This window comes from Panicum virgatum, chromosome 9N (genome assembly GCF_016808335.1).
Source record: "Panicum virgatum strain AP13 chromosome 9N, P.virgatum_v5, whole genome shotgun sequence".
Taxonomy (NCBI): Eukaryota; Viridiplantae; Streptophyta; class Magnoliopsida; order Poales; family Poaceae; genus Panicum; species Panicum virgatum.
Window position 1 is genome coordinate 24548214 of NC_053153.1, and position 69419 is coordinate 24617632.

The 69419-nt window shown below is 47.0% G+C and overlaps 5 protein-coding genes, 1 long non-coding RNA gene and 1 other non-coding gene across 9 annotated transcripts; 3 read left to right on the forward strand and 4 right to left on the reverse strand.

The window, feature by feature from the left end:
- Positions 1-6955: 6955 nt before the first annotated feature.
- LOC120687906 (nucleolin 2-like) lies at positions 6956-12214 on the reverse strand. Of its 2 annotated transcripts, XM_039969996.1 has the most exons (17): positions 12058-12213; positions 11546-11644; positions 11280-11434; positions 10571-10672; positions 10267-10500; positions 9751-9852; positions 9551-9631; positions 9363-9464; positions 9227-9286; positions 8969-9046; positions 8789-8893; positions 8616-8707; positions 8409-8526; positions 8161-8249; positions 7968-8058; positions 7792-7883; positions 6956-7625 (listed from the first exon to the last, which is right to left on the reverse strand). In XM_039969996.1, exons 2-17 carry the CDS (start codon positions 11625-11627, stop codon positions 7286-7288), a joined length of 1923 nt encoding a protein of 640 aa, XP_039825930.1. In that variant the 5' UTR covers positions 11628-11644; positions 12058-12213; the 3' UTR covers positions 6956-7285. The 2 variants fall into 2 exon arrangements, with proteins under 2 accessions (XP_039825930.1, XP_039825929.1); XM_039969995.1 differs by having other exon boundaries at positions 8789-9046; positions 12058-12214.
- A 16437-nt stretch (positions 12215-28651) lies between these two features.
- LOC120687352 (cellulose synthase A catalytic subunit 7 [UDP-forming]) lies at positions 28652-32870 on the reverse strand. Its single transcript, XM_039969321.1, has 6 exons — positions 32429-32870; positions 32126-32320; positions 31881-32040; positions 30091-31756; positions 29574-29924; positions 28652-29463 (listed from the first exon to the last, which is right to left on the reverse strand). Exons 1-6 carry the CDS (start codon positions 32703-32705, stop codon positions 28876-28878), a joined length of 3237 nt encoding a protein of 1078 aa, XP_039825255.1. The 5' UTR covers positions 32706-32870; the 3' UTR covers positions 28652-28875.
- TRNAG-GCC lies at positions 29978-30048 on the forward strand. The gene has a single exon. It is a non-coding gene; the product is annotated as a tRNA-Gly (tRNA).
- A 676-nt stretch (positions 32871-33546) lies between the features above and the next one.
- LOC120691623 (eukaryotic translation initiation factor-like) lies at positions 33547-37393 on the reverse strand. The gene is made up of 5 exons (XM_039974767.1): positions 37017-37393; positions 35665-35833; positions 35410-35535; positions 33986-34051; positions 33547-33856 (listed from the first exon to the last, which is right to left on the reverse strand). Exons 1-5 carry the CDS (start codon positions 37232-37234, stop codon positions 33806-33808), a joined length of 630 nt encoding a protein of 209 aa, XP_039830701.1. The 5' UTR covers positions 37235-37393; the 3' UTR covers positions 33547-33805.
- Positions 37394-38158: 765 nt separating this feature from the next.
- LOC120690256 (peroxisome biogenesis protein 12-like) lies at positions 38159-43978 on the reverse strand. Of its 2 annotated transcripts, XM_039972851.1 has the most exons (11): positions 43627-43978; positions 42398-42503; positions 42212-42259; positions 41701-41849; positions 40442-40694; positions 40004-40113; positions 39685-39759; positions 39500-39586; positions 39070-39156; positions 38737-38874; positions 38159-38645 (listed from the first exon to the last, which is right to left on the reverse strand). In XM_039972851.1, the coding sequence occupies exons 1-11, from the start codon at positions 43732-43734 to the stop codon at positions 38574-38576; spliced, it is 1233 nt and encodes a 410-aa protein (XP_039828785.1). In that variant the 5' UTR covers positions 43735-43978; the 3' UTR covers positions 38159-38573. The 2 variants fall into 2 exon arrangements, with proteins under 2 accessions (XP_039828785.1, XP_039828786.1); XM_039972852.1 differs by lacking the exon at positions 42212-42259 and having other exon boundaries at positions 43627-43976.
- A 3059-nt stretch (positions 43979-47037) lies between these two features.
- Positions 47038-47395, forward strand: LOC120693284. The gene is made up of 3 exons (XR_005682954.1): positions 47038-47098; positions 47162-47269; positions 47344-47395. It is a non-coding gene; the product is annotated as an uncharacterized LOC120693284 (long non-coding RNA).
- An 8057-nt stretch (positions 47396-55452) lies between these two features.
- Positions 55453-57240, forward strand: LOC120688881. Its single transcript, XM_039971236.1, has 2 exons — positions 55453-55593; positions 56433-57240. The coding sequence occupies exons 1-2, from the start codon at positions 55453-55455 to the stop codon at positions 57024-57026; spliced, it is 735 nt and encodes a 244-aa protein (XP_039827170.1). The 3' UTR covers positions 57027-57240.
- The last annotated feature ends 12179 nt before the right edge of the window (positions 57241-69419 follow it).

The following is a 69419-nucleotide window of genomic DNA, read 5'->3' on the forward strand; positions in this document are numbered from 1 at the left end:
ATACCGTACATGCATTACTGGTCTAAAATATTTGTTGGGCCAAAATTACTGAGAGACAGCTTTAGGCGATGGATTGCTATTTTGAAGCATAAGTGATGCATAGTCGTTGCGTTGCCCGTTGCCCCTCGGCGTGGGCGATGGATTACTACTTTGGGTCGAATTTTAATCTCAGCCATTAGTATATGCATGCATGCAGGTGAAGACAAATTGATGACTTCACCAACATGCAAAGGGACTTTATACTAAAAAAAATCTATAAATCTTAAACCATGCATCCAATTTAAATTCTGATTGCACCATCATCTTTCTTACTACAAGATCTTCAAACAAGATCATGCTTACCTATATTTTTTGAAATTTTTTAATACTATATAATTACTTTTGGTTACTGAGAACAAATATTTTTACAGCATGAACAAATGATTAATTTTTATGAATAAATTATAATGTAGTATGAACAAAATATTAAACATCGTAAATGTTGATTGTATAGGATAAACAATGAATCAAGGATATAGCCAACAAATGAGTTAGCATCATCGAACAACTTAGTCTACAACGGGAACCAATAATTTGGCATTATGAACAAAGTTACACGCGGATAGATAATTGTATATGAAGAACTACGAGTATATACATGTACCAAATGAGTCAGTATGGAAAACAAATCAGTCAACTCTTTTCGGCACGACTTGCACACGTAGAGCATATGCTTCAGGAGAAAAAGTTTCATGTGATGCATAATTATTCTATAGAGAGATCAAAATGTATTTGCATACAAATAAATCAAATCAAAATAAAATATTTTGAGAAAATATTCCAAATAAGAAAATTTCTAGATGAAATTACTCTATTCATGCAAGGATATGGAGAATTATAAGGGGAAAATGAAAGTTCAAAACTAGAAGGAAAAAATATAATAAATATCTTAAACTATCTACATGGTTTTGAAAAGGACAAAATAAGAATATAAAATAAATATATGCAAGGAAGGAGAAGGAAGTTGTTTAGCGGATAAGAGATATTAACAAAACAGAAAATAGTGAAGTACAAAAGAAAAGAATGAAATGAAAACTATCATATAAGGAATGAGAGGCAAACCGTAAGAAAATATAAGAAAGTAAACATTAAGTATCATTATATCATTCATAAACTTAGTCTCTAGAAAAAAGAAAATATAGAATAATGGATATTGTTAGAAGAAATAAAAAATAAGCAACATAGAAAATGAAATAAAAAAATATCTACCAAACCAATGCAAATAAATACAAACAGTGGATAGTAAGAAAATCTGTACAAAAGGAAAAAATTAAAGAAAAAAAATCAAAGAAGAAGAAACAAACAAAAAGAAAGAAAGGTGTGTCTGTTTGCATGCCTGCTCAATTCTGATTATTGGTAGTGTGCATTTATTAGGCATTGTAATTAATCAGTACAGAGAGCATGAAACATTCCACATTATGACCAAATAGCTCCATATGGCGAAGAGTGCATCAAGGATATATTTGTTGAGATCTAACTGTAGAGATATAAGAAGAATGATAAAATTATGAAAATAGAGTAGAAGCTAGGTTGAAAAAGTTGAAAAAATTGAACAAAGAAATATAAAAGCAAAATAAATACATAAAAATGATGGAAATGATATAAACTAAAGAATAAGAAAAAGGAAAAAACTTGCCGCCATGACCCATACGTGTGTTGCTTGCTGTATGTAGGCACCCACAAGCAACGTGGGGATGGCTGTATGAGCAAATCGTAATCTGCATGTGGAAGCAAAAGAATTGTTGAGTCAAAATATTTTACTGGGCTGAATTAGTCCATCTATCCTATTCAGGCGATGGAATGAACAAATATAGCGCAAGCGATGTATATCTTCTTCGACGAAACACATCCTATTCTTTGATTTGTCGCCTCAAGGACATGCGGTGGGCTGGTGGACTAGATCAGCCCAATAATAGAAACAGCGCATCACCAGTAGCTATGTTCGGAAGTGTATGCTGGACATACATGCATACACAAAAATGATTGTATAACATATGAGATCTGTACATGCACATGGAAAGGTATGTGAGGTACTTTTTCTAGGCATGCATGCAAAATAAGCTACTTAATATGTTTTTTTTCTTTTAACACTATATTCAGATTTTTGGATTGTGGTTCTTTTCCATAGTCCATACTATTTATATTCATTTCTTATATTATAGCTACTACAATTATTTCTTAAGAGAAGGATGGAGAGGAGGGATGAAAACGGGCGGGAAACCCCTCAACCATTTTTGTTTCCGTATTTTATTACGGAAAACGGGCCGGGAAGCGACGAAATAGTTGGAAACGAGAACAAAAACGGGATATACAGGTTACAGAAATAGGCGGGATCCGAAAAATTTACCGGAATACATTATTATTTAATCACCATTATCTTGTAGGAATATAACACTATACACTCTTTTATGAAAATTATTTTTTAAAAAATATAATCAATGTTTCATGTTTCTTATGATTAAACTGTGAAGTACACCGATTGATGTTTGAGGAATGAGAGGGAGGGCATATGGTGTGTGTATTAAATTTTTTTCAGATTTTATAAATACGAGATTATTTCAGCTAAAAATGGGATCCCAAAAAAACAGACGAGATTATTTCCATATTTTTCTGTAAATACGGAAACATACATGATAAATATAGAAATATAGGTGGGACAAGATGGGATTTTTTTGGGTCTGTTTTCATCCTTAGCAGCGGTCTACACTACCATTCACGTGCGCACGGCTATGCATTACCCGTGCTGCAAATCACGTAATTGTTGTCTGAAGAGTTTATTTTCCAAATTAGCCCCTTCAAATAACCTCAAATTTCGGTTCAATCCGATTATTTGCTTGCTACAATGTGTATATTGACCAGTGAGCTCAGGAGGCCGTGGATTATCGTGCTCTTTTTATTTCCTTCTATTTTTTTCTTTTATGTGTCCCTTTCGTTCCGATAGTTTTTTGTTCTCTTGTTTTATTTACCTTTTCCCTTCCATTCGTTATCTATTCTCCTATTGGTGTGAGCTTCTTTCTTCCTTTTTTCCTTTCTTATTTTATTATAATTTTTCTCTAAATTTTTCTTTCTTTCTTCACATGACAAGTTACCTGTATAATATTTTTTTACGATTTCATATTGTTTATATAGATTGCACAAATGGGTCTATCATATTTCTTTTTGCATAGATGTGATTGGAATGAAATAATTATTCGACAATTCTATGCAACTTTAGAAATTGATATGGTTGAGGAAACCTTAGCTTGGATGACTGGAAAAAGGATTTATCATACCACTTTTACTGAGTTTGCTACTGCTAACCTATTGAATTATGATTTTCTTAAAGATGAGCATAGTGTTAATATGGTGATGGAAAATTTACTTGATGAAAATGATTATCCTATTTATTATGAGCCTGCTTGTCTTGGGATCCCTCGGGTCTTTGGTGATTATCCAAATATAACAACAAATAAAGTCATGACTAATATTTTCAAAAAGTTTGTGAGAACACCATCCCAAGCCCATAAGCAACTAAGCATTTCTACCCAACAAATCAAGTCTATGCCATACAAAAATGAAATAAAGTGAATTATCATGCTATTATAGAAACATGGGGGGGAGTCCACTAGTCTTCCAAGTCAAACTATTGAGTCTCTTTCTCAAATTGTTGCTCTTGAGTTCCCTCGAACGGCATGTCGTCTATACAACGATCGCACAAGTAAAACATACAATAAAATAAGAAACAACACAACAAACAGAATAAACAGAGCAAGATAAGGTGATAAAGATGTTGTGTGCGTCGCAAGGATCGTGTGAGCGTGAGAATCGATAAAAATGAAGTTAAAGAAAGGAAGATATAAGTTCTATTCAAAAACCTCGTACAAGAATTTGTATAGAGAAGGATTTCCTGCGACGCAGCAGTTCTTCCATACCAACTTAGCTGCCCGGCGCTACTACTGGCATAACAACCGGTACACCATAGGTTGACCCAACCCAATCCTCTTGTACTAGGGTTGGCTCCTTGCAATTCTCCCTTTAACACCAACGGGGCTAAAACAAGGTTCCAGGGGCTTATATGCAAGTGATTCGAACTTCCAGAGGCTAGATCTAAAGAAACCAAGGGCTAGAACCTAATTAAACCTAAAGCACAAAGTTAGATTTGTAAAAAGATAAGGCTTGGCGGTGGGTTCTATTTTGGAAAAGGTGAGGGGCTAAAACAGAAGAAAAAGAGCTATTTTGTAATTATTTTTGAACTGAGATAGAGTGCGGGTCGATTTTTGAAAACACGAGGGGCCTTTTTGTAAAATAGTTAAAGGTTGACCGTTAGTGATTGGATTGACTCGGGTCTGACCGAAATTGATTAGTTGGGTCTTGATCCAACGACTCGAGTCAATTAGAGTGGCCTGGTTCTGGTGCGGCTTAGCTAGGCAGCTCCAGGAGGGCGGCTGGTGGCTCGAGTAGGTTGCTGCTCGACTGGGCGGCTCAAGGGCGGCATTGGGCACCGGCGGCGAGCAGAGGCGGTGATGCCTCGCCAGACTTGCTCGAAAATGAGCATCCAACCTTGGCTTCTCATGGGGAGAGGCCGAGGAGAGAGAGCGTGAGGAGGAACTCGGTGGTGTGGTCAGAAGGGCGAGGTGGTGCGGCGGACGGGCCGCTCGACGGTGAGGCGCAATCGGGAAACTCCGACGAGCAATTCCAGAGAGAGAGAGAGAGAGAAGTGGGTGGTGGTGAGGGTCCTTACCCTCGTGCGGTGCTCCGGTGGCGTCTTTTTGGCTAAGGGAGGTGATGGAGCGGCAGATCGACAGTGAGCTTGAGAGATCGGCAAGCATGGCGGTGAGGGCGCGAGCAAACGAGGAATGAGTCCGAGGGAGGGGAGGGAACACAGGCATGGTGGCTCGGGCGCCTTTTGTAGGAGGAGAGAGGGAGAGGGAAGGCCAGGAGGGGAGAGGACTTGGCGGTCGACCATGAAGGCAATACTGGTGACATTTAGCTGTGGGAGGGAGGGAAATAGAAGGGAGGAGGCGAGGTGGATCGAGCTAGGGAGAGGATAATGGGGCGGTGAGAGAATGAGCCGAGTGGTGGAAAAATAAAAGGAGAGGGAGGAAGGAAGTTGGGCCGGATGGGGAAAAAAGAAAAGAGAGAGGGAAGTGGGCCGAGCCGAAGAAAAAGAGAGAAACAAAGGAAAGAAATAAAAGATAACCCTTTTTTAACAAGGCAAAAGATTGTTTGAGAAAAAAAATTCAATTTTTTTATTTGGGTGTTATAGTATTCGATACACATCTATTCGGATTCGTAACCGAAGCAATCCGCATTCGTATATATATCCGAGTCTATCCGTATTTGAATCTGAATCTGATAGAAAATGTGAAAACAAATACAATATCAGAGATATCCGTCCGTATCTGATCCATTTACATCTCTACGTGCCACAAACGGGTGCATGAGAGCTACGTGCCACAAACGGGTGCATGAGGGGGTTTCACCTCTAAAGATCATTGCGTGGCAATGTTTCCATAGGTTTCAACAAATGTGGAGGAGTCAAAGTGTTTGGCCGGCTGCGCTGCAGCCTTGCAGGGCGCGGGATGGCCCAGATCGCTGCCACATCATGGCCTTGCGTGTCCACGCCCAAGGCAAGCCTGGCATGGAAGTGAAGTGGCAGCTGAGGAAGAGGTGGTTGCTGTCCTCGTCGCCACGCCTGCAGAGTTCACAGGTGGAGACATCAAGCAGGTTCTGGTATTTCAGGTCGCTCTTGGTGTGTGTGGGTTGCTGGCCACGGTACGCAGGACCTGTCAGCAGACCCAAACAGAGTAAAAATCTATAGGATTTCGAATATCCATTACCATCTCAATCGGTGGAGCCTATTTATTGCGCGCGCTTTGCAGAAGGGAGGCACAGCTCGCTGGCAGGTGTGCCCGTGCGGCACTGTGCTTCTTCTTCCTCCTCTAGACCTCACGATGATGGTGGCGCCGGGTTAGGAAAGGGGATTGGGGGGTGGTTGGTGGGCGGAGCGGCCGCCGGCGTGGAGGAAGGCGGCGACCTTTAGGATTCGGGTTCTCGGGTGGGATGATTCCCTGGCCTCCGGCTACATAAGAGGAGGCTGGGGACGGCGGCGGCTCGGCGGCAGCGACGGTTGGGCCGACGGATGGCGAGGCGGCGCGGAGCGCCAGCCGGGCAGGGCAGAATCTCCGATAGGCGGAGGACGGTGGCAGGGGCAAGGCGTTAGACGGGCTGCGCGAGCAAGGCGGTAGACGGGCGGCATGGCAGCATGCTCAGCAGTGGCGGAAAGCGGAGGTGGCACCACCAAAGCTGGGAGAGGCGAGGGCGCTGGTTTCTAAGGGCCTTGTTTGGTTCCACAAGATTCCTAGCGCGCACGCTTCCCGGAAAAGAATCTTGCATGCATTAAGTACTAAATGAAGTCTATTTGCAAAAGTTTTTTAGGGATGTGTGCAACTTTTCGCGACGAATCTAATGACGGTAATTAATCGATGATTTGCTACATTAATACTACAGTAACCATCCTCTAATTGCGCGGTCAAAGGCCTCGTTAGATTCTTTATGGTCACTAGCGCATGAGTTCTGAAGTTGGTTTTATAAACTGATTTTGTTTGACACCGTAATTAACGGTCAAAATTATTACTATTCCTAGCGCGCTACAATCCTAGCACCAACCAAACAAGTCCAAGATGAGGCTGTCGGTGCTGGACAGTTCGCCTCATTCGGGATCGGCGACCTGATCAGTTTGCAAGAATAACGCGCTACAGTTGTACCCAAAGCATAGGACCTCGGGGCTCGTCATGGCGACACGCCACAACCATACCACTGATCATTGGATCATGTATTCATGTGTCCACGGCGATGGCCCAGGCCCCAGGGGGTGATGTGCAGAGTAAGAGTTGTCGAGGTGCATTGCATAAACTTCAACATTGCAAGATCTCTATGAACAAGGCCAAATAAAAAGAATTTACTATCCTCATCATAAAAATGCATTAAAAATGTCACGTCAATGAGATCCACGAGATACTTCAATAACTACGGTGTGAAAAGAGGTTAAAAAAATGTCAAAATTGCAAAGCAAGCCGAGCAGCATCATATACGAGAGCACATAACAGAAGTTTTAGGGTAAAGATAGTAGGTGCTCGCATTTCACTATAGTCGCTTGCCAATGCTTCACTCGTCATCATCGAATGTCGTCTTCTTTCCTGAAAAAATTGAACCACATGTTACAAATCAAGCGATCCCAACAAACACAGCTTCAACAAGGTTTCTATCATGACAGCAGATAGAAATCTGAGCGGCCTGTACCAGCACCCTGCTTGTATGGTGTGCCCCGGCCGCCACGGCCTCTGTCACCCCTTCCACCCCTTCCTCCAAATACACGTCCCCCCCGTCCTCCGTCACGTCCGCGGTCACCACCTCGGCCCCTGTCACTTCTCCCTCTTCTTCCACCACTGAAACTTCCCCGCCTGCCACCACTGAAGCCACCATCTCTGTTATCAGGCCTAGGCTTCGCCTCATCAACATACAAGCTGTAGCCATCAAGTTCATTTCCGTTCAGCTCATATGCTTTATTCAAGGAATCCGGATCCTTGAAGTCCATGTATGCCATCCTGCAAAACCAAGCAAAGCCTTATTTCAACACCAAGGAGCATTTGGAAATGGTTACTTCTCAAATTGTACAAACAATAGCCTTAAACCAGTTCCTCCCAAATCTTGTGCCCCAAAACAGGGGCTTAACCTAAGCATATAGAATTTATATGTGAAGAGCCAACTGACCCTTTGGGTGCACCAGTTTCATAATCCTTTGGAATTGAAATCCGAACAATCTCTCCACATGAGCCAAAATGTTTTTCAAGAGCGCTTCGGATCTAGCAAAGAAAAAATGTCAGATATAAAGAGACATTGTTCCAGAAAATAGAAACACAGTGATGACAAAACGAACATAAAATTACCTGGTCCTCTCCACTAGATGTGTTAAAGCCTTTAATAAATACAGTGTTGCCTGACCTTGGAGCAGATTTGTTGAAAGAACTGTTGTCCCTCCTGAGTAATACACTAAATTCAGGCCACACTGATAATGATTGGTAATACACTGAATCGGTCATTCCCTATAGGAGAACCACCAAAGATGAGATAGAGAATCACCCGCTGCCAGGAGTGTACGCGCCCCTCTCAACAGCAATGTCGACCCTCAAAGACCGTCCCATCAGGTCATGATCAGCAAATTCAAGTGCCTAAGTTGAGAAAAAGAGAGTTCATTAACAAATTCTTCCATGGATGCATTGAGTGTCAGAACCAGTTGGTGTCAAATAGAACTTGACGGCAGTGAGGTCTTCTGATCTAAAAGTTCACTAAGCTGCATTAAGTACCAAATTAGTAAGCAGATTGTTCACCTTCTGAGCAGCTTCAGCTGTAGCGAATTCAACATGACCATAGCCCTTCATGCTCCCATCCTCGAAAGTAGACAAACGAACATCTACAACCTCACCAGCCTCCTCAAAAAATTGCTTACTACAGGATGTGGAAATAGATCTTAATGGCAACACATTTCAAGAAAAAAAGAAAAGAAATTGACACACTCCACATACTGTCATACTTACACTTGTTCACGATCTACACTATAGGATAAATTCCCCACAAAAATCGTCTTTGATCCAGCAGACTGACTTTGGCTTTTGGCAGGAGTTTTGGCCTGCAATAAATAATACACTTGTAAAAAATCCATCTAATATGAAACAACCAAAATATAGAATAGTTTAGATTGTAGAAATACTTCATTCTGTGCCAATTTTTTGTTGGGAGTTTTAGCCTGTTTGTCACTTTCCTCTTCACTATCTTCATCACTGCTGCTTTCTTTCTTTGAAACCTTAGTGGCAGGCTTTGCAGCACCAGAAGAACAGTAAGCAGGTGAAACAAAATATTCAAAGGCAGAGCGAACATGAAGATAGAGTACCTTTGGCTTCTTTTGAGGAGGCTCCTCATCACTTTCTTCAGAACTCTCATCAGAACTATCATCAGATTCGTCACTGGACTAAAGAGAGAGAAAAACAGTTTGCATTTAACATGTATATCACAGACAAGTGAAACTACTAACTTCATTGGAAGGCATTCTGTGATACGGAAGCCCCCCAAAGCATATTTTTGACATTTAATTTCAGTTATGAAGTGGGCACAAATTACGAGTCAAAGACACAAGCAAGAGAAAGCATACTTGTCTGCTCTTCTTATCTGTTGCTAGATGCCTTTTTGCAGCAACAGTAGGCTTTTCAGGCTGTAAAGAAAATTGAGATGAATTTAAAATTTTGTGCAATAGTAAGTTAAGAGTAGAGAAAAATAGTGGGACCTACTTCATCAGAATCAGAATCTGACTCAGAGTCAGATTCTGAGCTATCACTAGATTCCTCTTTCTTCTTAGGAGCAGCAGCCTTTGCAGGCTTAGCATTGTTATCCTGAAGACAAATAGAAAATACACTCTATTAGAAAGTTCTTTTAAGTATGATGAAGCCTCCAACAACCTATGCAGTAAGGTTAGTACCTCATCCTCGGACTCAGATTCAGAACTCTCACTCGACTCCTCCTTTTTCTTGGCTGCTACCGGAGCTTTAACAGGCAAATCCTGAAGAAATTGTTCATGTCAGGAACACAACTGAAATTATTTTTTAACACAAACATCTACCTATCAAAGGTAATCAAATCAACGGACAAGTACAACATGTGGATCCACAAACATATTACCTCATCTGAATCATCATCCGAATCGCTGTCAGAGCTATCAGACTCTTGGGTCTTCTGTTGCACAAAGGCAACTGAAGGCTTCTTTAGCTGAGCAGCAGGCTTCTGAAAAACAATAAAGTGCAACAAATGTCAGTGAAAAAAAATGCAAAAAGAATTCCCAACAACTGTTCCGGATAGTGGTGTCACACTAGTACAAGGATCTAACATTACATATATGTTCCTTATAATTATTTTATCTTACAAAGACACTCAGGACATTTCATTGAAGTATTAGCTTATCAAGATGTGTATATACAGTTCTAAAACATGGAAGATAACAAATACAATACTTATGCTTTCATACCACTGCTGAGATCAACCTTGAAAACAGTAGTATTTTAATACTTTCGGGAGAACGGTCAAGAAAAGCACATAATTTATACATAAAAAGCTCATGCAGAAAGGTAGGATGGGCAGACAACGGGTTAGAACATTCAAGATTCACATTTGAAGATAAAATAGGTTGCAAATACTTACATCATCCTCATCAGATTCATCGTCCGAGCTACTGTCTGAGCTGCTGCTGTCAGACATAAGATTTTTGGAACCATTACTAACCACTGCAGCAGGCTTCTTTGTAAGGGTAGTGGGTTTCTTTGCAAGTTCGTCATCAGAACTGCTATCACCACCACTATCGCTGGTCTCATCGCTGCTGCTGCTGCCAGCAGCAGCTGGAGGTTTATTTGAAGCAACTGGTTTTTTGGAAGGTTCCTTAATTGAACAAAATGTAAGTACGGATTGGTAAGAAAGAAGTCCCTAAAAGAAAGTGAATAACGCTTACATCATCTAAGGAGCTCTCATCACTGCTATCATCACTGCTCTCCTCTTTAGCAGGTTGCATGCCTTTCTTCGGTTGAGTAACCTTCTTCGGCTGGACCTTAACCTGCAAAGATTTTCGTTTTCTAGTGAGCTGAAAATAGAAATCAAAAGAACACAAAGATCCCATCCATACACAAGACACGCACCAATGCCATAAAAAATAATTTTATCCGTAGTGCATACCAATGAAAAAGCCAAAATGTGCAAAACCATGTTGCGTTTTAAACACGATTGCTATTTAGACCTCAAACTATAATGCAAACATCTAACGAACGAATGAGTGGATGTCAAGGATATTCTAAAAGCCAATGAATTTCAAGTTTAGATATCCTGACAACTGCATACAGATACCAAGTGTTTCTGTGCAATTGTTTATTTGAAAAATACCATGAAGCATTGTCTCACATATTCAACAAGGCAACTGGAACAACATATGGATAAGTACGAGTTACCGCAAAGGCAAGCTTAACTCCCAAAAAGTGTGAAAGCAAATTGTTCAATCAACAGCATGCAGCGAATAACAAAAATACAAAAAATACAGTAAACGTGTCATGCAATCTATTGTGGCATTGTAAAGCAAACTAATCTTCTGAGATGAAGCATTATAACTTTAGATTTTAACAGAAGGGGACAAGTGAGCCGAAAAGGAAAGAACACTAGAACAGTGGTACCTCCTCTTCAGAATCTGAAGATTCTTCCTCAGAGCTACTGCTCTCAACTTTCTTGGGAGGGGGCTGCTTCTTCACTGGCTCAACCTTTACAGGTACAGTCTTTTGCTTCTTCGCACTGACTGCCTTCTCAATCTCACCTTCCGCATTTCTCTTCCCTGTTCATTCGGATCAAAAAATGTTGTCACACCATGGGATAACACATGTAAATACAAAGCCTGTGAGACAAACTTAACAAAGAATTATTCCACTACTTATCAAAACATTACCCTTCTTTGCAGACTTGCCCTCTGGGACCGAGACAGCAGCAGGTGCAACCTCAACACCGGATTTCTTGCTCGACTTGCCCATAATGGCTCAACTAAGCTCTACAGAAAATATGGGCTAAATTAAGAATAATGCATAACAACAGTACAAACAAATGAAAAACTAAAAACTAGCATATTCCTCATGAGCGTCATAACAAAGGAGAAACATGAAAGGTGCCGAGTACACTCGTGGCATCGGTCACGTTAACGAAATAGAAACAAAAAAATCCAATACTCGTGGTAACTAGTCAGTAAACACAGGGTCGAGAACAGTTTTCTAAAAAAATCAACAGGTCATAATGAACTGCTACTCGCAATCCACCACCAAGCAAGCCAGCAAACCCGCTGCCGGCAGCGAATTGGACCGATTGGAGAGAACGGAACAATAGGATTCTAGTGCTCGAGACGACGCCATGATCCCGCAGAATGGAACGAGAAATTCAATCAAGCAATCAGGGGCTAGGGTTCCTTACCGAGCGCAGGAGATACGGACGGCAGCCCGAGAAGAGGTGGAAGGAGAAGCGGCGGGGTGGTCTGGCGGCGGCGCGGGGGCAAGGCTACGGTTCCGGCCGGGTCGCGGACCGGAGGGTTTAGGGTGGGTTTGGGGAGCGGCAGCGGCCCGCAGGTCTTATACCATGTCCACAGAAGCTCTACTTTTGCATTTCGCCCCCCCACTAGGAGTCGATGTTTGTTTGAAGTATGCAATCATCCTCGCCTAGTCGTTTGGTTGCGATATTATGTCAATATAACACTTTTAAGGACTTCAGTATAAAAATACTTTGATGTTTTGGTATGGACCTCGAACGATGGGCCTTTGTGGGCCAGAAATAGCGGTTCGGCTGAACGCAAGGATGACAATGGTTGAAATTTGAAATCTTACCCTACATGCCTCAACTGCTACCCGGCCCATAAAGGAAGGAAAAAGCCTTTGCTTCTGTGCTAGTGTGCTACACGGCTCAGCTATCAGGAAAAAAGAACTGGCATAGGTAAATGCATGAGCAACGTGTACTCGGGATAAAAACAGAAATAATTTTGAAGCAAATAAAATGTTCCTTGCAAAAATTGTTTCAAAAAAATATAAATATTGGGAGCGTCCCCTCATAAGAGAAGACTTAAATGTGATACAAACACCAGTCCCAAGAGGCTGATGCCACATTTATTACATCAGATGGTTCATTACCATACAAACCTCCGAGGAGGACACTCGATACAGATAATAATAATAAGTAACCAAGCTACGACATAACACCAGACCGCAACCCACATGGGGTCTAGCTCGGGCTCAGAGTACTGCGTCAGCGAAATCATCTCGAACAGGGCCGGTCCACAGGCAAGGTTGGGTGTAGAACGATAACCCTACTCGGCGTCGTCTGGCACGAAGTCTGGGTTTTCTTCTGTAAAAAGTAAGAATGGGGTGAGTACAAACGTACTCAGCAAGTCCAACCACACCCACGGAGGGGGTTACATCAGAATAACATGTACAGGTAAAACAAGGATAAGGTTATGGCTTTAATTTGCGGAAAGCTAAATTTTATGCAGGGGTTCGTTTAACCAAAAACATTTCGGAAAATAGTTTTTTTGTAATGAATAACACGGGGTTTGAGTTTTAAACTGCTACCGGACTCCCCGTCCGTCGTAGCACACGGCACAACTGCCGGACACAAATCCAAAACAACTCACGCTAGCCCAACCCAAGGTAAACACTAGTAGTGAGACCACACCGTAACTCACCCAGTACCGTGGGCACGGATTATTCGAATAGATTCTTAACTCTGCAGAGGTGTGCAACTTTACCCACAAGCGGGTACCACAACACGAGCACCGAAGTGTCGGTGTAGATCCTGGCATAGCCATTACCCACCTTAGCTAGACCTGATCTGCCATCACGGGATTCACCAAAGAGTCATCAACCTAACTCTGAGGTACGACCAGGGTATAAGTCACACTGAAAATATCCCTTTTCCTTGGTCACCCGTTGCTCTCAGCCCTCCTGATGGCTATCACATCAACTAGTGGGGTTTATGCTAAGCCGTTGCCCATTCAACGGTCGAGTGGTTTGCACGATAGTGGAGTTAGGTGAGATGTAACACCAACTCGGTCCTTAGGGGTGACAAGGTGGATATCTCCCTTCCTTGCCCTGCCACAACGGCACGAGCAAAAGGCAAATCTGTAGAATTGCCATCCATCCCGTCTAAACCTTCTTTACAAAAACACCACATTTATCCCATCCCACATACGCACACATTTTCTTTTATAAAACAAATAGCATTATGTGCAGAGTCCTAAGCGTTCTAATAGCGATTAACGTCCAAGCAAAATCAGACATTAATCTAGGTGGTCAAGGAATGGTTATAACAAATCAAGGGGTGGCTATCCAACCGTGTTTTCATGCAGGCAAAACATATGCAATTTTATAAAGCAGGACAATAGCTTATGTTTATAAAAACTAGGACTGAAACATGCATCAGAGGGCGGGATTGAACTTGCCGTCTTCAAAGCCTTCTGGGATGTCCTGTCCTTCGGGCTCGGGGTCGCGGAACGGGTCCTCGTTCACCTGCTCACAGTACTGCTCGTTGACGGGCTCTCCTTCGTTCACTACGTGGTCTACAGCGCACACAAACAAGCACACAATCAATATATAGAAAATAAAGATCTATCGTTGAGCTCGAATCGGGAACACATAAGATATGGAGGATGGAGTAATATTTTTGTGTGGTTTCGTAATGACATGGCCGAAACTAGGTCAAGAAAGGCGCGGTAGAGTTTCGGGCCGATCAGAGTTTGTTAGGTGCATGAAATGATAGGTTACATAAAGGGTTAGGGGTTAAATCAGGGTCCAGGGGCCTAATTGTAATTAAATTTAAGAAGGCAGGGGCTTGGTTTGTATTTTAGAAATTATTCGGGTTATTCTAAAAGAGTCAGGGGTTTATTTGTAATTATGTTTATATGGGAGGAGGGTTTATTTCGAAATATATTAAAGAGAAGGGTTTTATTTGCAAACATGTTAAAAGGTGGAAGGTTCCTTTACTAAATATAGAAAAAGGGAGGGGCTTTTGGGCATAATGCCCTGTCCTCTTCCTCCCCCTCGCTGGGAAACAGGGGAGGGGGCGGCGCGTCGCCGGCGGTGCCGATTCCGGCGGTCAGGGCCTCGGGGGCGGCTCCGAGGTGAGGGGAAAGGGAGAGGGGGCCCTGCGGGGTCGATCCTCGGCCGCAGCTCGGGCGGAGGCGGCCCGGGTCGGCCTGGCCACGACGGCGTGCGGCAGCGGGCGGCGGTGGTTTTGGGCCGGTGATTCAGGGGGCGTGGTGGCGGCCATGGAGGTGGGGGAAAGCACCGGGGGACTCCGTGGAGTCGATTACCCCGCTCACCTTGGGTAGGGGTGACGCGCAGAGGCGGGGCGACGGGAGGGGGCGGCGGCGGCCTCTGGAGCTTGGCGTGGCGGCGCTGCAGGGCTAGGAGAGGGGAGCTCGGGGAGGTGGGTGAGGTTGTGGAGCTCGGGGTGCCCTTCGCCCCTCTTTTTATAGGCGGCCAAGGCGGTGGGGATGAGAGTGGGGTGGTGGCCGGCGGGGCAGCTCTGGGGCGGCGTTAATGGTGTGGGGGCGGCGAGGCTCGCCCAGGTGATGCGACGGCACGGGCACTGTGCGGCACTGGCGGGGCGTCAACGGCGAGCGGTGGCGAGGCGAGCGCTGGCGACGCGACGCCTCGGGCAGGCGGCGCAGGCGGCGCTGTGCCAAGGTCGCCGGCGCTGTGCGTGCGCCGAACGACGGCGCGTGCGTCGAGGCGGGACGTGATGCGTCGGGCAGGCGGCGACCCGGTGCAGGCGGTGCTGTGCGGCCGTCAACGGCGGCGGTGTGCGCCTGTGTGCGGGCGGGCCGGTGTGCGTGCGTGCAGGCGGCCAGTGCCGCGGCTCGGCGCACCGCGGCGCGGCGAGTTCGCGCGTCCGAGCGCGTGCGCGGCCTACCTTGGCGTGGCGCGTCGCTCGGCCAGGGAGGGGAGGTCGGAGTAGAACGCGCGGGCGTGCGCGGGTGGGAGCTGGGAGCAGCCGGGGTGGCGCGCGGGGCAGGCAGGCGGGGCGAGCGGCGTTCGGGGCCGGCGGGCGCGTACCGCGCGTGCGTGCGCGCGTGGGGTCGGCGGCACGCGGCTCTGCAGCGAGGGGGCGAGGTCGGGGCCGGGCCGGGCGGTGCTCGGGAGCGGGACAGAGCAGGCCGGGAACGGGGAGGGGTGGCGCGGTCGGGCCGCGCGGCAGAGGAGGAGGGAAGGAGAGAGGAAAGAAAAGGAAAGAAAAGAAGAAAAAGGAAAAATGGGAGAGAGAAAAAGAAAAGGAGGGGAGAGAGAGAGAGAGAAAGAAAGAAGAGAGAGGGAGAGAGATTCGCGCTGGATTGGCGGCGCGCGGTTGGCCACGCGCAGCGCCGATCACGCGTGTTTGGTCGGGTGCGTGCGCGGGTCAAGGCTGAACAGGGTGATGGATTTAGATGTCGGGGTCAGGTCTTTCGGGGATCGGGGGATCGGGCGGAAAAAAAGGTTCGAGCTCAACGACGAAAAACTTTTTAACCCATTTTATCGCGTGAATTATTTCGGTGGATTTTGGGATGTTACAAACCTACCCCACTTAAAATGAATCTCGTCCTCGAGATTCGGCTGATTCCTAAAGAGGTGAGGAAACTCCTTCTTCAGAGCGTCTTCGCGTTCCCACGTAGCTTCTTCTACTCCGTGTCTGCTCCACTGGACTCTGCAGATCCGCACTTCGGAGTTTCTGGTCCTCCTGGTGACAGTGTCTAGAATCTTGACCGGTATTTCCTGGTATCTCAGGTCTGGCTGTAGATCTATCGTTTCCACTGGCACGTGTTCTGCTTCGGGTACCCTTAAACACCTTCTTAATTGTGAGATGTGGAACACCGGATGTATATCCGACATTTCTTCTGGTAGCTCTAAGCGGTATGCTACTGCTCCAACTTTCTTCAGAACTCGGTACAGTCCAATGTACCGGGGGGCCAATTTCCCTTGTACATGGAATCTTCGGGTTCCTCGAATGGGCGACACCTTGAGATACACAAAATCCCTTGGGTTGAAATTTATTTCCCGTCTTTTCTTGTCGGCGTAGCTCTTTTGTCGGGACTGGGCTGCTTTTAGCTTTTCTCTAATCTCGGCAACTCTTTCTTCTGCTTCTTTTATGAGTGCGGGCCCGACTAGGGCACGTTCTCCAACCTCTGACCACATCAGCGGTGTTCTGCATTTCCTTCCATAGAGGGCTTCGAACGGTGACATGCCTAAACTTGCTTGGTAACCGTTGTTATATGAAAATTCTGCATAAGGTAAACTTTGTTCCCAGTCCTTGCCATAGGTGAGAACACATACTCTCAACATATCCTCCATAATCTGATTCACTCTTTCTGTCTGGCCATCCGTCTGTGGGTGATAAGCGGAGCTGAAATCTAATTTTGTGCCCATGGCTTTATGCAAACTCTTCCAAAACCTAGAGGTGAACTAGGTTCCTCTATCTGAAACAATTCGACTGGGTACACCATGCAATTTCACTATGTTTTCTACGTAGAGCTTGGCCAGCTTCTCTACGTCGTAGTTGGTTCGTACGGGTATGAAGTGAGCCGCTTTAGTGAGTCGGTCCACTATTACCCATATGGAGTCATGTCCTTTCTGGGTCCTGGGCAAACCCACTACAAAATCCATCCCTATCTCGTCCCATTTTCAAACCGGAATGGGTAAGGGTTGCAACAAACCTGCCAGCTTCTGGTGTTCAGCTTTGATCCTTTGGCAAGTATCACAACGGGCGACAAATCGTGCAATGTCCGCCTTCATTCCATCCCACCAATATTTTTGTCTTAGGTCCATATACATTTTGGTGGATCCTGGGTGGATGGAGTAGGCCGAGTTATGGGCTTCGTCCATGATTATCTGTCTGAAGTCTCCCTTCTGGGGCACACAAATCCTATCGTTATACCATAACGTCCCCTTATTATCCACTCTAAAGTCTGGTGCCTTATTTTCTCCGGTCTGCCTCTGTATCTCCATCAGCCTCTTGTCCGATCTTTGTGCCTTTCTGATTCTGTCCTCTAGTGTGGATTGGATATTCAGCACTTGGCTGGAGCCTCGAGGGACAATGTGTACATTTAATCGTGCCATCTCCTCGCGCAGATGGTCATCCTAGGGTCCATAGGATTTTCGGCTTAGGGCATCGGCTACTACATTTGCTTTTCCGGGGTGGTAATGGATTTCCAAATTATAGTCCTTAACCAACTCCAACCATCTTCTTTGCCTTAAATTCAAATCTGGCTGGGTGAAGATGTACTTCAGGCTCTTATGGTCGGTATAGATCTCGCACTTATTTCCAATCAGATAATGCCTCCAAATTTTAAGGGCATGCAATACAGCTGCAAGTTCCAGATCATGGGTTGGGTAGTTCTGTTCATGAGACCTGAGCTGGCGGGAAGCATATGCAACGACTTTCCCGTCTTTCATCAGTACACAACCCAATCCTTGTCGGGATGCATCACAATAGATGACAAAATCCCGATGAATATCTGGTAGGGTCAGTACTGGAGCGGTAGTCAATCTTCGCTTCAGTTCCTGGAAACTCCTTTCACACGACTCTGTCCAGGTGAATTTCTTCTCCTTCTTGAGCAGCTCTGTCATGGGTCGGGCTATCTTGGAAAATCCTTCAATGAATCTCCGATAATACCCAGCTAATCCAAGAAAACTTCTGATCTCACTGACGTTGGTCGGTTGCTGCCAGTTGGACACTGCTTCGACCTTCTCGGGGTCCACTGCTATTCCTTCCGTGGTCAGAATATGACCAAGGAAGGCTACTTTCTCCAGCCAGAACTCACACTTGCTGAATTTGGCGTATAGCCTATGCACTCTCAGCTTTTCCAAAACTACCCTCAGGTGCTGCTCGTGCTCCTGAATGCTCTTCGAGTAAATAAGTATGTCGTCGATGAAGACTACGACAAACTTATCTAACTCGTCCATAAATACCTTGTTCATGAGGTTCATGAAATAAGCAGGTGCATTTGTCAGACCAAAAGACATCACTGTGAACTCAAACTGCCCGTATCGGGTGACAAAGTCCGTCTTCGGGATATCGCTCTCCCTAATCTTGAGCTGAAAATATCCGGACCTCATATCGATCTTGGAGAAGTACTTGGCCCCTTTTAACTGGTCAAAAAGGTCGTCGATCCTGGGAAGGGGGTACTTGTTCTTGATAGTGACTTCGTTTAGTGCCCGGTAATCTACACACAATCTCATACTTCCGTCCTTCTTCTTGCCAAATAGAACCGGGGCTCCCCAAGGCGACGAACTTGGCCTGATAAAGCCGATTCCTTGTAATTCTTCTAGTTGTTTCTTCAGTTCTGCCAATTCAGAGGCTGCCATTCTATAGGGTCTCTTGGCTATAGGGGCAGTTCCAGGGACAAGGTCAATAACAAACTCTACATCCCTATCTGGTGGCATACCGGGAAGTTCTTCGGGGAAAACATCTGGGTACTCATTCACTACTGGGACTTCTCCCAAGGACTTGGCTTCCATGCTAAATACCATCGGGTTTGATCCACTTTCCCGGGTATGACAGGTCACTCGTACTCCTTCTGGGTTCGTTAGGTGTACCACTTTGTCAGTACAACCTATGAGACCATTATGTCGGCTTAACCAATCCATTCCAAGGATCACGTCTATCCCTTCTAATTTAAGTACCACTAGGTCTGCTAGAAATTCTACCCCACTTAAATTGATCCTTACCCGTAAACAACCCAGTTGACACCTGATGTCACCCCCGGGTGTTCGGGTTAATAGGGGCGTTTTTAGTAGTACTGTAGGTATTTTATGTTTCTCCACAAAACTTGAGGATATGAATGAGTGTGATGCTCCAGAATCAAACAGTACTGTTGCGAGGGTTGAGCTGACTAGGTACTCACCAAGTACTATGCCCTGAGCTCCTTGAGCTTCCTGTGCGTCGATGTGGTTGACGCGGGCTCGTCCAAACAACTGCTGAGGCTGCCTCATCTGCTGACTATTGTTGTTGGTGTTGTTGTTGCCGCGGATGGGTACTCGGTTGGCACCCGTCAGAACTGGTTTTGGTCCGTTCACTGTGTTGGAAAAGGTTGACGTAGCCGGCTTGTTTTTGGCATAGGGGCAGTCAGCGATGAAGTGCCCCGTCTCACGGCAGTTGAAGCAGGCCCTCACATTGCTGTTGTTGGTGGTGACTTGGCTTGCATTACTCTGCGGGGCCCTTATGGTGTTCTGGCTTCTGGGCTGGGTGTTAGGGGCCTGTGGTCCTGTTACTTGAGACTGAGTTCTGTACGGCATTGGGGCTTGGGACCTTGGTGCATTGTAGCTGAAGCTTCTGGGCTTCTGGAAACGATCCTGCTGGCGAGACTTGCTCTCCAGGAACTTGCGCTTGTTATCTTTCCTTTCATCAATCTTAGCCTTCTCGGTGAGGATTGCCTTGTTCATCAAGGTGTTGAAATCAGGATAGATCTGAGGGTTGAGCAGGGTCCTGAGTTCTGGGTTTAGTCCCTTCTTGAACATATCCTGCTTCTTCTCGTCGTCGTTCACTTCTTCTGGTGCATAGCGAGCCAGCTCCATAAATTGGTGAGTATACTCTTCCACCGACATACTCCCCTGCTGAAGTGCGCGGAATTCATCTGTCTTGCGCTTCATGGTGGCCGAGGGAATGTGATAACGGCGGAACTCCTTTACAAATTCATTCCAAGTGATGGTGGAGGCATCTCTGGCAGCAGCGCAGTAATTCTCCCACCAGGCTAAGGCAGACCCAGTGAGTTGATGTGCTGCCAGCAGAACTTTATCTCGATCCTGGCACTCGAACGGCTCAAGCTTCCTTTGGATCACACACAGCCAGTCATCTACATCCAAAGGGTTGCTGGATCCAGCATAGGTGGGCGGCTTGGTCCTCAGGAAAGCTGCCAGCTTGTCATTCATGGTTTGTCCTCGTGGCTGCCTATTGACAAGGGCATTGGCCAGTGTTTCTAAAATGAGGGTCTGATTGTGGATTATTTGTGCCAGGTCCGTGAAGGGTGGTGGTGGCGATAGTGGCGCATTATCATTTTCTCCTCTGCCCTGGCTCACTTCTTGCTCATCCTAGGGAGGGTTCTGTCCATCCGGCTGCACTCCCATATCAGCGACTGGAGGGTTCCGAATGCGGGAGGCCCTCATAACGCTTCGGGAAGCCATCTGTAAATTGGGTAGAGTTTTTGTGAGGTTTAGGATTAAGTGATGTTTAAGTTAATTAAATCGTATTTTTGAAAAGGCGGTATCTACCTTCTTCCGATAAGCACACAAACAACAAGCACACACACATAGCAAACAACAAGCACAAACAACTTTATTACTGCAAGGGAGGGTACAACACGGGCAAGGCCAAACGCGTACTACACGTTCGGGTACACAACATCAAAAGAAAGGGGGCACAAATCTTCTTCGGACCACACGGCTTCATCCCTCGACGGTCGTTAGCACTTTAGGCAAACTCATCGGCTTGAGTGGGTTCTTCCCTGGGAAGAGAACTCACGGCTTCTAGGGGAATGAGCGATCCTTGCTCGCCGTCCTCTAGGTCTCCGTTTTCCCGGGGTTGCGTAGTGGCTTCTCTTGCAGCGGCGGCCGTAGACCTCCCAGGGTTCTCGGGTGGGGCTTGTGGGTGTCCAAAGAGTGGTCCCCATCCTATGACGGGTGTTCCGAGCAAAACATTGTCTTCTCTTATTGCCGGGACTGGGGTTCCACTTCTAGCCCATTCCTGCATACGCTGGTCCCGGGCTTGCCTGAGGCTCTCCTGAGCAACTGCTTCACTGCTGACCGTGGCTGCGGCTCTTGCCTCGGCTTGGACTGCTCGGATCTGTTGCAGTCTTACCGCGAGCTCTGCTTGCTCGGCTCGATGGGTCTGTTCCCTCAGCAAGTTGGCTTGCTCGTCAAAGAGCTGATCCAAGGAGGCTAGGTAGGTAGCCACTCGGTACAGGAGGCCTTCTTCATGGCGGCGCCGTTCTAAGCTTCTCATTTGGGCTTCCCAAACTAGGGTTCTGATAGCCGGCGGAAAGAACCTCATTGGTGTGGGGGCGAGGTGTCTTTCAAAAATTTGGCACAGGTAACGGAGTGCTTTCCTGACGGCTAAGGGATAGGTGTCCTGGTGCCTAAACCCTGTAGCGGTCACTCGCTATGACTGGACGTCGGGGTAGCGATCACTTCTAGCGATGACTAGGATCACCCTGCAGCGGAGAGTGCCATGATGTTCGTACTCTCTGCTGTAGTACCTTGGGCGTTCCGTGACGCCAAGGCTTTCCAGGGCGTTGATCAAGAGGCTGGGGAAGCCAGGTGCAGCTTGGCAGTCGCCCTGGGTCCATCCTTCCTCAGCCATCTGAAAACAAGGATAGAGTGAAAAACTTGCACAAATATTTGAGGTACACAAAGAGGGGTAGATGATATTTATTATTGCAACATGGTGGGATACATACTTTATTGGTACACGATTATTAGAGCAGGGATCCTAGCTTAAGGGCTACTCCTATCATGGGGACTCTTCCTCGATCCTAAGAGGGCGCTTCTTCAGTGGAAGATACCGATCCATCGCGTCATCTTCGGTCTGAGTACCTTTATCCCAGTGGGTTTCTTCAGGTTCTTCTTCTTCTGTCTGAGTACCTACATCCCAATGAGTTTTCATGGGTTCTTCTTCTTCTTCTTCTTCTTCTTCTTCTTCTTCTTCTTCTTCTTCTTCTTCTTCTTCTTCTTCTTCTTCTTCTTCTTCTTCTTCTTCTTCCTCCTCTGCGAGCCTCGTACTCTCGCATTCGGGCTTGGAGGGCGGCTAGGGAATTCTCGGCGCGTGTGACTCTTGCCTGTTGTTCTTCCAGTTCCATCTCTTTTTCTTGCATTAGCACTTGGAGGGCGGCTAGGGAATACTCGGCATGTACGGTTCTTGTCCGTTGTTGGTCCAGCTCTTGGGTTGCCTTTTCTGCTCTGTGGACTTGTTGCTTCAGTTGTGCCGCTTGTTCGCGGTAGAGTTCATCCAGGCCGGTGAGGTAGATGGATAGGTGAGAGACCGTGTCTTCTAGGTCTTCTTCTTCTCTTCCAAGTCCTCTCATCCGGGCAATCCATGTGCGTCCTCTTCCTTCAGTCGGCGGGAAAAATCCCATAGGAGTCCGCTGAAGGTGATGCCTGTAGATTGTGCGTAGTCGTCGCAGGGCTTTACGGGCGGCCTTTCGATAAGTGTCCGGGAAGCGAAAACCAGTGGTGGAGATGAACCAGGGATCCACATCTGGGTAGCGGGTGCTCCTTGCCACGAAGATCATCAGGTCGCACCGAAGAGTGCCCTTGGAGTCGTACTCCCGATAGAGAAACTCTGGTGGGTCCACAACTCCGATGCGTTCCAGGCTGAGTATCAACAACTTAGGAAGGCCAGGCTCTGCGTGACAGATTCCGCCGATCCATCCATTGTCAGCCATCTGGAATAGGGCAAGAACCAGTGGTGAGTGTTTGTGTGAGAAAGGGTTAAGGAAGGAATAATCCTAGTGTGAAAGGGCTTAAAACAGGGTTTCGCTCTTAGAGTCACGTCCTACGGCCAACCTACGGCTCTGATACCACCTGGAGTTTCCCCTCATAAGAGAAGACTTAAATGTGATACAAACACCAGTCCCAGGAGGCTGATGCCACATTTATTACATCAGATGGTTCATTACCGTACAAACCTCCGAGGAGGACACTCGATACAGATAATAATAATAATAAGTAACCAAGCTACGACATAACACCAGACCGCAACCCACATGGGGTCTAGCTCGGGCTCAGAGTACTGCGTCAGCGAAATCATCTCAAATAGGGCCGATCCACAGGCAAGGTTGGGTGTAGAACGATAACCCTACTCGGCGTCGTCTGGCACGAAGTCTGGATCTTCTTCTGTAAAAAGTAAGAATGGGGTGAGTACAAACGTACTCAGCAAGTCCAACCACACCCACGGAGGGAGTTATATCAGAATAACATGCACAGGTAAAACAAGGATAAGGTTATGGCTTTAATTTGCGGAAAGCTAAATTTTATGCAGGGGTTCGTTTAACCAAAAACATTTCAGAAAACAGTTTTTTGTAATGAATAACACGGGGTTTGAGTTTTAAACTGCTACCGGACTCCCCGTCCGTCGTAGCACTCGGCACAAATGCCGGACACAAATCCAAAACAACTCACGCTAGCCAACCCAAGGTAAACACTAGTAGTGAGACCACACCGTAACTCGCCCAGTACCGTGGGCACGGACTATTCGAATAGATTCTTAACTCTGCAGAGGTGTGCAACTTTACCCACAAGCGGGTACCACAACACGAGCACCGAAGTGTCGGTGTAGATCCCGACATAGCCATTACCCACCTTAGCTAGACCTGATCTGCCATCACGGGATTCACCAAAGGGTCATCAACCTAACTCTGAGGTACGACCAGGGTCTAAGTCACACTGAACATATCCCTTTTCCTTGGTCACCCGTTGCTCTCAGCCCTCCTGATGGCTATCACATCAACTAGTGGGGTTTATGCTAAGCCGTTGCCCATTCAACGGTCGAGTGGTTTGCACGATAGTGGAGTTAGGTGAGATGTAACACCAACTCGGTCCTTAGGGGTGACAAGGTGGATATCTCCCTTCCTTGCCCTGCCACAACGGCACGAGCACACAAAAAGGCAAATCCGTAGAATTGCCATCCATCCCGTCTAAACCTTCTTTAAAAAACACCACATTTATCCCATCCCACATACGCACACATTTTCTTTTATAAATCAAATAGCATTATGTGCAGAGTCCTAAGCGTTCTAATAGCGATTAACGTCCAAGCAAAATCAGACATTAATCTAGGTGGTCAAGGAATGGTTATAACAAATCAAGGGGTGGCTATCCAACTGTGTTTTCATGCAGGCAAAACATATGCAATTTTATAAAGCAGGCCAATAGGTTATGTTTATAAAAACTAGGACTGAAACATGCATCAAAGGGCGGGATTGAACTTGCCGTCTTCAAAGCCTTCTGGGATGTCCTGTCCTTCGGGCTCGGGGTCGCGGAACGGGTCCTCGTTCACCTGCTCATAGTACTGCTCGTTGACGGGCTCTCCTTCGTTCACTTCGTGGTCTATAGCGCACACAAACAAGCACACGATCAATATATAGAAAATAAAGATCTATCGTTGAGCTCGAATCGGGAACACATAAGATATGGAGTACGGAGTAATATTTTTGTGTGGTTTCGTAATGACATGGCCGAAACTAGGTCAAGAAAGGCGCGGTAGAGTTTCGGGCCGATCAGAGTTTGTTAGGTGCATGAAATGATAGGTTGGGAGGCCGGGGTGGAACGCGCGGGCGTGCGCGGGTGGGAGCTGGGAGCGGCCGGGGTGGCGCGCAGGGCAGGCAGGCGGGGCGAGCGGCGTTCGGGGCCGGCGGGCGCGTACCGCGCGCGCGTGCGCGCGTGGGGTCGGCGGCACACGGCTCTGCAGCGAGGGGGCGAGGTCGGGGCCGGGCCGGGGGGCGCTCGGGAGCGGGGCAGAGCAGGCCGGGAGCGGGGAGGGGTGGCGCGGTCAGGCCGCGCGGCAGAGGAGGAGGGAAGGAGAGAGGAAAGAAAAGGAAAGAAAAGAAGAAAAAGGAAAAATGGGAGAGGGAAAAAGAAAAGGAGGGGAGAGAGAGAAAGAAGAGAGCGGGAGAGAGATTCGCGCCGGATCTGCGGCGCGCGGTCGGCCACGCGCAGCGCCGATCACGCGTGTTCGGTCGGGTGCGTGCGCGGGTCAAGGGTGAACAGGGTGATGGATTCGGATGTCGGGGTCGGGTCTTTCGGGGATCGGGCGGAAAAAAAAAAGGTTCGAGCTCAACGACAAAAAACTTTTTAACCCATTTTATCGCGTGAATTATTTCGGTGGATTTTGGGATGTTACAATATTCCATCACAAAATATAAAAAATTATGAGAACAATATAAACTGTTCCTTTAATATACGTATGATGTTGTGCTTTCTTTATGGGACGACGTATGGCAGCAGGTGCTGCCCGTCAAGTCTATATATCACCCGCGCTGCAAATTTGTAATCCATCGCCTGAACACGTATGTTTGCTTATTCAGCCCAATAGCGCTTGTACATTCGGTGCGGGAGTACTCCTTTTGGTTGGATCATATGTGCATATACATGCATGGGCTCCTATGTTCCTCTCACTCTCTCTTACATGTACTGTGCTTTTGTGCTCATCTTTCTTTCTCTCTCTCTCCATGCATGGTCTAACACCACACATACCCACTTGCATGCATGTTTGGAGCTTGTTTTTTTCTCTCTCGATGCATGGTATGAGACCACACACCACACATGCCCACTTGCATGCATGTTTGCAGCTTTTTTTTCTCTATACGTGCGTGCATGCTCCTTTTTTCTCCGTACATATATGCTGGCACCTGCAGTCACTCCTCTCCTCTTTTCTTTTTTCCTTCGATTCTCGTCTTTTATTCACTACGATGACTAGTTGTTGCTGATTTTATTTACTATGATGACTCATTTAGTCACTATGCATTTCTTCTTCATGTAAAATATTTATCTGCATGTAACTAATTTATTCGCAATACCAAAATATTTGTTCACTTTGTAGATTAAAATTCTTCCATGATATTGACTCATTTGTTCGTGATATTTATTTTTATTATTTATCCTATAAAATCGAATGTTCATGATATGTGATATTTTGTTCGTTGTATATTATTATTTATTCGTTATGTTTAACTTTTTGTTTGTTGAAAATAATCATTTGTTTATGTTGTTAAAATATTTGCTCCAGTAGCCAAAATACATTATTGAGTATTAAAAAATAATTTTTCAAAATATCATGCAAACATAAGCAAGTATGGACTTACTTTGAAGATCTTGTCATAAGAAATACTAGACAGGTTGGCACCCTTGCGCGCATGTATCAATATTAAAAAATGTTATCGTATACTATATTGTATAGTATATTTAAAGCAACATCTTGTTGATGTATTGAATGAAATGTAAAAGTTACAGTAGATCGATGTAGTAGTTTAAAGTCTGAGAGCGCGCTAGATGTACAGAAAGTTTTTTTAGGATTTCATTTGTTATGTTAGTAGATATAGTTAATGGATTGTTTTACATTAATTATTAATTTTGGTTGGAAAAAAAGATAAGAATAGCAATCAATGGATGATTCAATTATATATTTTGCGAGTTTCCGAAGTGAAAGCAAAATCCAATAAGTAGTAGAGCTACCACATGTGAACGTAGTATATGAAATTTGGTTATTATTTTCATACGTAGAAAATAGTTAAATATATTTTGTGGTGGGATTCAACTGAATACTATGTGAGTACCAACTGAATAATACGCGGGTCGCACGTGGGCCCTGCATAAATAGTACATGTAGGAATTTATTTTTTTTATGTTAGTAGGTATAGTTGATGGATTGACTTACACTAATTATTAATTTTGGTAGTGAAAAAAGATAAGATTAAAAATGAATGGATGATTCAATTATATTTTGTAAGTTTACGAAGTGGAAACAAAATCTAGTATACATAATCTTGTTATTATTTTCGTCGTATATAGAAAATAATTAAATATACTTTATGCGTAGGTCCCAATTCATAGTATGTTGGTCCCACGTGGGACTCACATACTATTCATGCGGGTCCACGTGGGTCCCATCTAAATAGTAAGCAGGTCCCATCTAAATATTACACAAATCCCATGTGGACCCGCATGAACAGTGTGTGGTCCCATGTGGGGCCACGACTCACCAGCATGCTCCAAATCTTGGCACATTAGTATAGTACATATATAGATAATGGTGCAACCTAAATTAAATTTGGATGTTTAGTTTAATACTTATAGTTTTTTTTAGTTTTGAATTTGCATGCATATGAGTAACTAGGTGATACCCGGCGTGTTGCTGCGGGATTTCTTAAATAAAATTTTAACATGAAATTTGAAAGTAGAAAAGTTAAGATGATTGCATAGCAACATTCACAAAAAAATCGTTGAAAAACATAAATAGATGGCCCTAGTGGACGTTGATGTGACATTTGATATAATGGGTTCCTATATGATGCGGATAACTTGCATACTAAGAGAAATAGAGTTAATGACTTTAGTGGGTGTCATCTATATAGGCTATATAGATTATATGAATTTTACTTGCATGTTTTTTCAGTATTGGGTAGAAATCGATAAACTAACAGAAGTAACATCAATAGAATATTTGATCACATTATAAAAGAATAAGTGCTCAAAGAAATAGAGTATGTATATGAGTCTTTACGTTAATAGATTAAAGATTAAAAGTATTGCAAAAATAGAGTATGTATATGACTTTACATTAATAGATTAAAGATTAAAAGTATTGCACATAGTAGAGGTCATATGGATATTTTCTTGTTTATTGAATCTCGTAAAAATCGATAAGCTAAAAGAAAAAACACCAATAGAATATTTGATCACATTATAGAAGAATATGTGATGAAAAAATAGCGTATGTGTATGATTTTACTTTAGTTAATTAAAGATTAAAAGTATTGCATATTGTAGAGATGACATGAACATTTTTTTGTAATTAATAAGGTAGTTGAAAGTTAGTGGGACACTTAGTGGAGAATGAGGTGGACACCTTGCATGAAGAGAGAAATAGTTAGTGGGTGCTATCTATATATGATATATATAGATAGATTAGATCTGCCTGTGCTATTGTGCGACAGCATGTATTGTGGTAGTGCGCGTGACAAATAGAAATACCGCAAACTAGTAGATAATCTGCCTGGTTTACACCATGCGGTCGAGCAAATTATCTCCACAGCGGAAGGAATCCATCATCACGTGATCAGTATAAGCGAATTGATTGTAACTCGACTAGTAAGATTAGTTATAGTGTAACTCGTACATCTAGATTTGGGTTAATAATTAGTGATCATGATTAGGCTAAGCTAAGCTAAGATCCTATTCATGGTTAACTAACGAATCTAACAATGCATATATAGTCGGTAGTGATGTGGATTGTCTTGAGGATCAAAACATCACACACTTCTAGATAGTCCTTGTTGTCGTAATTGAAGAAAAAAAGTCTCCTTTAATTTGATTGGAGGTCCACCACAGTTCGTACAACCCCAACACGTACTCTGTCTCACTCGATCACAAAAAACTTGTACAAGAATAAGTCGAATATGAGTAGAATCCTGGTGGTCCAAAAGTACATGCGCAAACGCGCTGTCGCGTCCGTACATGCAAGCAACTGATCTATACGGACATTCAACAATCGAGCTCGATCAATTCAGCACTCGACTCCGCACGGCTTGAGGATGGGGCCCTTGGCCTTGGGGATGAAGGGGTCGATCCTAACCCAGACGAGCGAGAAGATGGAGGCGAGGAGGATGGACCAGAGCACGACGATGGTGGGCGTCCGGTTCTGCCTCCCCATGAGCCCCTTGAGGAAGGGGTAGAGGTGGACGATGACCCAGAAGGAGAAGAAGAGCTTGCCGAAGAGCGGGCCCCAGGAGCCATAGCCGTTGTTGACGGCGTCGGAGACGCCGGCCACGATGCCGACCATGTTGATGATGATGAGCGTGGTGGGGGGCACCAGCAGGGTGGTCCACTTGAAGAGGTAGAGCTCGCCGAAGGCGTCCGTCTCGTCGGCGGCCGCCTTGGAGGTGACGGTGAAGTTGGTGTCCACGCCGCCCAGCACCTTGAGCAGGCCCTGGAACACGGCGAAGAGGTGCGCGGAGACGCCGCCGATGACCCAGAACTGCTCGTTGCGCCACCAGTCCTCGATGCTCACCCCGCTCCACCGCAGCTCCAGCACGCCCGTCGCGATGATGGACAGGAACAAGGCGATGAACCAGATGCTGGCCAGGTTGTTCAGCTGCAATCAATGATGTTAGTAATTCAGTTGATCGACCGACCATCAGGATATACATCATGCCAATAACATCAGCTTGGAATCGGAATAAATAATGTACTCAGATGACGCACCGTGGGGATGATGAACTTGCCGGTGAGGAGGCAGACGGCGGGGATGGTGCAGTAGGCGAGGAGCGGGATGGAGGTGAAGGGGTAGACGATGGTGTTGGTGTAGGCGAAGCGCTCCAGCCACTTGAGGCGGCCGCCGTAGGCGTACCAGAGCGGGCAGTGGCGGCTCATGAAGATCTCCACGGAGCCCAGCGCCCAACGCAGCACCTGGTGGAGACGGTCGGACAAGTTGATCGGCGCCGAACCCTTGAACGCCGCCCGCGCCGGCGTGCAGTACACCGACTTCCACCCGCGGCAGTGCATTTTGAACCCAGTAAGAATGTCCTCTGTCACCGACCCATAAATCCACCCGATCTGAAACCATTCAGGTAATAAAAGGACATGCTTGAAGCACAATCATCAACCGTGCACCAGTGGTCTAGTGGTAGAATAGTACCCTGCCACGGTACAGACCCGGGTTCGATTCCCGGCTGGTGCATCTTTTTTTTTTTTGCTATTATAAAAATTACAATACAATTACCTCCTTGCCCCATTCGGTCTTCTCCTCGTAGCCGCAGCTGATGACGTGGATGGCCTCCTTGATGAGCGAGGCGGGGTCGGCGGCGGCGCCCTGCGGGAGCCCGCCGTCCTCGACGAGCGTGGAGGCGATGAACACCGGCGACTGGCCGAAGCGCTTCTCGAAGCTCTTCTGGGACATGAGCGAGGAGCGCTCCAGCTCCTCGTACCCCTCCAGGCCCTCCTCGATCTCCTCCAGCTCGAACGCGCGCGGGTGCTTCTTGCCGAGCCCGCCGCCCTTCTTGCCGCCGAGCTTGTCCTTCTTGCCGCTGCGCTTCCTGTAGAAGCCGAGCAGGCCGCGGCGCGGCTCGTCGCCGGAGTCGGCGCCGCCCCCCTTGCTCTTGTCCTTCTTGCCGCGGCGCTGCTTGCCGCCGCCGAAGCAGCAGCAGCAGCAGCACCAGGACGGCCAGCAGTCGCACGTCATCTTGGGCCTCTTCTCCGGGCGCGGCGGGTCGTAGCCGTAGAGCGCCTGGCGGTTGAAGACGCAGCCGGTGCCGACGTAGACGGGGCCCTGGATGCCGTCCAGCCCCTTCATGTTGATGTCGAAGAAGACGACGTTGCGGTTGGCGTAGCGGTCGTGGCTGTCGATGCCGTCGAAGCGCTGCGGGAACTGGACGTAGCAGAGCTTCCTCCCCAGCTGCGGGTCCATGAGGAAGCACATGGCCTCGCGCACGGCCTTGCTGTTGTTCACGTAGTGGTCGCAGTCGAGGTTGAGGATGAAGGGCGCGTTGGTGAGCACGGCCGACACCCGCACCAGCGCGTTCATGGCGCCGGCCTTCTTGTGGTGGTCGTACCCGGGGCGCTTCTCCCTGGACACGTAGACCAGCCGCGGCAGCTCGTGGCCCTCCACGTCGAGCGCGCCCTGGGTGCCCAGGTAGACCTGGATCATCCCCGGGTGGTCGCGCGTGTTGTTCCCGGGCCACGGCGTGCCGTCCTGCATCACCCACCCCTCCTCGGGCTTCTTCTGCGCCTTGGCCACCAGCGCGTTCACGCGCACCTTGAACTCCTCGTACTCGCGCTTCATGGCGCGCCGCTCCTTGACGAAGGTCGGCTGCACCTTGTCCTTGAGGTAGTCCATCTTCTGGGAGAAGTAGAACTCGGGCGCGCGGGGCTCCACGGCGAACTTCTTGCAGAAGGGCACCCAGCGCCGCGCGAACTCGGCGGTCTCGGACAGCGTGTCGAAGAGCAGCATGGAGGCGCCGTCGTCGGAGACGTAGCAGCTGGTGCGGTCGACGGGGTAGTCGGCGGCGAGGATGGAGAGCACGGTGTTGGCGGTGATCAGGGGGGGCTCCTTGAGCGGGTCCACCGTGCTCACGAAGAAGTCGATCGGGGCCAGGCGGCACGCCTCGCCCTCCCGGTCGTACCGCAGCGCCAGCCGGTCCAGGTACGTCTCCCGGGTCACGGGGGCCCACTTGGGGAGCTGGTCCAGGATCCACGAGAGCGCGAACCAGAGCTCGCACACCACGGACGCCAGCCACAGCGGCACGGCGTCCGTCGCCGGCGTCGTGATCCGGAACTTGAGGAAGAAGCACAGCACCACCAGCCGGAGGACGATGACGATGCGGTACGGGTTGATCTGGCTCGACGGGATCGGGACCTTGCGCCACAGAGGCTGCCGGGCCTCGGCCAGCCTATTTAATGGATTTTTTTTGTTTAATTATCACTTATTAGTGTTGCTTGCGTTGGAATTATTCAGATGAATGGAAGGAATATAATTGCTTAGCTAAATTAGTGCTAGCTATACTAGCTGCTTACAGCATGTACTCGTCGTCGTTCTTGTCGTCGTCGTCGTCGCTGTCGTCGGGGTTGAGCTTGTTGCCCCTCTTCTCCTGCTTGGTCTTCCACTTGTCGATGCGGTCCTTCCACTCCATGCTCCCCTCCATCTCCCTCTCGGCCTCCAGGTCCTTCCCGGCCACTGCAACACAGTTTATTTTTTATTTTATTGGCACTTGCACACATCGATCTTACGACTTTGCAACCTGCCTACACCGATCACTCACCGCTTCCGGTGAAGGAGGAGAGCGTCTGGCCTCCCGTCCGCCACCGCTGCGGCGGGTGCTCCCCGTTCTCCGAGTAGACGTCGAAGGCGACGGGCTCGTGGGGCTTCTTACTCGGGCTCTTGGCGGCGGGGAACTCCTCCTCCAGGTCGTCCATCTCCGGGCCGTCGTCTTCGTCCCCTTCCACCCTCGGGCACCCTGCAGCAGGATCAATAACGGATCATGCAATGCAATTCAGGTATCTGTGGTTGGTGACTTGGTCTACCAACGCATGCAGCGAACCAACTCAAGTACTCAATTGCTGACCTTTGTGGCGCTTGTAGCGGGTGTTGCACTGCGGGCAGCGCTGCGTGCCGTCGCTGCGCTCGTACTCGTAGCAGGGCCGGCACACGGGGAAGCCGCACTCGGCGCACGCCACGAAGGGCTGTCCGTCCTCCCGCGCCCCGACCTCGTCCCCGCACACGCGGCACGTCCTCACGTCCGCCGCGGCGCTCCGGGCGGCGCCCGGCTCCGCGTCGCGGCCGCGCACGACGTGCAGCTCGCCCCGCATGTGCGACCCCGCCGCGAGGCCGCCGGCGTCCATGGCGAGCAGCAGCGGCGGCGCCGGGAGGAGGGGAGTGAGGTATCGGTGAAGGGACGCGGGAGTGGCTGGCTGGGTGATATAGCTGGTGGTGGGCGTGGTGACTGGTGAGGGGGCTCTGCGGGAGCGGGCGGGTAAGGTGGCGGGGTGGCGTCCCGCACCAACCGTGGGTTGGGGAGTCTGGCCGGTCCGGCGTTGATTAGAGCGCAAGCCAAGGCAGGCAGGTGCATGACAAGAACGGCAGGGCTCGCTTCGGCAGCAAGGCGGTGTGCCGATCACTCGCAGTGACCGTGAAGCAAACGAGCCGACGACGTGCGTGCGTGCGTGCCCGGGGAAATTTCCTGTCCAAATCAGGGGCGGATCGGAGGTCGCCAGGGCGTGCGAGCGCAGCGCGAGGCACCCGGACTACGCAAACCGGTGGTTCGCCGTGACGCCTCAGCGTCGTTGTTGGTACGATGCCGAGCAGCGAGCTCGTGTGTGTGTGTGTGTGTGAAGGTGAAGTCAGTGCGTGTATAAATGGCAGGTGGTAGGACGGGACACACCCATCCGAGATGAAACGAAACATGTGCTCTCGGCAACGCCGACAAAACAATACGGCCTTTCCTGAGGAAGTGAGGAGAACCGTCTGATATTTCGTTCGCTACAGCGCAAACAAGCAAGTACTCTGCCTCTTCAAAAGTTCTCTCATCAAGCACCCAACGCAACAACGGCAAAAGTGTTGGTTTGGCGACTATCTTGCCGTCAGGGCAGGACACACTAGCAGAAAGAAGCACAATGCCACGGCAAGCAAAGCAAACGTTTCGAGGTTGAAAACATTTCAACATGCATATGGATTGTAACAATCTGAGAACAAAATGGCTCCGTCTGGGTTGTTGAATCGGGGCATATAAAGATTGAAATTTAGTGCCATACAAAGTCGTCAATGTCTTTCCAGCATATCTTTCTTGTACTACTACATTAGCTATCTGAGAGACACATAACATCATAATAGATGGGAAAACTGCCTCGCACAATAGCTGAGGCTGTCGAATGAAAGTAGATACCGAGAAGAACACTCCACCCCCGCTATCCAATCCAAGCCACGGTCCTTCATGATGTGCACCTTACACGGTGTACCGTCCACCTCTGCTGGGCTTCTCTCTTCTGGAGTCATCCTGCATTATGTGAGGCAGAGTTGGAGTGAGTTCAGTGCAAATACTTGATATTTTCTCACTAGTGTTTTTTTAAAAAGAAGTGCTATGTCCTATGTGCGGAGCAAATAAGGGTAGAATATTAAGGCATACATGGAAAGTGTAGGTGATCTTGTCATTGAAGTCGATAACATCCTTCCATTTCTTGCCAATGTTTACCTGCGCGATAAAGGGAACAGGTCAACACAGAACAGCACATCAATACCATCGAGATATTAGAAAATGGCAATGGAAAACTTCAAAGGTTGCAGATGGGAGCTCTCAGTGGGATAACAATGCCCAACAGAAGATGACTAAAACTATAGGCAGAAGTTCAAGAATTACAAAATGATCGCTTAGGAAAGGTTTTGGGGGTTCTTTCTTCAAATATTCCTTGTTGATGGGAATATTGTTCACATAGCAATTTTATAAACACAAACAGTCAAACAGTACGCACAAATGCAACATGTACAACTTCCTACAACATCATATTAAATAAAGAAACCAAGTAACCACTTTCACGCAATATCATAGCGTTGCCCACTCAATAAGCTGTTTCGAACCCTATATCCCTGCACAACCAAATAGCATGCACAGAAACTCCTAGAAAACTATATAGTTCTCTTTCAGAAGGAGATGATTTGGGGCATATCCCTTTTCAAGAAAGAAATCAATTTTACAGCTTTACTTGATGCGCACACAAGCACAAAACGGCATAAGACATATAATCACTCTAGTACTCATTGTTTTCTCACATATATAGCAGATACAAGGCTGGACACCTGCACATGATATCCTCCTAATTAATGCAGTCAATGGCCATATGACCTACATATTGTTCTCATTAACTAGAATCTGAAATCTATCTAGCACTAATAGGAATGAATCTAGGCACTAGCTGAACCTCAACACAGTCTAGTAACGAGATTAATGATGAAAACTATAATGCCTGTCCAACCAAAAACAAACTTAGAATGCAATCAAACAAGATATGGAACCTTGAAGAGAACTGCAATAATACAAAACTTCTACAATTAACTAGCTTCTATCAACGTTTCGAAGGCGAGTAGGCGACAAGACCACCCAAGGCGAGCTGTGTACACCTTATCACCTAGGCGGTGCCTAGGCAACAAGTCGTAACTGTTCCCAAAGCAAACTGCCTAGGCAACAAGTCGTAACTGTTCCGAAAGAAAACTGCCTAGGCAACAAGGCATAACTTTTCCCCAAAGCAAACTGGATCCACATGGACGCCTAGGCAACACCTTTGTAACACTAGCTATCATACCACTGCAATGATAATACAAAAGCTTCTACCAGAACTGAACCCAACAAAGGAAGCAGGAGGAACTATGCATAGAGGTATTCTAGAAAGCAGCACAGCAGCTAGAGATTTGCACAGCACATTGACAATATTAGCAGGAAGAAAACAGTGAAGTATATAAACCGACTTTCCCTTTTATCAAGATATAAACCAAAACACTATGGCCATATTGAGTATCAAAACTGATTACAGAATTAGAGTGACTTTCAAAACCAACCTGGACAGCTTCATTGCTGGCAGTCTTGGTCCATAATGCGAGCTTATCTCCTCTCTGACGGGCGCTAGCAACAATTCCACAGATGTCCTCAGTTTCATCAAACTGCTCTCCAATGAGAGCCATCAACTGCATGTTCAAATAGTTATTTAAAATCACTCCTTCAATAAATACTTCTCAGGTAAGATTAGCTTCAGGCTGATTCATAAAGAACTTCCGAGCACCTGAACATTTGAAATAAGAATAAGAAAGATGTACCGTTTCAAGCCACATGGTCTCAAAGGTTGCCTTTCTGTTGCATGGGACAGTCCATTTGCCACCATTTGCACACTCTGGATCTTCCCATTTTGGCTCCACTCCAGCCTTGAACAGATGAAAATCAGCATTCCCAATCAACTTGCTTGGACGGAAAATCTGATCGTACAAGCTACACCAAGAAAGAAGGGATCCATAAGTACACAGATTCCATAGAATCAAATTAAAAGGCGCTTAAGGTAAAAATAGCACCAAATAAATAAGCTTAACATTACATAAATAGAAGACTTCAAAAGACAAAACCTGCTGTGAAAGTATTGTAATCATTGATAGCTATTGCTTATTAGTCTCTATCCCTATTCCTATCCCTACTTATTTCTAAAGCAAGCAATGATTCCATTCTGTCAATCTGAATCCTCATCGGAACACGGACAAATCAATCGGAATCCGGACAAATCAATTGGAATCCCAATCGGAACCCGAGCAATCAATGCCTCACATGATCACGGAATGGTCTGTACAAGGAGTGAACGAGCACAAAGTTGGTGGTATTGTGTAGGTCTATTATATTGCCCATAGCAACGCACGGACACTATGCTCGTTAAGGCTAAAACTAAGAGGTAAACTCTTTTAAGGCTAAAACTAAGAGGTTAACTCTTTCTATATGTGACAAGGCCACAAGTCTAATGCAAGCCAGAACATGTTTACCTTTCATACGATTGAAAAGGTTATGTCATCAAAGACCAATGGAAGAAATTCAGATAAGATTCATTCTGTATATCCAACACACCAATATGCTCAAACCAGGAATAACATAGTAGAATTATCAGCAGTTGATTCATTATAGTTCAGCGTGGAAACTTTAACTGACACACCACACCAATCTTAATATGATAGAAAACAACTCTTTACCTACAAGGATAAATCCCTCCTCTATTGACGGATATTGTAGAATCTCCCCTACGGCTATACTTCATTTGCTATAGTAACAACTCTACCACCATATCTTCACTAAAAACACACGGGGCAGCTTATGTGAAAAATCAGCCAAACGCAATCAACAATCAGCACTATTCCGATGCAAACAGCAGAAAACAATATCATGAACAGACAACTAACATATTTCACCATCTACACCATAGTTTCAGATTCCATAGTTTCAGATTCCGTTGGCTCTAAGGTAATCTACAATCCGATCTACCCCAGAGATAATTCCCACCGCCACATGGCCTCCTAAAACACGCACAGAAGCTGATGAACAGGAACCAGCACGGCATCCAGATCAGATCCGAGCGGAGCGGATCCAGAAGGGGCGTGGGTGATGAGGGGAGGCGCCCGCGGCGTCGCTCACGTACCTCCAGAACTCCTCGACGGTGTCGAAGGTGTATGCCTTTTTGAGGGAGGTGCCCCACGCGGCGCCGGGCTTGGGCTTCGACTGGATGTCGTACCAGAAGGTCCACTGCCGGTGCAGCTTGTGCGGACCCTTGGCCTCCGCAGCAGCACCGCCCTCGGTCGCCACGACCTCCGGAGTCGTCGCCGTCACAGCCTCCGCCGCAGTCTCAACCTCCGCCATGCCGCGCCGCCGCCGCCGCCGCCGCCGCTTTTCGAGGGTTTTTTTTTTTTTGATGGGGGAGGGGAGACGGGTGGGGATAGCCGATACGAGAGAGACGAGATAGAGGTTGCGGCTGTCGAAGAGACGTGAAGAGGAAGAAGGGTTCGGCCTTTTGGGGGAGTGAGAGAAGTCGGCGTGCGTGAAGAGGCGTGCGCGTTTTGACTGGGCTCCGGCCCAGTTTAAACGTTTTTTTCCCGCAAAATAGCTAAATTCATGGCTCGATTTTGTTGAACTATAAAAACATCTAATTCAGTCTGTGAGCTACCCAAATTTGCCCGATTTCATCCATTTACCAATGCAGTAAGGCAATTCAGTATGTGAGCTACCCAAAAAGGAGCAGGAACCGATAGCTAAAAAGAAGAAGAAAAGCATGAATGAGGAAGGAGATAAAGAATGGTTGAAGAAATCTCCAACCCGAGCAATGGACCAATGGTGCCCCGATGGAAATAGATATTCCAGCACTGCTAGGGGTTTCATATTTCAAGTTAGGGAGTGATTTTCACATGGAGCAAGAGCTAGAACTAGAGGAAGGTCTATGGGAGGTTGCTAGCTGATGGCAGAGGTAAGTGATGGACAAGATGGCAAGACAATACCCTACAATGAGATGCTAACAACATTGTCGCCTGAAATACAGTGGTTGAATGACACAACATTGTAATCTTGTACCCCTCCTGTTGATCTACCTATAAATATGGCAGGCCTTATAAGCTCACGGGGAGTTTTTTTTTTCACGTTTCCAGAGAATTTGAATAGAATGACTCAATATTTACTCGATAGTCTCATTTCCTTCGTTTGCTCATGGGAGTGAAAGCTTAGTTGACTTCCTATTGTTCCTAACTGTGAGGTGGAGCGAAGTTGTGACAGATCATAATAAACCAAACCATCTGAAGTTTGCTCCGAAGAGAAAGCAATGTGGCGTTAAAAACATAACAGAGTTATTACCAAATTACAACCAAACTTTTACAAAGAGATGTGCAGAACCTTCACATGACCTAACTGGTTATAGTTACCTCATCTGTGCTGTATCACCTAACAACAAATTATAAACCCTAGCCAAAAATTACCAAAGCTTCAATTCTCAATGAACCACAAAAAGAAAAGTACAGGAGTATGAGAACAAATCAATTTTCCTAAAACGAGAAGAATTGGGCCATCTGTGTATCGTGCTTGAGTATCAAAAGGTGAGATTCAAACCAAGTACTCTTGTGGTTGGACAAAGCAGTGGTTGCGCTATATGTTTTTTATATGCTGACTTCCTCCTGTTCCTCAGCAAAAATTCAAGTGTTGTGTATATTCATGGCTACAAATCATTGAAGAGGCGACTAATTTGTTCAACAGTGGCAGGCATCAGCGTGACAGGGCACCTTTTATGCTGTAGCACAAAACAATGCCATATAAGCTGATGATGGACAGACAATGTTGCTGAAATATACTATATCTGTATCAGATATGGTTGAACCCACCTGAGAGACGGACTTGAATATGCAGCTGTAGCAAAATACAAAACCAGAAACAGAAAGAACAGAGGGGTTGGCGCGCTTCTGGCAGCACAGGGGGCAGAGCGTTTTGTCAGTTGGCAAGGGGATTCCGTCTTTGGCAACCTAATAAAAATGTTGCAGACCCATTTGAAATTGTAATCATGAACTAAAGGTTTCGTTATTTAACAGTTTAACACAAAATATGTGAACTATAGAGAAAACAACACATTTCAGAATACTTGCAAAATCACAGGTTGAGTATGTCATAAGAAAATGGTGGCAGCTCTTTGGCAGCGAGCGTAGAATAAATAAATATACCTTTGGAGTTGGTGGTGGAGGCGGCGGTGGGTATACAGTCGGAGCTGACATTCTTTCTTCAGCGGATTGGTACCACCACTCCATCATCTAAGGTAAGATTGCCAAAAGGAGAATGTTAAGTGCATTTCTGTAGTTGAAATCATGCTTTTCATATGGAGATCTAACACAGGGATAGAACTAGTTCATGTAAACATGTAAGAAAGTCTGCAAAAATCATCAGGTAAGGACATGATTTCTTAGCCATTTCAATATTCAAGAGGTTTAAGGATGCCTTAAATGAATCATTTCTTTCATTACTTTCAAATCGAAGTATTTACAAAACAAATATCAAACATTCAAACTCAGCAGTCTGCCTGTAAGAAGATATTTAAAGTGAGGAAACATTACATATAGATATAGGTTCTCTACGACAGGAACTTGCAGAACAGACCTTGAAAAAGAAGACTGCAGCAATTAAACCTGTTTGTGCATAATCTAGAGTTGTATATATACAACTAAGGAACACCCGTTGCACAGCCTGCACAGGTCATACAAAAAAGTTCTTGGGATGAGTTATACTTAAAAATTCACACGTGAAACCAATACAGCTACTGAGTACAGTCAGTAAACTCCTACCTTCAACCATGGAGGACCACGAAGTCTCTTAAGTTCACGATTTCTAATCCTTGATATCCTAGAAGATGAATCCATCTATTTATTCAGATGAAAAAAGAGAAAATATGAGGAAATGGAAAGTGTAGATGTATTTCCCCAATGATTAGTGTTCCAATGATTAAAAAAAGGTTTTGATCGGAAACGAAAGTGATAAAGAAAAAAAAGGGTACCACGTGATATGAAAAACACATCGATAAATATTCCATAATTGCATTCTAAATATGCCTCTGCATGATTAATAACAAATACACCAATAAAAAGAAAGTGTGAAGCACAATACCAGCTCTTGTCCAGTAGCACGACAAACGTGAAGCCCTAGCACATGCAGTGCTGGACTATAAAAAGCAGTGGCATCCAACAAATATAGCAGCTGGTATGCAAACGAGAGACCTGCAAAAGAACATTCTTTTGATTAAATGAAACACAAACGAAATTGGGTTATACTGGACAAATAGACCAAAAAATACTATCAATGCAAAACTAAAATGAAAAGATCACAAGACCATGGATTATTCTCGGAAACCAAGAGTCAAGAAAGGGCGATACAAAGGAAAGAAGGAAAATAGAGCTGATTGTGATTCTTTTCACTGGTGCTTCCTAACAATAATATGGAATAATTAACTCCAAGAAGTAAATCAAGATAGAAAAACACAGAAATTACTAATAATTTATACAGGATGAAGATTCATGGCCTCATGGGAGTAGCTGGTAAACAAACCTTCATTAGTTGCATGAATCCATGGATAGCAAACACCTATGAGTGAAGCAAAGTTCTTCTTAAAACGTGTCAAGTTTGACACTTCTCCGGTTGTAGGGTCATTCTGTGCTTGGGAAGTCTGCTCCTGATTTAATACGAAGCCATCTTCATCAAACCTCACATCATCCTGACCCCAAAGAGTTGCCTGCAACCTGGCTTCCCTTTCTTTATTGTATATAGACTGCAACTTTGACTTAAAATATGGCAAAACAACCTACAATAACATCGGCAAAAGTTCAGCATAAAGACGATAATTATTCCATAAGCAACAACTTTCATCATTATATGAATGAAAATTTTGATGCACATTGCTTTATATCAAAAGTTCAATACATAGTTATTTGCTTACCTTAGACACAGTTCAAGTTTTCGAGCGTTGCATTTTGGGAATGGCACAATACATGGACTACTGAAATCAGAAACTAACATTTCCAAACAAAAAAAGGATAAAACAGGAAGACATATTTTAATTCTTTTTATTCATAAGGCAACTTCTACTGAACAGTGATAAATGGACATGGGTGTGGGTGTGGGTGTGCGACCCAGCAGAATTTTTTGGGACACGCCAAAAACTACTTGGAATCCAACGTGAGCAAAGTGTGTCTGACTCAGAAAAAAAATTAGGGCAGGGGCGTATGAATAACACTGCTACTTAAGCATCCCAAATCCATTCATTTTTTTTAAAAAAAAACGAAGTTAAGGACTAGGGTAGAATATATCTTGAAGCGGGACATGAACCAATTATCAATAATATAATGTATAAAGAAATAAGGATATATAATATCCTTATTCCTTAGCAGCTGGGTACCACACGAAGCAATTGCGTGCGCCACATATATCGCAACCAGATGCCAACAAACTAACAGCAAGATTGAAAACTGAAAACAATAACTGAAATCCGAAGTCAGCAATACAGTAACAGCATCAGGGCCGTAAGTTAGGGAAAAGGCCTTTCTGATATTCATACCATAAAACTAGTCAGTTGTTCGTAGACAAATCAGCTCAATCTTAATAAGACACTCTTGGTGCAATGAGTTGAGAAACTCAAGTCATGGCACTGAGCCACTGAATCCAATTCATGTGCTTTTGCAGTACCAAATTTGGTATATTCTTTTTATAGCAGTAGCTAAGCAGCAAATGGTAAAATATGTTTCCCCTAGGAATGAAGAACAAAGCAGACAGAAAATTGCAGTGTGTAAGTAAAATTGCCCGCATCCTACCAAGAAAACCACCGAGAGGATTTTCTGACGCTTCCTTAGTGCAGAATCATAGACTTTGTCACTGGATTCTGTACCAGGGCTCTTTCTCTTCACTGAAACCTTAACAGGTCTCCTCCTGAGACCATATAATGACTCTGAAAAAGAACCATCTGAAAGAAAACAATTCAGAACAGTTAAAATAAATAAAATTAAAATTTGGTCTCTGAGATCAAGGTTGCTTAGTTAAGATTGTCATTTGATCAGTTTGGTAATATTTCACATACATAAGTATAGATTAAAGTAAGTTATCAGAGCAGTTGGCAGTTAGGCCGAGTGTTTGGTTTGGCAATAAGTTGGTCCAACCATGGGCTCTTTTGATTCTATTAAGCAAATAAACCTGTAGGGCTGGATGGTACCATTGCAATAACCTCAGGTGGTATGTAAATTATGAGACAGATATGATGATAGTAATAAAGTATAAACATAAGGAATGATGGCTCGCTCAGTCGCTCTATTAAAAATATTAGTATACTGCTGCATGAAATTTCTTGTCCCAATAGCTGCATCCAAGTGGGGTTTGCTGCAGAAAATAAGACACTCAGAATCAACATTGTAATGCCTGTTCCATTAGTTTCCTGTGTTCCAATTTCGTCCCAAGTGTCCTAAACAGATTAGTTTTTTCATGCAGAGAGAGTCTTATGGTACAGCAACAACTGACCTGTTGTCCGTAGACTATGAGACTCAAGGACACCCATTAACAAAGCAAAGAATTCATCTTCATAATCTAAAACTTTGTGTAGTATTGGCCTTCTTAGTGCAAAAACCTGCAAGTAAAAATAAGTTAACACTAGTCCACATAATTGGTGAAATAAACTTTTACGAAATGCATGGATGTCAGATTTGGAGGAGAGAACATCAATAAGGAATGATTAAACGTTTTTTTAGGGTCCTCTTATGCTTCCGTAAGTAACATTCGTATGCAACTTTTCACAATCAAACAAAAAAAATGAGTTAACGATATGTTGTAGAATACTCACTTCATGCAAATTGAAGTAGCCGGACTTAAATAAGAGCAATTTATCACTGTTGAAATATAGCTTAAAACTAGAGCAATTTACCACTTTCTTAAAATACACCTACCTATCGGTTGAGTGTAATTGGTAACGGGGAGGAAAAGTATAGCATGTGCAGCAAGGAAACCTAAGTATACTGGCTTTCTCCAAAAAATAACACTGACTTTAAGAGTAATGTATGATCAAAACATTACTACAATAAGATACATGAAAACATGCATCAGCTTGCTAAGATACAGGAGTAATGCGCACTGGCAGATGTTCATATCCTATGTCCCGTTACACATATATTTCTTATGTCACATTGTATGCAGGTTTTCTTCTGATCATATGTTGACCTTGACCCTATATGTGACGGTTAGTCTCCAAAAATTGCAACACACAAGAAGCCATCTACACTATCATATCCATAGTTCTCCACAGCATACAGAAGTGCAGAGCATCACCATCCTAGCAACCAGCTCAATGCCGCAATCCCATACCACTCACACAAATACAAATGAGTTCAGTCTGGGCCTGACGGCTAGCCAAAATGGGCTAACCTATATGATCTGATCTCAAGCTCAGGTTTGCACTTGCAACTACATCTAACGAACCAAACCTTACTGCATTCTCTTGAAGCTAAATATGGCAGTACAACAAAAGCAGTGAGCCGAACCACAAGCAGAAGCAGCGAAAAACTCCATGATCACCCCCAAGCTAGATCACTTCAATGCGTCACTCAGCGCAGCACAAATCTACCATCCATGACATCGGGGACACGAACGACAAACAACATGCCACGAAATCCCCCGAACCAGGCACGGAATCCCAGCGATTCGATCCAATCAGAGACGAGCAAGTAAGGGGATGAGGCGGGAGGCGAGCGGTTTACCCCGAGCGAGTAGGTGAGCGCGGCGCGGAGGCTGGCGGGAAGCTGCTGCGCGGCCGACATCTCGAAGAAGGTGGGCCGCGCGCCCTGCCCTCCCACCTGGAACAGCATCGCGGCTGCCCCCGCCGCCCGCGCCGCCTCCGGGGCTGCGGGAGGGAGCTAGGGTTGGGGCCGCGGGCCCGGGCCTAGAGCTCGGCTGGCGCCGGGCCCGGCCGCTGCCGGGCGGTGTTATCTGTTGGGAAGCGAAGCGACGGTTTTCGCGTCCACGGCGGTGAGGGGAACTCACCAGGCGAAGGCAAGGAGAGGGAAGGTATCAGGTGCGACGGAGATGTTGGGGAGAGTGGGAGACGAGACCGATCAGCGGCTCGACCGAGGAGAGGAGAATCAGGCGTCTTTTTTATTTTTATATTTTTCGAAAACATTTTTTACAGAAATATATTTTCAATATCACAATTTACAGTTTTGTACCCCTGCCGCCCGGCAGGGGGCGGCAGGGACTTATATGTAAATTTAAAAAAAGTTATTTGCGCGGAAGGGCGGCAGGCCCCTGCCGCCACTCCACTGGGCGGCAGGGGGCCTGCCGCCCGGCAGGGGGCGGCAGGCTCCCCCATGCTGTATAAAAGGGTTTCCCTCCCTCCTCCTCCTCATTTGCTTCCCACGACATCCAGAGAGCGGGAGGGAGAGAGGAGGGGTGAGGGAGGGAGTTGTAACGGCGAAGCCCTGCCGGATTTTAGATCCTAACCGCAGGTAATAAATATTTCTCAACTTTCTCGATATAAATTTATTGTATGTTTAATTCTATAATTAGTGTATGCAGTAATGATATTTTAGCGATTTAGGTAATGTTTTTAATATAATTTAGGTAGAATTAAGATTAGTTTTTAGAAAAACAAATTAGGTTTACCAATAAATTTTGTGGTATTGATTAGTTGTCTAATATGAGAAAAAATTTCGAGAAATAGTCAGAAATTGTAGAAAATATTAGAAAAGTATATGAAACATTCAGATAAATTGTAGAAAATGCTAGAAAAATATATTTATAAAAATATATTGTAAAAAATTGTAGGAAATGCACGAAAATGTTAGAAAACTTTATGAAAATTTAAGATAAATTATAGAAAATGCAGAAAAATTTAGAAAATATTAGATAAATATATTTATAAAAATATATTGTACAAAAATTGTAGGAAATGCAAGAAAATGTTAGAAAAGTTTATGAAAATTTAAGTTAAATTGTAGAAAAATGCAGAAAAATTGTAGAAAATGCAGAAAACTTTTTTTTGTGTTAGGTATGGCCGGAGATACGCCAGCTCTATTTGACGGAGTCATAGAATCGTCGCACCAGTCCTTTCTTGCAGTGGTTCAGTGCGTGAAACTTAACGTGCTGCGTCCACGTCCACCAGCGGAGTTTATTGCTGTTGACCCACGATGGGTGTCCAGGTGATATGTCGTCGGATTATGTTTTTAAAAATACGTTTGTTTCGTATACGTTTCGTACATAATGTACTTACCTTTGATCGTTCTATTTTTCAAGTTGAGTGAGGCTGGTCTTCTTACTATAGGTCGTCTTGCTGAGAGTGGTTCAGTATAGCTGGACAGGTCCCTACTGACGGCTCTAGTTGATAGATGGAGGCCTGAGATAAACACCTTCCACCTCTCTTGTGGGGAGATGACACCGACCCTACAGGACGTTGCGATGCTGCTGGGTCTTCCTATCAGTGGGGATGCCGTAGGGCCTCGTGTCGTCCCGCCTACGTGGTTGGACGATCTAGAAGAGCATTTTGCAAATATTGACATCGCGATTGATGTAGAAGAGCACCCAAAAGCAACAGGCCCTGCCAAAGCATGGATCCTCCAATTCCAGGTACATACCTTGTTTTGTTACGATTAATGTTAGAGTTATGTTTTTGACTAGTGCAGTTATGGTTTTATTTTATAATTGATCTCGTACTCATAAATGTTCATCTTTTCTATGTAGCTCGACAATTTGGCACATGATGCTGATGATGATAGCGTCACTCGATCCCTTGAGGCATACCTGTTGTGGTTGTTTGGATACATAATGTTCAACAACTCACACGGGGCCTATGTGGATAGGGTGCTTGTGCCTTACGCACTGGAGATCGCAGAGGCAGCTGTGGAGGAAATGCCTCAATACAGTTGGGGTGCAGCGGTACTTGCAGCCACGTACCGTGGCCTCTGCAAGGCATCGGTGCAAAATAAGCACAATGCAATTCTTACAGGATGTCCAATTCTGCTACAGTTTTGGTCGTACGAGAGGATAGCAATTGGTCGGCCGCTTGTCGACCACTCACCGTATGAGCTGGATATGTACGGTGACACCGAGTACGATAGGCCAATCATGGGGACTCTCTGGTATGCTCGTCAGGTACGGAAATGACTGCTACTCGTACTATTCTGTTGGCAATTCTGTGCATATTATTTCTTATCTGTGCATATTATTTCTTATTTATACATATTATTATTAATTTTGTGCAGAAGAGGTGGGCCCACGTACAGTCTCGTCAGGCCTATCCTGATTTTGTGGCTGAGTTTGATCGGTTGACACTGAAGACGTCGTGTGGGAGCCCTACTCCGAGTTGGCTATAAACACTCGTGCACCGATCGGGATATCTTCGGTTTGCTTTCAGGACCAGGCCTTTTGGATGACAACTACAGCGTTGGTGTACGACGTTTACATTGAGGCTCACTGCCCGGACAGAGTCAGGAGACAGTTCGGTCAAAGGCAGTTGTATCATGTGCCGTCAACATTGGATCGGGTCGAACGCCATGACCACAGGTAACAATTCATATACTATTTCAGTGACTATGCATTGTATAGTTAACTAATCATAGTTGACTAAATTATTTTCAATATTTAGTTTATCGAGGACTGGGCAACCCTTCTCCAACATGTGGGTGACAAGGGTGCAGCCTTGGGTCGATGGCTGGGACCAGGCAGAGGAGAACGTGGCTCTTGCGACCCCTGCACACACGGAGGCTTCGTACAGGGCGTACCTGAGCTGGTACCAGCCTCAGACTCGTTGCCGCTTGATATATGCTGACATGCAACCACAGCCGCATGTTGCGACAGCACAGGATGAGTACGCACGACATAGGGATGAAGCATTAGCTGGGGCGGTGAGTCAAAGTTATCATCGCTTTTCAAATACTTTGGATTACAGTGTTAATGCTTTTTTTTCTTGCTTGCAGTTTGAAATGTGCAGGTTGATGGACTTAGATGCCAGGGCGAATTTGATGAGGATTCGAGGGGGATCTATGATGGATAGGAATGAGCAAGAGTCGGCCTGGACCCGAGTTTCACAAAGAACCCATTTCATGCTTGAAGCCTTTGGTAGCCGGACATCGTACGATGACTCGTACGGTTCGTCTCAAGCCTCGACCTCGTTTTCTTGTGGTCCCACACAGCAGCAGTCTTCCCAAGCACCTTATTGGTCTCAGCAGCATTATCCAGGTACGTGAGGATACTTACTAACTTCCTACTTTGAAGCCAACAATTAATTCTCAGTCTATAGAGGTGATGCACACCCACCTTACCAACCTCACGGAGGGACTCAGTTTAGTACCATGGCACCAGCTGCAGAGATGTCATTTCAACCAACACAGGCACCACCACGACCTTTCGGTACACATATAGTCAATATCTTAATTTCAATTAATTGTGGTATGAAGTCTAATTCCTTTTGTATTTACATATAGGATCACAACAGTTATATGATGCTGGACCTTCTTCGTATTACCCTACGGCGACAGCAGAAGAAACGCAAGGTAAATACCTAATCTGTAGCCCGAATTTATCATGTGCTTCTTATCTCTATGAATATTTTAAATAATTTGAACGGTTTACAGGATCGCACCACCAGCTTCCTGATATGGATCATTCCTCGTATCCACCACCACCAGGTACGTATGATGAATATATACCAAAATATATGACTTATAAGACGATGATTAAGATATCTTAATTGCTACTGTATAGGACCCACACAGGATACCTTTGAGGCGAACTTCGAAGATTGGAGTCGGTTATTTTCTACAACTAACCCGCAGGCCGATACTACCTTCCAGACACCTGTGCCCACCGGACGTCTTGGTAGAGACGTAGGGCCTCCAGAGCGACACACCTACTCTACAGACCATGTCCACGCTCAGCGTAAAAGAGGTCGACATGGCCGGGGTGGCCGGGGTGGTTAGGATGTGCTACTAGCTGTTTCTGTATTTTTGTTATGGACATGTCATCATGTTATACTTATTTCGTTCTCATACATCACCTATTTCGTTCTCATTTACGTATGTGTGTGAATTGCTAGCTTATACTTTTCATATTCATATTCTTTACTAATGGTTTTTATTTGTATCCATATCTAAAACACATCTAATGGATATAGCAATTTGTTGGGGCCGCCTGCCGCCCCCCTGCCGGGCGGCAGGCTCCCGCTAAGGGCTTCCGCGCAAATAATTTTTTTTAATTTAGATATAAGTCCCTGCCGCCCCGCTGCTGGGCGGTAGGCCCCCTGCCGCCCCCCTGCCGGGCGGCAGGGGTACAAAACTGTGTAAATTGTGATATTGAAAATATATTTCTGTAAAAAATGTTTTCGAAAAATATAAAAATAAAAAAGACGCGGAGAATCAGGACACGACTGATCGGGCCTTGGCGGGTGAAGAGGCCGATCTGCCAACATTTGGGCGGTCCAGAAGGTATGGGCTGTATGGGCCGAAAAGACAACGGCAACGGGTTGCCGGTGGTCAGGTTGGGCTGTAAGTACCATTTTTTTTTACTATTTGATTGATTTTCTGCTAGTATCATTGAGTTTTGGGCTTTTGGCTCCTCGTTCGCACTCAAAACTAACGCTCCTCTCAGACTGCTGCCCAAACCCCAGGACAAAGGTCTCGATTTAATGGTAATTTCAATCTTAACCTCCCATGCTGAGCTGCTCAAAAGCTTCTGAGAGACCGGGATTCAACCTCCCATGCTGCTGCTTCGTAAGGCCAGTTTCAGTGAAAAGTGCCATTACACAGTTGCCAAAAGTGCCACATTACTTTGACACTAGAATAATATAGCTACTCTCAGTGCACAGTGTCATGGCACAGTTTCATAGACAACTTACAACACTAAATACTGTAACAATTGTGATCAAATATGCCATAACTTGATGAAGAACGGCCTAAGTGGAGAGTGTCATCTCCGTGTCATGACTTGGTAACCGTGCCATGAGAGGGTCATGGTGATGACCCAAGCATTGAGACTGGCCTAATCTCGGATGACCAGACCAACTGGGGCGCGCGCACTCACTAACGGCGTACGCCAATGCCGAATTGCCAATTGTATCCAGGCAGTCCACCACGACGAGGGCCGCCATTGATCCGGATAAAATACTTGGTCCAGGCAAGTACGTAAAAGCGGACTTTAGGCATCTTTCCCTGTGTCGCCGTTCTACAGTTGGAAAGAAAGGTAGCTACCGACCGGTCCGGCCAATCCGCCAATGCAACGAGAGGAGCAAGCAAATTCAAATGACAAGTGTAATCACAAGGTGCGTGGAAAAACCAAATTCAAATGAGAAGCACCAGCTAGCCAGTGTGAAATTAAAGCAAAATCTCTAGAGCCAGCTGCTTGCATTGCATGTGATGGACTGGATCGTCAGCGTGATCTGCTGACGAATCATTTATACGTACACTTTGAATTAAGAAGCAAGCCATTTACAGTAACCGGACGAGGCCGCTACCTAATCACTGTCCGGAATTAATCACCGAGCTAGTTACAACACTGGATCATCGGAAGCGGTGGCCACCGCAGGAGCCGAGGCCGTCGTCGAAGTTCTGGGAGTAGCTCGGCAGGTCGTACCCGAACTTCACCGGAGGCCGCCTGGGCCACCCCGCGCTTGTCCTCCACGTGGACCTCAGCCTCCACAGCAGCTGCTTCACCGCCGACGACGACCGGCCGCCGCTGCCGCCGGTGTACTGGCCCACCAGAGAAGCCATCCTCGCTGGATTGATCGCCTGTCACGATCGTTTGATCGAACTCTCACAGCTTAATTAGGCAGCAGGACCCTAGCTAGCTCTTGACTGCTTTCTGTGAAGAAGTCTAGCTGCAGCTATGCAGGCTTCTCGATCGAGTCCTGCCGCTGCTTGCCTGCTTTTATAGGCTCGAGTGCTCGACCCATCGATCGGATAGGGTTCCTGGCGACGTCGCCGATCGGGCCCACGGGCACGCACGCACCGAGTCACCCACGCACAGCAGCGTAAAAGGCGTCGACAGCATCCACCACTAGCATGAATAATCACGGCTGAACATTTCCCTCCTGTTCTGCTCCTGTTCTTCCCCGTCTGAACTCTGTTCTTTCTTCCTCCGAGTCCATTCCGATCCCCTTGGGATCGTTGCAGACTAATGCCAGGCCAGAACTGAATCCGTACATGTTCTGCACCTGAAGGCACGAATTAAAGGGGCACGGCCGGCGGCTAGCTACATGGAGAAACTGAATCCACAAATACGTACGTATACTCCTACGTATACGTACGTACGTTTCGCACAACGCGTGTCAGTTAAGCCTTTGGAACATGCATTGGCCGTCGTCTTAGGGTATGTTTTCAAGGGGAAAAAACATGGTCTTTGGATATTTTCTCGAATATAAAAAGATGCTGCGCAGTCATCATGCGTAGGATCAACATGGGAGGAGCAGAGAGAAATAAGTTCAAGTTCATCTAGCTACCCCTACAACGAACTTCTACATCCCGGCAAAGTGCCGTCAGAAAAGAGAATAAAGGAAGCGCACTAATGACAAAGCAAAATCTCTAGCTGATGAAGGAAGCTGCTACTTGCATGCATGTGACGGTGGTGGTGGTGGTGGTGGTCATCAGCTGACCGGATGATCACACGAAAAGGACGGTCGTTGGTGGTGGCAGTATGGTCCAAGGATGACGAGCCACTTCGGCTTTTGAACTTTTGAACTCATGGGTTACATTCCGCTAATGGCGCCCCCTTTTGCTCGACTTAAAATCAGCAGCGTTACTTATTAGCTTCCCTATAAGAATGACTATAAGTTTTTGTTCAAAAAAAATTACATAAGGAGCAATTCTCATCTTGGAATAGAGATAAGAAAAGTCGAGCAAAGAGCTAAAAGAGCTATTACAAGTTACGGTTATGTCTGAATTTTGAATACTTGTAACTTGTAGGTATGAACTATGAAAAGTAAGGGTGGCAGTGCCGCTACTGATTTGAAATCTTTCTTGCAATGAGCTGCTGCAAAGAAGAAACCTATTGAGTCCAAGGTTGTTACTCTGTCTACTAATGAAAATCAAATGCAGATAGTGGTATTTCAAGGACAGAGTACCAACTTCAAAAATTTGAGAAGTCTATCAGAGTTGTCTATGCTGAAAGTTAAAAGAAATATGGTTTCTCGGTATGACATTGTCTATAAACTTCTCAAATTGGTTTCTAGCTCTTCCTGTTGCAACTGCTGGTGTTGAGAGGATTTTTTTCTGCAATGAACACTATCAAAAACAAACTAAGTAAGATGGGGTAGAAAGTTTTGAATAATAGTTTGACCACATTCATTGAAAAAGAAATTCTTCTTGCAAGCAAAGGATGAGGACATCATCAAGTATTTTCAAGACTTGAAGGAATGCAAAGTTATCTTGTAATTTGTAAGCATCCTTATTAATGTAATTTGTAAAATTACCTATGTTTCCGATACCACTTGATGTATGACTAGCCCGATCTTTCGAGAGGTAGGGGTAAATTCGATTGGTGGAGTCTCAACGTTGGCGATCCGATCCAACTTCTGATCAGACATGATTCGAACTCTTGCAACTGTTACACCGCTACTGCATTGGTTATCAACCAAGCACTACTTGATTGACCTCGCCAAGAAGACTTTTACTGCAAGCGAATCGAAGAACACAAGCAAGAAAGGGTAAACACGCAATCTGAAATTGCAGATATGTATGAAGCGAAAAACAATATGGGTTCAAGCTCTGATCACAAAAGGACTAATCATGGTGAAGAACAAGCATAGGAGCCCTAATTCACAACAAAAGGACTCGACGTTACAGTTACAATGAAGATGATTGTTTCTGAAGGGAAAACAAGCACTAAACAAAACCCTCACCCTAATGTGGCGGCGGCGGCTACTGGTTATATGAGGGTTGGGGCGTGCATAACCCACCAGCCACGTCCATAATGGACCCAGCACGATACACGGGCCAACAGCTCAAAAGATGGTGTCGCAGCTGTAAGGATCACCGGGGTGTCCGACCCTAGAGGGGGAGGGGGTGAATAGGGTCGCTAATCGCTTTTTAACCTAGGGCTCAAACTACTTGCATAAGATAAACCTAACACGTCCTATACATGCTAGTTATGACTAAGGTTTATCTATGCTACTCTCTACTTACCCCTGAAAGACTTGCAACCTAGCCAATCCTAATCAAACTAACTAGGAAAGTAAAGGTACGCAAGATAGAGTAAATGCGGAAACGTAAAGCGGTAAGTAAAGAGGTAAGTGCAAGAGGGATGCAAACTCCCGAGTAGACACGGTCATGTAACGTGGTTCGGCACAAACGCCTACGTCCACGGGACACCGAGGCTCTTCCGATCACCGTCTTGCACTTCGCCACCAATGGCGATGCCGGCAAGCAAAGGCAAGTGCCCACAAGACACCGAGTCTCGTGCACCGCCACCGTCTCTCTTGGTCACCCGGCCGAAATCCACTACGGAGCTTCTCCACCAAGGAAGGGGCCTCCTCTTCCCCCGCACAAAGTGTCGTTGCCACTCCACACCAAGACGGAGGGTCACACGACGGATCACAAGTTGCTTGCCGCAGCAAGACTTCTCTCAAGGGAGCTCTCGCAAGAACTAATCCCTATTACAAGCACTAAGCACTCTCACAAGTGTGCTTAAGCCTATATGATGTACAATGAAGCTCTATGGTGGTTGGAGATGTTGTTGGGTGTGTGTGGGATGTCCAGCAACTCCAGCACTCTCAAATGACCCGGCCTTGGGGGTATATATAGGCAGCACAAGCAAATATAGCCGTTGGAGAAAAGCTGCCAGAAAACTGCGTAACGCCGGTTAATCCGACGTACCCCAAAAGCCATCATCGGTTTAACCGGTGTATGTAAACTGCTACGTGAAAAACTAGCCGTTAGCAATTAACCGGTGTATCGCCGGTTTAACCGATGCAATCAACCGGTGTATGTAAAATTAGCGTCGGTTTAACCAGTGATTGTAACTTCTTCACGTTCCTCCAAAAACCACCTCTCTGGACAACTGAACCGATGCAATTGACCGATGCATCGTCGGTTCAACCGGTGTATGTATTTTCATCGGTCTTCGTTTGGCAATGCACCGACGTATGCATTTTCTTCAACGTCGGTTAATCCGGTGAGTGTATCTTCAGTTTCCAGCTTCTGGATAATTACACCGGCGTGCGTCTTTTCCTTAACGTCGGTTCAACCGGTGTATTGAATTTCTTCACAGTCTCTTCGATTCTTGTAGGGGTGGCCCTTCGGGCCTTGCTACGCCTCTCTTCTCTTTGTCATCACTTGAACCTAAAAACCTGAGAATAGTCATCTTAACAATCACATTAGTCCAAGTGTTGTGTGTGTCATCAATCGCCAAAACATTATATTGAAATATGGCATGAGAGGTCATTTTCGCTACAGCAGCACCATGACAGATTCTGGATGTCCCCTTGCTTCGACGATTCCCATCGACTCCTAATTAATTTGGGCCTAAAACCAGTGACATTGGAAACTCCTTGAAATTATCTTTCCATCCATATAAAGAATGTTCAATTTAGACTCCGTATGCGATCTGGGCGTCATTTTTGGTGCGGGCTGCTTCTGGACTCCGAGGTGGACTCGAACTTGAGTTGTTTCAGATCCCTTCTTTCCCTGCCCTCACTCACCTGCATCTCCTCATGGTAGCTCGGATCCTGCACCTCCACCATGTCGATCCCTTCTCTCCCTGCCCTCCTCTCTCAACTGCATCTCCTCGTGGCCACTTTGCGTCTATGCTGTAGCCACATTGGTCCATTCTTTTCCTTCTCTTTCTCCGGCATCACATCAGCCGATGTGTCAGACTGTTGACCTACACTGGTGGAGAGAGAGGGGGGGTGAAACGATGACAGAGGAGGAGAAGATAGTGACGGAACAGCCGGCGAAGGATGGGTCCATATATAAAGAATAGTTTAGGGTGCGACAAAGGACAGACAAAGTCCACAAAATGCAATACACTCGAAAACAAATGCAATATAGATAGAATATGTGGAGGAGAGAGTAGCTGGCATGGATCTAGAGTGTGGAATGAACGGTGACGATAGATAGTTTCTAAAACGTACGTTCGGTAAGACATTTTCGTTCGCGCTTAGTTTCTGGTGAGCTGAAGAAACAGTGCCCGGTCATCTAATAATTTCGGTGACTTCCACTTATCTTCCGATCAAAAATCTTAAGAAGGAGCAGATAGTTTGGCCGGAAGATGAACAACAGTTGGGCTGTACTCGTGGCACATCGTAAGGCAAAAAATCAGAACAAGGTCACGTGTAGAGGCAAAGCAGATTTCATTCCAAGTTTTGAAGAGCCGACGGCAGCTGAACAACAAACCACTGTTCTGCTGATCGATGGCATGTTAGTCATGCAAGTAAGTGTAATAGGGCTAATAGGCTAATTAGTTATTACATAGATTTAAATAAGCGCACTGGTTTTTGTTTCAATAAGCTTCAGTTGAATAATAAAAGATAAAAAACAAGTTTTAGTAGTAAAAAATTTCAAATTTAAAACCATTCCGTTCCAGGTTCCAACAGGTGACAAGAAGTGCGCTAGCTGAATGCTGACTGATGGAGGATTCATGACTCATGAGTCTCCACTGTACACTAGCTAACTACAAAGGAGAAGAGAGTCATTTACAGAATCTGGAGGTGCCAGCGAGCTAAAGCTAAGCTAATCCCCAGGAATTGAATAACTGACGAGCTAGTTACATGGAATCACTGAGAGCGGGTGGCCGGAGGATCCACCAAGGCCGTCGTCGAAGTTCTGCGAGTAGCTCCGCGGGTCGTAGCCGAAACTCACCGCGGCCCGCCGCCTCGGCCGCGCCGCGCTTCTCCTCCACGTGGACCGCAGCCTCGACAGCATCTGCTTCGCCGCCGCCGGCCTCCCGCCGCTCCTGGCGTGGGAGCTGCCGCTGCCGCCGGTGTACGCGCCAACCGGAGACGCCATTCTCTTTCTCTCTCTCCCTCTCTTCTCACTGATTTTACTCACAGCCGAGAAACAGGAGCAAGCTCTTGGCTTCTGACTCTGTGCCTCGATCTCGATCTGCAGCTGCGAAGACCTTGCCTAGACGACGCCCGCCGTGCTGCGCCTTTTATAAGCTCGACCGGTCAATCGGGATCGGATGGGTTCCTAGGGACGACGTCGCCGACCGGGCCCACCGGCACGCAGGCACCGAGTCACCCACGCACAAGGCCACGACGGCATCCACTAGGGTGAATTTCTCTCCATCCGGACGGTCCGGGCAAAAGGCGACTTCAGGCATCTTTTTGGGTATGGCTGGGCGTTCGGGTTACCCGAAAATTTCGGGTCGGGTATTTCGGGTTTCGGGTATTTCGGGTTTCCAAAAATACTACCCGAATTTAGCTAGAGAAAAGAAGAACCCGAAAATTCGGGTTCGGATTCGGGTCTACCCGAACAACCCGAACCAGCACCACCCCGTGCAATACGCCACCGCTCGAGCTTGACGCCGTCCCTCTGCGCATGCGTTGCGGCCGACCGGCTGCCGGCCCCCGCGGCTCTGGGCTCCCAGCGCGCGGCGGAGTAGGCATGCCGGGCAGCCAGGCGCTCGCGGCTCGCGTGGCGGAGGAGACGCGCCCGGAATCGACTGCCGCCGCCGCCGCCGAAGGCCCGAGGCCCCACCCGCCGCCGCCGCCAATGGACTGCGGGAGCCTGAAGCTGGAGCCGGGGGCGTGAGGGAGGCAGATCCGGCGCCGGCGGCCGCGGACTCGAGCTCCTGGCCACCTGCCGGCTGCCGCCGCCGTCGATGGGACTGCAAGAGCCGGGGGCCTGGAGGAGGCGGATCCGGCGGGCGCGGACTCGCTCCTGGAGACGGGGAGACGGGGGCTGGCGGGTGGCGGCGACGGGGAGAAGGGGCTTCGCCGGTCGCCGCCTAGGGTTAGGGGCCTGCACGGCTGGGGCTGGCGCAGGGGTCTGGTCTGGGGGCGGGCGGCGCGGGGTCGGGTCTGGGGGGGTGCGGTGCGTGGTGCGGGGGTGGGTGGCTGATGCCTGATGGGCTGCCTAGGGTTAGGGTGGAGCTTGATGGGCTGGGCTGAAACTGCAATGAAACAAACTTGGGCTGGGCTGTTTTTCGGGTTGTTCAGGTTTTTCAGGTACCGTGGCCCAATACCCGAATTACCCGTAATAATTTCGGGTACCGTGGGTTGGAACCCGAATTAGGGTTCGGGTTTTTCGGGTTCGGGTATTTCGGGTTCGGGCTCGGATTTTTCGGGTTCGGACTTCGGGTTTCGGGTTTTGTGCCCACCCATATTTTTGGGCGTCGTCACCGGTGAGAAAAAAAAGAGAATTTAATTTTATACCATTATAATGGTTGTCACCTTTTAAAATAATATCTTTGTTTTTGATACTACAAAATCAGCATGGAAAAGAGAAAATATTTACATTTTTACCACTTTCGCTCCCTGACTGCCGACGCGTCACTCCAGCTCAGCTCCAATCAGCAGATACCCCCACGCCGGTCCCGGACCCGATTTGTCCGGCCCGCGCGCTCGAACCCAACCCGGTTCTAGTCTTTTCTGCTCTGCTCCACGACGGCCTCTGTTTTCTTCCTCCTCCAGCCACCAAGTCAACGCGACAGGGTCCACGGGCTGCTCTTCGGGGCGATCGAGATCGTGGACGCCAACGTGCGGAACTGGCGCCGCCACAAGGGGCCCTTCACGGAGGAGGCGCAGCGCGCGCTCGAGGGCGCCTCGGCGGAGCTCGGCCTCGCCCTCGCCAGCATGGGCGCGGCCCGCCACCTCGCACTCCGGGGCGGCGCGCCATGCCTGAGCGCGCCGTTCGACTCCGTGGACGACCTCGCCGGGGACCCCGGCGTTTGCTGCGCGCTGGAGAGGCTCGAGAAGGCCGCCGTGATCGCCACCCGCGTGCACGACGGGCTGGAGGGCGCCCGCGGCCACCTTCGCGCGGCCGCGCCCCTAGCGGCCCTGGACGGGGTCGGTGGTGGCGTCGAGGGCGGCGACAGCACCGCACCGTGGGAGCAGAGCCCCTGCTTTGCTGAGCAGCTCAACGGCGCCATGGAGCTCGGCGAAGCGATGCTGAAGGCGGGGAAGCTCGTCAAGGAGACCGCGGGAGCGCGCGAGGCGGCGTTCGGCGGCGCTAAATGAATTCTCCGGCCTACCAGATTCGCAACATTGATCTTTAGATTTGTCACCTGGATGCCTGCTTGCGTTTGTTCTACTCTCTCGTGTCACGGAGAAATCGAACGTCATTGTTTCGGTGTGATCTCAGCGAGTCAGCGGCTCGGGCGCCCCGGCATGATGTCAATTGTCATTCCGAAAGCTTCTGTACGTTTCAAAGTTCAAACTATGTTGTACTCCATTGAGAGAGCCGCGCGCGCGGTCGCCGACGGCACCAATCGGTGCGCGCGCGTCAAACTCCCTCGCCTCCCAGTCCCTGAGCACCCAACGCGGCCTCAACCGCGCGCACGACGGCGACGCGCTCAGCCTCGACGCAGTTAACCGCTCCAGGAACGCCCGGATTGCCCAGCAGCAGCTTGGCGGCGCCCAGGTGGCCGCAGCACCTGTAGATGGCGCGTAGCGCTTCCTCGATGCGCGCTCGGGATCCGGGGACCTCGTTCATGGAGGCCGACAGCGCCGCCTCGCTAGCTTGTGCATGGCACGTGGCGGCGGCGGCGGCGGCGGCAGCAGCAGAGGCGGAGGGAGGTAGTCGCGACACCAGAGGAGGGGCGAGCGGGGAGGAAGACAATGGAATGGACTCGGGTTGGGCAGGCGGGTTGGACAAAAGGGCTGGGGTCGGGCACGGGGACAGGACGTGGAGTCTGTCTGGACCGACGTGCTAGCGTCCACGAGGGCAAAAGTGATAAAAAATATAAATATTTTTTCTCTCCCGTGTTGATTCTGTAGTGCCAAAAATAAAAATATTATCTCAGGAGGTGGCAATCCTTATAATAGTATAAAGTTAAATTCCCAGAAAAAGAAGACTACCAACCGTAAGGATTAATTGGTCTTTGGATATCCTCGGTCAAAAAAAAAAAAGAATGAAGATGCTGCCCAGTCATCATGTGTAGGGTCAAGAGAAATTAAAGTTCAATTTCATCTACTCCTAAAACGAATTTAATTTTCTGCATCCTGCAAAGTGTCGTCAGAAAAGTAAAGCAAGCGCATAAAGGTCAAAGCAAAATCTCCTACCCATCTAGGAGGAAGCTGCTGCTTTGCATGTGACGGTTGAGTCATCACCTGATCGGATGATCGAGAGATCAAGCGAAAAGGACGGTCGTTGGTGGTGGGCTGGTGGCAGTATGGCGACCGAGGCCGTGCATGCAGGTCATCCGAGTCATCATGGTCCAAGGATGACGGGCCACACTTTGGATTTTGAGCTTTTGCCCCCTCTGTCATGGGCTGTATACTTGTAGTATTCCACTAATGACTTTTGGCCTTTTGCTCTGACTTGTGATCAGTAGCTCTAATTTTTATGGATATATAACTTCGCCAAGAAGAACAATTTTGTGTGATTTGATACGAACAACTTTCCTTTTGGTAAACGATGTAACTATTCTATCAGATCAAGAAAGCTTGCCGGAAGGCTTATTTCAAAAAAAAAAACACCTTTCCCTTTGGTTCTGGAGTCGATGATATTTGAAGTTCCCATACGATTCGTCTATTTTGCGTCTCCACCTCTATTGAGGATTCGATCTAAAGGCCGCCTGACAGTGCAACAACTTATAATAAATAAAGTAAAAAAACGTGAGAAGAACCTAGTACAACGAACCAAAACTTGACGTTTGTGAACTAGCTGATCAGAGGCTCTGCAATGCAAACCGCCACAGCTTGTCGGTCGTCGTTAGGACGGGTCACGTGCCAAGCGCATTCGGAAATCGGAAGTTTTTGACCGGCAGATGAACAGAAATTTGCACTGGCCACAGGTGTGGCACATCGTCCGTAAGCCAGAAAATCACAACAAAAATCGCTTGCAGCATCCCGAGTTTCTAAACGCTAGCAGAGGAACAACAAAGCATCATTTATATTCTGCTGATCTACTGAATTACTGATGCAGGATTCAGTCTTGAATAATGTAGTACAGCGAAGAAACGATGGAGTCATTTACAGAAACTGGATGGGTTAGCTAGCCATCAGCTATCTAATCACCGGGAGTCAGCGCTAGAGCTAGTTGCATGGAATCACGGGAAGCGGGTGGCTGGCAGAGGAGCCGAGGCCGTCGTCGAAGTTCCGGCAGTAGCTCTGCATGTCGTACCCGAAGCTCACCGCCGCCCGCCTCCGCCCCGCCGCGCTCCTCCTCAAGCTGGACCGCAGCCTCGACAGCAGCTGCTTCGCGGCGGCCGCCGCCGCAGCCCCACCGACCCTCCTCCGGCCGCCGCCGTTGGACGCGCCTAGCTGAGACGACGACACCATCTTCTCTCTCGATCGATCGCTCACGCTGTTGTCACGGCGGCGACAGATCGAACTCGCGCAGCCGAGAAGTTGAAGCGGTCGCTTGCGTCTCTGCAGATGTGGCTCGTGAACAAGAAGAAGAAGAAGACGATGACGACGACCTTGTGTTTGCCTAGCCGTCGCCTGCCCGTGCCACGCCTTTTATAAAGCTCGACCGCCCGGTGGATCAGGATCGGAATCGGATGCGTTCCTGCTGACGCGCCGACGCGCGCGCACCGAGTCGCTCACGTAACAAGGATCATGGCGGCCCAGGCCATCAGGATGAGCTTATCCAGCACTGATCGAAGGCACACATTACACGAGCTAAGTTACAAGTTGAGAACATGCATGCATGGATTGGATCGAGATGAGAGAAGAGAAAGTGCAGTGCCATCTACCGACGACGACAACGGATCTCTGCATCCTGCAAAGTGTCAGGAAGAAATTAATTAAGCTGAACGTACGCACTCGCGTACGTGTTAAAGCGATTTACGTCGCTGCTGGGGCCGAGGAAGCTTCGAGTGTCTCGGGTAGAAAACTATGCAATTTTTAGTATATTTTAATTCCAAATATTACTAGCAATTTTATGGCATAAAAGAGTGATAGTGTGTGGACAAAATATGTGTATGTATTCATATTATTCGCACTAATAAGCATGAAAAAATATATTAAACAAGAATAGGTTTAGAATGTACCCAAAGGCGGGACCAGTGCCGGAGGCACCGGGTGCGCCGTTACCGGCTGGAATAGACATTCTATTCGACTGGCCTTGCCTGATGTAGCCGAACAACGTTGATGTAGGAAGATGTTCGCAGTGCAGTTCCATGAACCGTCACCAGGAAATAGACGAAGTAGTCGTTCACGCCGGTCGCCGGGATGTAAACGAAGTAGTCGTTCAGGGAGGGAGCAGTCGCATCAAGACGCTCCCCAAAAACCTGATTGCCCGCTATCCCGTGCAGAATCTTCAGCGAGCAGAGGTTCCGGAGGCAAGCTCTCGAGCTGTGCGCGCAGCGCTAGCGATGGGAAGAGCAGAAAACAACAGAGGGAGTGAAGCGTCCCCTCATGAGAGAAGACTTAAATGTGATACAAATATCAGTCCCAGGAGGCTGATAACACATTTATTACATCAGATGGTACATCACCGTACAACTCTACGCGATAATGGGCAGTGAAGCGTCACTATCGCGAGGATAACAACTAAAACCCACACAATGATATTAACTACGAAGAGGTCATCAGAGTCTTGCGCCATACGGAGCTTCCTGCGGGCGACCCTATCTACAAGTAAGGTTGGGTGCAGGACGGAACCCCTACTCAACGCCTTCGGGAACAAAGTCTGGATCTTCCTCTGTAAAAATTAGAAAAAGGGGTGAGTACAAACGTACTCAGCAAGTCCAACCACACCAACGGGGGGGGGGGGGTATAAACAGAATATAACGCACAGGGTAAACCAAGGGTGAGGCTAGAATTTAATTTGCGAAAAGCTAATTTTTATGCATGGGTTAATTTGAAAGAAAGGGGTTTTCAAAAGCTATTATCTTGCACTGAGTAACACATAGGGTTGATCCACACAGGATCCATTCCTAGAAGAAACATTGATTGTGTGACCAAACCGTAACTCGCCCAGTACCGTGGGCACGGCTATTCGAATAGATTTTAACTCTGCAGAGGTGTGCAACTTTACCCACAAGCGGGGTACCACAGCACGATCACTATAGTGTCGGTGCAGATCCCAACAAAGCCATTACCCACCTTAGGTAGACCTGACTAGCCACCACGGGATTCACCAAGGGGCCATCGACCTATCACCGAGGTTTAACCGGGGCATAAGTAACACAGAGCTTATCCCTTTTTCTTGGTCACCCGTTGCTCTCAGCTCTCCTGATGGCTATCAGACTAACTAGTGGGATTTATACTAAGCCGTAGCCCATACAACGGTCGAGTGATTTGCACGATAGTGGAGTTAGGCAAGATGACACACCAACTCGGTCCTTAATTGTGACGAGATGGATATCTCCCAACCTTGCTCAACCACACAGGTACGAGCACATCACTCGGCAATTCACCCAGAAGTGCCATCCATCCTGTCTAAACTCATTTTTCGAAAATTCCACATTTTCCCTTCCCACACACTCACACATTTTCCTTTTATAAAACAAGTTGTACCGTGTTTAAGGTCCTGAGCATTCTAATAGCGATTAACGTCCAAACAAATCACATTCAGATATTAATCTAGGTGGTCAAGGAATGGTTATAGCAAATCAAGGGTGGCTATGCAACCATGTTTTTAGCAAGCAAAACATATGCAGTTTTATAAAACAGGCCAATAGGTTGTGTTTATAAAACTGGGACAGAACATGCAACAAAGGATGAGATTGAACTTGCCGTTTTCAACGCCTTCCGGAAAGTCCTGATCGATGTACTGTCCTTTAGGTTCGGGGTCTGTAGGATCAAGAACACCGACTAGAGGGGGGGTGAATAGGCGGTTTAAAATCTAAAGCCAACAACACTAGAGAAATTTAATTAGTAACAAAGGAAAGCCCTATGTCATGCTATTACTATCTCTAGATGGGTTTGCAACATAGGGTGACAAGATACAAAACAAGCTCTAGTAAAGTAAATTGCTCAAAGTAAAAACGAGAATTAAAGTGAGCAAGAGAAGTAACCAAGCTTGACACAAGAATTTATCCCGTGGTGTCGATGACTTGCCGGTCACCCCTAATCCACGTTGAGGTGGATTCCAAGAATCAACCGCTCCTCTATCAAGAACATCTTGATCTTGAGCCGGCTTGAATCAAGGAACCGCTCCACACCTCGATTCCACTAGAGTTGCTCTTCACCACTCCGGTGAGGTGAGCACAAGACCTCTCACAACTGAAATCGGGGCTCTTCAACAATCTCCTTGGAGGAGCTCCATGAAATCCTCTTCTCCAAGCCGTCTAGGGAGCGGCAACTCCCAAGAGTAACAAGTTGATGACACTTGCTTGAAGTTTCCCTAATGCCACAAAGATCAAACTCTTGATGCAATGCACTAGGAAGCTCTCACACCCTCAAGAATGCAATCTCTATGCAAGTGTGTGTGAGAGAGGGATGCCTTAGCTCTATGATGTCAAGTATGAAGTCCAAATGGCCAAGAGAAACACCCAATGACCGGGCATTGGGTATATATAGACACACCTTCAAAAACTAGCCGTTACACTCTTTTCTGCGAAGTCGCGGACCGTCCGCGTTTCAAAAACCGGACTGTTCGCCGTTATAAACTAGTGAGTCAGAGTGCATTTAATGCGTGTCAGAACTAGCCATTAAGCCCTGGCGGACCATCCGCGCCCCAGGTGCGGACCGTCCGCAGTGAGTGTTCCAAACCACCAGAGACGGACATCGTCTCTGGTACAACTTTGAAATTAGCCTGCGGACCGTCCGCTGTAAGGATCACCGGGGTGTCCGACCCTAGAGGGGGAGGGGGTGAATAGGGTCGCTAATCGCTTTTTAACCTAGGGCTCAAACTACTTGCATAAGATAAACCTAACACGTCCTACGCATGCTAATTATGACTAAGGTTTATCTATGCTACTCTCTACTTACCCCTAAAAAGACTTGCAACCTAGCTAAACCTAATCAAACTAACTAGGAAAGTAAAGGTATGCAAGGTAGAGTAAGTGCGGAAACGTAATGCGGTAAGTAAAGAGGTAAGTGCAAGAGGGATGCAAACTCCCGAGTAGACACGGTCATGTAACGTGGTTCGGCATAAACGCCTACGTCCACGGGAAACCGAGGCTCTTCCGATCACCGTCTTGCACTACGCCACCAATGGCGATGCCGGCAAGCAAAGGCAAGTGCCCACAAGACACCGAGTCTCGTGCACCGCCACCGTCTCTCTCGGTCACCCGGCCGAAATCCACTACGGAGCTTCTCCACCAAGGAGGGGGCCTCCTCTTCCCCCGCACAAAGTGTCGTTGCCACTCCACACCAAGACGGAGGGTCACACGACGGATCACAAGTTGCTTGCCGCAGCAAGACTTCTCTCAAGGGAGCTCTCGCAAGAACTAATCCCTATTACAAGCACTAAGCACTCTCACAAGTGTGCTTAAGCTTATATGATATACAATGAAACTCTATGGTGGTTGGAGATGATCTTTAGTTCTTGTATATTTCCTTGAACTCCAGCACACTCAAATGACCCGGCCTTGGGGGTATATATAGGCAGCACAAGCAAATATAGCCGTTGGAGAAAAGCTGCCAGAAAACTGCGTAATGCCGGTTAATCCAACATACCCCAAAAGCCATCATCGGTTTAACCGGTGTATGTAAACTGCTACGTGAAAAACTAGCCGTTAGCAATTAACCGGTGTATCGCCGGTTTAACCGATGCAATCAACCGGTGTATGTAAAATTAGCGTCGGTTTAACCGGTGATTGTAACTTCTTCACGTTCCTCCAAAAACCACCTCTCTGAACAACTGAACCGATGCAATTGACCGATGCATCGTCGGTTCAACCAGTGTATGTATTTTCATCGGTCTTCGTTTGGCAATGCACCGACGTATGCATTTTCTTCAACGTCGGTTAATCCGGTGAGTGTATCTTCAGTTTCCAGCTTCTGGACAATTACACCGGCGTGTGTCTTTTCCTTAACGTCGGTTCAACCGGTGTATTGAATTTCTTCACAGTCTCTTCGATTCTTGTAGGGGTGGCCCTTCGGGCCTTGCTACGCCTCTCTTCTCTTTGTCATCACTTGAACCTAAAAGCCTGAGAATAGTCATCTTAACAATCATATTAGTCCAAGTGTTGTGTGTGTCATCAATCGCCAAAACATTATATTGAAATATGGCATGAGAGGCCATTTTCGCTACATCCGCGCCTCAGGAGCGGACCGTCCGCAGTTCATTCTTGAAAAACCACCAGAGACAACAATGTCTCTAGTACAAATTGTCAAATAGCCGGCGGACCGTCCGCGCCCTAGGGGCGGACCGTCCGCTGCACAGATCATAAGCCCAACCAGAGAAAACACCCTCTCTGGTACAATTTGAGTTAGAGCTGCGGACCGTCCGCCCACCTAGGCCGGACTGTCCGCCAGTCACCTCTAAAAACCACCAGAGCCAAACATGCTCTCTGGAACGATTGCGGACCGTCCGCGCCCCAGGGGGCGGACTGTCCGCGCTTGTGCAGTCAGCTCTCAAACTTGTTCTTTTTCAAATCTTTTCAAAACGTCATTAGCCCTCATGCATGCATCTAGATATTTTGAGCAAAATGGCACTAAAGACCCGTCAAGCATGAGTACACAACCCCTCTTGATAGTACGGCTATCTATCCAATAAATCCGGTCACTTTTCATCCACTAAACGCCTTGTGACTGGTAAAATGCAAAAGCCCTATTTTATACCTTTGCCTTGAGCCCGAGCTTTGCTCATCATCGCCAAAACTCCATACGTTCACAACAAAATCTCTTTCATCCGTGGATCAACCTATACTCATTATCTCAAACGAAATCGTTAATCCACAAACCGTTGTCATTAATTACCAAAACTCGAATTAGGGGCCTAGATGCTTTCAGGGTCGCACACTTGCTCGCAGTACTGCTCATCGACGGGTTCTCCTTCATTCACACCTTGATCTACGATGCACACAAACAAGCACACAATTAAGAAAAAGAAATAAAGATTTTATCGCCGAGCTTGAATCGGGAACTATTAAGATTGTAGAGATAGGAGTAATATTTTTGGGCAGTTTTCTATTGGCACGGCCGTAATTATGTTAGAGATGGCGTGGTCGAATTTCGAGAGATTTGGAGAATGTTTGCGCATGAAATGATAGATTAAAGGAGTGGTTAGGGCTAAACGGGGGTTTAAGGGCCTCTTTGTAAATAGTTTTGAGGGTGGAAGGACTGGATTGTAATTTCTAGAAATACATGGGTTACTCTGAAAAGGGGCAGGGGCATATTCGAAATTTTGTTTATAAGGTGGAAGGGTTTGTTTTGGGATATAATAAAAGAGAGGGTTTATTTTGCAAAAAGGCTAGAGAGTGGAATGACTCTTAATTAAAAAAGAAGAAGGGCAGGGGGTCTGGGCAAAATTGCCCTCTCTTCTTCCTTCCCCCGCCGAGAAATAGGGGAGGAGGGAGCGGCGCGCCGGCGGTCTCTGGGCCACGGCGGCGGCCGGGGGGTGGGGCAAAAGGACGAGGAGAGCGAGCGGGTTCTTTTCCCTGTCGCGGCGCGAGCAGAGGTGGAGCGAGGCGGTTTGGCCACGAGGGCCGGCGGGCGGCGGCGGCCCTGGGCCGGCATCCTGGAGGCGTAACGACGGTCAAGGGGAGGGGGAAAAGCGAGAGGGAATCTTGGGGATTCGATTCCCCCGCTCACCTTGGGCGGAGGTGGCCTATGGACGGCTCCCCACGGCGGCGCTGCAATGCCGGGAAGGGGGCTAGGGAAGGCGGTGGAGATTGTGGTGGTGGCGGAACACGACGTGGAGGCCTATTTATAGGCGGTGGGGCGGTGGCCGCGGAGGTGGTCGGCCGGCGAGCTTCGCGGGGCGCCTTTAATGGCGAGGGGGCGGCGATGTCGGCATAGGATGACAAGATGGCTCGGGCAGCGGCGAGCGGCGCGCCGAGCACTTGCAGGCGCGTGGAGTGTGTGGGAGCAGTGCTTGCGCGTGCGTCCGGCGGCGATGGCGGGTGTTGTGCGCTGCAGTGCGACTCGGTGGCGCGAGTGAGGAAGGGGGGGCTGGCGCCGGTGTCAAGCGCGTGCGGGAGGGCACGGCAGAGGAGAGGGCGGAAGGAGAGAGAGAGGGGGAGGGAAAAATAAAAGGGAAAAAGAAAAGAAAAAGTGATAGAGAAAAAGTGAGAGAGAGAGAAAAAGAGATCGCGCCGGCGGATTTCGCGGCGGCGACCGCGACCGGACAAGCACGCGCGCTGGTCGGGCGCGACGCGCGGAACAAGGAAGAACAAGGAGACGGGATGGCGATTGGATTGGGATGGTGGGACAGGTTTTTCGTGAGATTGGGAGATCGGGCGGGAGACGATTTCAGATGGATTGAGCTCAATGATGAAAAGAGATTTGAAAATATTTTTAGCGTGTGATTTATTTTGGTAAATTTTCGGGCTGTTACAAACCTACCCCACTTAAAATGAATCTCGTCCTCGAGATTCGGCTGGCTTCTAAAGAGGTGGGGAAACTCCTTCTTCAGAGCATCTTCGTGTTCCCACGTAGCTTCTTCTACTCCGTGTCTGGTCCACTGAACTCTGCAAATTCGTACTTCGGAGTTTCTTGTCCTCCTAGTGATAGTGTCCAGAATCTTGACCGGTATTTCCTAGTATCGTAGATCTGGCTGCAAATCTATCGCTTCTACAGGCACATGTTCTGTTTCGGGTACCTTCAAACACCTTCTTAGTTGTGAGACATGATACACTGGGTGTATATCTGACATTCCTTCTGATAGCTCCAGACGGTATGCTACGGCTCCGACTTTCTTCAGAACTTGGTACGGTCCAATGTACCGAGGGGCCAACTTTTCTTGTACCTGAAATCTTCGAGTTCCCCGAATAGGTGAAACCTTAAGGTAAACGAACTCTCTCGGGTTGAAGCTTATTTCTCTTCTCTTCTTGTCTGCGTAGCTCTTCTGTCGTGACTGGATAGCCTTCAGCTTTTCTCTAATCTTGGCCACTCTTTCTTCGGCTTCCTTTATGAGTGCGGGTCCAACTAGGACACATTCTCCAACTTCTGACCACATCAGAGGAGTTCTGCATTTCCTCCCATAAAGAGCTTCGAATGGTGATATGCCCAAGCTCTGTTGTTGTATAAAAATTTCGCATAGGGCAAACTCTGTTCCCAATCCCTGCCATAGGTAAGGACGCATGCTCTCAATATATCTTCCATGATCTGATTTACCCTTTCTGTTTGGCCATCCATTTGCGGGTGATAGGTGGAGCTGAAATCTAATTTGATGCCCATGTCTTTATGCAAACTCTTCTAAAACCTAGACGTGAATTGGGTCCCTCTATCTGAAACAATTCTGCTAGGCACACCATGCAACTTTACTATATTTTCCACATAAAACTTAGCTAGCTTTTCTCCACCGTAATTGGTCCGCACGGGTATGAAATGAGTCGCTTTAGTGAATCGGTCCACTATTGCACATATAGAGTCATGTCCTTTCTGTGTTCTGGGCAAACCCACTACAAAGTCCATTCCTATCTCATCCCATTTCCAAACTGGGATGGGTAGGGGTTGCAACAATCCTGCTGGCTTCTTATGTTCGGCCTTGATCCTTTGACAAATATCATAATGTGCGACAAACCGTGCAATGTCTGCATTCATTCCCTTCCACCAATATTTTTGTTTTAAATCCAAATACATCTTGGTGGATCCTGGGTGGATGGAGTAGGCCGAGTTATGGGCTTCATCCATAATTATCTGTCGGAAGTCTCCTTTCTCGGGCACACAAATCCTATTTTTATACCATAAAGTTCCCTCATTATCTACTCTAAAGTCCGGTGCCTTATTTTCTCCAGGATGCAATCGGGTTTTCATCAAGTCCTTGTCCGAACTTTGCGCCTTTCTGATTTTATCCTCCAGAGTGGGTTGAATGCTCATCTTGCGAATGGAACCTCGAGGGACAATGTGCACATTCAATCGTGCTATTTCTTCCTGCATATGGGCATCCTTGGGTCCATATGATTTCCGGCTTAAGGCATCAGCTACCACATTAGCTTTGCCAGGGTGGTAATGAATTTTCACATTATAATCCCTAACCAGTTCTAACCACCTTCTTTGCCTTAAGTTCAAATCTGGCTGGGTGAAAATATACTTCAAACTCTTATGGTCGGTGTAGATCTCACACTTATTTCCAATTAGATAATGTCTCCAAATTTTGAGGGCATGCACTACAACTGCAAACTCTAGATCATGTGTTGGGTAATTCTGTTCATGAGGCCTGAGCTGTCGGGAAGCATAAACTACTACCTTCCCGTCTTGCATGAGGACACATCCTAATCCTTGTCGGGATGCATCACAATAAATGACAAAATCCCGATGAATATCCGGTAGGGTCAGCACTGGGGCGGTTGTCAACCTTCTCTTTTATTCCTGGAAACTCCTCTCACAGGACTCCGTCTAAACAATCTTCTTTTCCTTCTTAAACAGCTCTGTCATGGGCCGGGCTATCTTGGAAAATCCTTCAACGAACCTCCGATAATACCCAGCTAATCCAAAAAAGCTTCTGATTTCACTAACATTGGTCGATTGCTGCCAGTTGGAGACTGCTTCAATCTTCTCAGGGTCCATTGCTACTCCTTCTGTGGTCAGAATATGACCAAGGAAAGCTACTTTCTCAAACCAGAATTCACACTTGCTGAAGTTGACATATAACTTATGTACTCTCAGCTTTTCCAATACTACCCGCAGATGTTGCTCGTGTTCCTGAACACTCTTGGAGTAAATAAGTATGTCATCGATAAAGACTAGGACAAACTTATCTAATTCGTCCATAAACACCTTGTTCATGAGATTCATGAAATAAGCAGGTGCATTGGTGAGTCCAAAAGACATTACCGTAAACTCAAACTGCCCGTAACGGGTGACAAAAACTGTCTTTGGGATGTCGCTTTCTCTAATCTTGAGCTGAAAATATCCTGACCTCAGATCAATCTTGGAGAAGTATTTGGCTCCTTTTAGTTGATCAAAAAGGTCATCAATCCTGGGGATGGGGGTACTTATTCTTGATGGTAACTTCGTTCAATGCCCGGTAATCTACACAATCTCATACTCCCATCCTTCTTTTTGACAAATAGGACTGGGGCTCCCCAATGCGACGAGCTTGGTCAGATGAAGCCAATTCGTTGTAGTTCTTCCAGCTGCTTCTTTAATTCCGCCAATTCAGAGGCTGCCATCCTATAGGGTCTCTTGGCTATAGGAGAGGTTCCAGGGACAAGATCGATGACAAACTCTATATCCCTATCTGGTGGCATTCCGGGAAGTTCTTCAAGGAAGACATCTGGGTACTCATTTACTACTAGGACTTCTTCCAAGGACTTAGCCTCCATGCTAAACACCATCGGGTCTGGTCCACTTCCCCGGGTATGGCAGGTCACTCGTACTCCTTCTGAGTTCGTTAGGTGTATCACC

What these genes read in the sequence shown, in the direction of transcription:
- LOC120687906 (XM_039969995.1), bottom strand. Translation starts at nt 11,627, where the DNA reads ATGGGCAAGTCGAGCAAGAAATCCGGTGTTGAGGTTGCACCTGCTGCT. An exon ending in ATGAGAGCTCCTTAGATGAT is followed by an intron (nt 10,501 to 10,570) that starts GTAAGCGTTATT and finishes TGTTCAATTAAG; the next exon opens with GAACCTTCCAAAAAACCAGT. An exon ending in AGTGTAGATCGTGAACAAGT is followed by an intron (nt 8,527 to 8,615) that starts GTAAGTATGACA and finishes CACATCCTGTAG; the next exon opens with TAAGCAATTTTTTGAGGAGG.
- LOC120687352 (XM_039969321.1), bottom strand. Translation starts at nt 32,705, where the DNA reads ATGGACGCCGGCGGCCTCGCGGCGGGGTCGCACATGCGGGGCGAGCTG. An exon ending in AGACCGAATGGGGCAAGGAG is followed by an intron (nt 29,925 to 30,090) that starts GTAATTGTATTG and finishes GAATGGTTTCAG; the next exon opens with ATCGGGTGGATTTATGGGTC. An exon ending in GCAAGTTCATCATCCCCACG is followed by an intron (nt 29,464 to 29,573) that starts GTGCGTCATCTG and finishes CATTGATTGCAG; the next exon opens with CTGAACAACCTGGCCAGCAT.
- LOC120691623 (XM_039974767.1), bottom strand. Translation starts at nt 37,234, where the DNA reads ATGGCGGAGGTTGAGACTGCGGCGGAGGCTGTGACGGCGACGACTCCG. An exon ending in AGACCATGTGGCTTGAAACG is followed by an intron (nt 35,536 to 35,664) that starts GTACATCTTTCT and finishes TTGAACATGCAG; the next exon opens with TTGATGGCTCTCATTGGAGA. An exon ending in AGATCACCTACACTTTCCAT is followed by an intron (nt 33,857 to 33,985) that starts GTATGCCTTAAT and finishes CACATAATGCAG; the next exon opens with GATGACTCCAGAAGAGAGAA.
- LOC120690256 (XM_039972851.1), bottom strand. Translation starts at nt 43,734, where the DNA reads ATGCTGTTCCAGGTGGGAGGGCAGGGCGCGCGGCCCACCTTCTTCGAG. An exon ending in TCATAGTCTACGGACAACAG is followed by an intron (nt 42,260 to 42,397) that starts GTCAGTTGTTGC and finishes TATTTTCTGCAG; the next exon opens with CAAACCCCACTTGGATGCAG. An exon ending in GTGCTACTGGACAAGAGCTG is followed by an intron (nt 39,760 to 40,003) that starts GTATTGTGCTTC and finishes CTGAATAAATAG; the next exon opens with ATGGATTCATCTTCTAGGAT.
- LOC120688881 (XM_039971236.1), top strand. Translation starts at nt 55,453, where the DNA reads ATGCCGGGCAGCCAGGCGCTCGCGGCTCGCGTGGCGGAGGAGACGCGC. An exon ending in GCCTGAAGCTGGAGCCGGGG is followed by an intron (nt 55,594 to 56,432) that starts GCGTGAGGGAGG and finishes ACCCGGTTCTAG; the next exon opens with TCTTTTCTGCTCTGCTCCAC.